Source organism: Mauremys mutica, chromosome 1 (assembly GCF_020497125.1).
Source record: "Mauremys mutica isolate MM-2020 ecotype Southern chromosome 1, ASM2049712v1, whole genome shotgun sequence".
Classification (NCBI taxonomy): Eukaryota; Metazoa; Chordata; order Testudines; family Geoemydidae; genus Mauremys; species Mauremys mutica.
Window position 1 is genome coordinate 107,236,134 of NC_059072.1, and position 72,089 is coordinate 107,308,222.

Here is a 72,089-nt window from a genome sequence, read left to right on the forward strand (position 1 = left end):
TTAAATCAAACTAAGACCTTCTCAAGCAGCATTTTCCTTACTTTGCCTATCTGTAAATTTTTAACAAAAAATATTTCTATTGGTTTGTGGGTGTATGGTGAAATTGATGTTTACCAACATTCACCGGTAATCTAATCCTCCACAGCCTATATTTGGTTATAAACCATGGTTATAAGAAAACTGTTGCGCATTTGGACAGTATAACAATTGAATAACTGTTTACTAAACATCTATTAATCATTTATTAACCTTCTATAAAGTATTTATAAATCTGACCTTCACATACTGTGATTGGATTTACATTATCACTTCGTAGTACAACAGCAGATGTGCCACCAGTCGTGCAGTAACTGAAGATCTCCTCTTTCAAATTTGCAGCTACTAAAATTCAGGGACTATTATACTTTCCCTTGTTACTAAACTGCAACAACTCCTGTGTCTGAAAGTCATAGTGGATAGATACTCCAGATGCCAAAGCACTGACCCCATCAGCTTCTCCTTGCTCCCATATGTATGGCATCACGTCTAGACAGGGGGAAAGGAGGTCCCAGGTAGACAAAAGTTCCTTCATACAGCAGGCTGCCACTCTAACTGCCAAATGTCCCCAGGTCCTGCTTTTCCCTGCAGTTAATTTCTGCAAGGAGAGGAACACTGTGTCTGGTGGTTCCTTCCAATGGTGAGAATAATCATTCATGTGACATGTACACTAAGAGGAAATGTGTTTCTTTATCAGTGATAGGGAACAAATTTAATGGGAAAAAATAAAAAGGACACTGTCCATTTAAAAAAAATCACAGATTGAAAATCTAGAAGGAAAGGTACTACCTCCCTGCCCCAACCCTACCTCCTGCTTACAAGACTGCCTGCTTCCAAGGGGATTCACCCAGGAAAGGTCAGCCAGTGACAGATGTGCCTGCTTTCCCCCAGTGGTTTCATAGGGGGAAGTAGTTTTAAAATCCATCCAGGACTCCACTGGAAAAAAACAGCACATATCCTCTCTAATTTGGTCTCACAGCCTGTTGGTCCAAATATGCTTTGATTTTTTGAAGTGTCAGCCAGCTCCTAAACTGCAGTGGTATAGCTGGATAAGGTCACTGGGCTTTGGTTGACTTTCTACCAGAATGACAATGTTATGATAAATGTGTGAATTATAAACTCATAATTGGAATGCTTTGTAGGAGAGAATCAGCATATAGAGGACATCTCTGCATCTAGGTTACATCCCAGGAATTTTCAGAGATAATTGTACAAGTGAAGAATTTCAGCCAATGAGAGCACAGCAGAAAACCACATTTCCCTCATCAATGGCCCTGGAACTCTGTGATATGTTTGTGCCTCTTCTAAATGAATCATTTTCCAACACCAGCCTCAATGCTATTCCTTCTAGTCTGAAAAAGGAAGCAGAACATTGGGGTGAAACACTCTCTTGGGAATGGTTCTGTTCTCAATTACAGCACACAGGTGTTTGTCACTGATGTCAATGGAGATACTATGCATATGCTTTAGCAAACATGGTCAGTATGACTATAAAAACACACACATACTATATATTTCAAAAATCTGGATTACCTCAAGGCTTATAAAACCAGTTCTGTTGAAAACACTGATATTCTTTGGCTTCTCCTTCCTCCTGAGAGCTATGATTTATGCTTCAAAATCATACATGAATTGTTCCTCTGTTTTCCTTTGAACATTTAAGTCTAGAAAAACCCTCTTCTGGGCTCAGATCAATAGGGCAACCTAAGCTGCATTGGGGCAGTATAGTTTGCCCCAATTTTTTTATATATGTAATTTTAAGAAAATATTTTCCTTAAGTAGAGCCATTACTAATTAAACTAGACTGGGCTTATAGGGAGAGTTCAATTCTAATTCCTAGGGGGAAATGTGTTTGTTGAACCCCAGCAAGTCTGGGCTGGTGTTAGTTTGTGGTTTTTGCTCTTTGGTTCCCAGGGTGCTGGTAGGAGCAGAATTATCTCACTAGGTTCTGTCCACAGTTAATCCTATTAAATATTTACTGTCAACCCTTAGCTAAGAGCTACCTGTACCTCCTTTCTCACAGACCAGGACTGTGCTGGTCTCCGAACACACCTTGTTATGTTTCAGGGCTATAGTTGCCTCAGAGCATTTGTGAGCTATGGCAGAATGCTTTCAGTGATCCCGTCATGTAATGCAAAGTGTCATCCAACCTTCTTATCCCCCCCTTCTATGTTAGTGGAAGGAAGGGGAGGCTTGTTATTGTCTTCTAACAGGTGACTGAAGGAATGCAAACAAATTATGGTAGAACTGTTCTTTATAATGCTATCATATATACCGCTGTTAGTAACTCTCCCCTCTTTGTGCCTGAATTGCCAGTCTGTAACACCATGTTTTAAACTAATGTAACTCTATTGACTTCAGTGCAGTTACATTGGCATAACACTGGAGAATCAGACCCTTGATGAATTGCAGCATCTTATGGCCAGACAGCGGGATTTTGCTGTACTGTTATGTCCTTCCGCTTCAACACCTTGGAGAGTGGCATTTTATCAATGTCGGGCAGCCTTAGGTGGGTAATAGTGTTCAGTGTTTTAAGAAGAGAATGACTTAAATTTCAAAGTTCAGATCCAAAAGCTAAATTATGGGTTTATGGAACCAAATTTTTGATTTCCTCCCATATATTACACCTCTGTATTTTTCCTAAGGTGCCTATCACCCTGGTATTTAAGCACTGAGTTATTTCTAGTGCGATGCATGTTGCATTTTTTAAGTTATACTAAAGAGCTACTCTTGTCTTCTGTTGCTTGAATGTGATATTTCTTTTCTTTTTATCATTTGGCAATATTGCAATGCCCTTTTGAGAGAGCAATCTGAACAAATGCTGACTCTCAGAGGGGAACTATTGCATGGGAGCTATTGCATAATTGAAAAAAGGATATCAGGGATGAGTCCTTGTTTTTGTAGGAATTTGTATTTTCAGATGCATTGCTCCAAGAAATGCACCTAATATCCATTGTTAAGGCTCAATTTTTGTCATGGATATGTTTAGTAAAAATCATAGACCGGTCATGGGCAATAAATAAAATATCACAGAAGCCCATGACCTGTCCCTTACTTTCACTAAAAAAAACCTCACAAAATGGAGAGGCAGGTTCAGAACCTACTGCTGCTGGTGCTCTGGGGGCCCCTGCTGCTGCAGTGAGTGGGAGCTCTGGGGTCGCTTCCCCCCCACCACCAATACAGTGGCTGAGCAGTTGTGGGAAGGGGCAGCAGGGAGCTCCGATAGTTCCCTGTCACCTGTGGTGAGTGGAAGCTCTGGGGTCCCCCCACCAGTAGGGGCTGGGTTGCTATGGGGTCCCCTTGCCTTGCACAGTGTCTGGGAGCTCAGGGGGTCCCTCTGCTGCCTGCCAGACAGCTGCAGGGTCCCCCACCTGTGCAGGGACTGGGAGCTGCAGCGAGGCCGGCTGGGAGCTCCAGCCCCGGGGCAGAAAATATCACAGAGGTCAGCGGAAGTCACGGATTCCGTCACTTCTGTGACATAATCATAGCCTTATCCATTGTTAATCAGCTTGTTTAAATATTGATAAGTGATGTTTGTTTGTATAGTAGGTGAAACCTTTCATGCCTGTATTTGTATTCCCTTGAGGCTATATATCTCCATGTGACTTGCCAAAAAGACCAGTAGGTTGTTTTATGTTTCAATTTAAATGGTGTATGGAATCAGACAATAATTGAATCCTGGAGCAAAAACAAATAGAGCAATAGTGGGAAAAATGTCTCTAAAGTTACTTTATGTCTCTGTGGCTCCATAAAAACTGAAGTGTAATGTGTCTGCAGTATAAGTAATTCAACAGTGAATTTCATATGAAGTGTTATCCTAACCCCTGAAATATTCATGCAAGTTATTTAATATTTAGGTAATGCTGTCTCTCTGAAGTTATGAGTGCTATTTCCAAAGTTCATTACCAAGATTAACACCTTCCTATACACAAAAGAGTGGTGGAGAAGGCATATTTTGGGGCGAATGTAGCAAAAAAAGATTGTACAAAGAGGCCACAGTAAAGTTTTTGTATCTGTGAAATGTTTATTAAAAATAAAATACAGCTGCTGAACTCTTAAATCATCAGTAACATACAAGGGAGAAAGCCAAGCTAGTGTTTGCTTAAACATGACATGCTTTGGAGAGAGATGGCAACAGGAGGGCTGTGTGTACAGAGAGAAATGAATGGCAATGCCTTGTCCTTGAGTAATGTGCTGGGAGGAACTTTACTGCAATGCTAGCACCAAACAGAAAGGAGGGTTGGGATGGCTCCCCAGCCTCAGATGAAGTTCACCCTCCTCTCAGTTTACTGTTGAGTCAATGCTGCCAAAGGTGATTTTTATCCTCTGGCCCACAGAAAACCTTCTAAATATCACAGTTTTGCCTTTGTTTTTTGCAACCCACCAGCTATTTAAACAAAACTTTTGGTCCCTCATTTGCTATAGCCTCCCAGTAGATTTCTTTCAGCCTCTTTCCCAATCCCACAATTTCAAAATACAGAAGCTGTACTTTGCTATCAATGTACATAAGAACATAAAAACGGCCATACTGGGTCAGACCAAAGGTCCATCTAGCCCAGTATCCTGTCTTCTGATAGTGGCCAATGCCAGGTGCCCCAGAGGGAATGAACCTAACAGGCAATGATCAAGTGATCTATCCCATGTCGCCCATTCCCAGTTTCTGGCAAACATCTCAGCTCAGACCCAGCAGCCAGCCAGGAGCACATCCTCACAGCCTTGGTCCCTGACAGCACTGAACTGTCCATAGTGGTGCAGTTCCCTGTGGCCAGCCAGTAGCACCATCTGTATTTCTCTAGCTCCAGCAAAGAACTGTCTGTCTCTAGCGCTCGCTCTGCAGCTCCTTTTATATGGCCCTCCTGGGCCCTGAATAGCTGCTCCCTGCAGACACTCTAGCCTGCTTGAAGGACTCCTCTACTGCTCCAGATGTGACAGGACACTAAGGCCTCCAGAAAGGCCTCTGGGCCTAGTCCACCCCATCACAGCCCCTCAAACATATTGGCAGTACACCACTGCTGCCTTTACAGTAGGGTGGAAGGTCATGGGGAAGGAACTCATGGTGAGGAGTAGATAAATGGATATAGCTGAATGTTTCCATGATCATTTAAAATATTTAAAAATCAGTTTCAAAAGCAGGCCACTCCAACTAGGTCAGAAATAAAGGCCACTCCAACTAGGTCAGTGAGAGATATAGAGATAATTTCATTTAACCTAGCAGAGCAGTATTATTATGTTACATTATCAGGTTTGACTGAATTGGAATAATTCAAAGAATCAATGGAAAATAAAGTGTTTTGTCTCATGAAGTATCATAGCTACCCTTTTACACTGCTTGGATGCTCTTTCAGAAGAATACACGACATTAAAAATACCCCATCGAAAGACAGTAGCTATGATTGATCTAATTTCTCCTTCTTCCACTACTCTTTCCTTTCTTTCCGGAACCAAGCAGAGGACCTGCTTTCTAGCACACAACTTTGTAATGAAGCCTAAATTTCCTTGAATGAGTAGTAATTTTTTGGGGCTTCAGTATTTTAGGTGCCCAACTCAAGACACCTTATATAGGTCTGATTTTTAGAAAGTCTTGAGCATGCACCCTCTAAACACTGGTTCCCTTAAAGTTGGCTACAGATAGGCACCCAAAATCACTAGGTCTAAAATTTTAGACCTTTATGCCTACTTTATGTAGTATAACATAGCACTGTACACATTGCCAGGGCTTTAGTGTTATGATATCACAATATAATAGAAACAATGAGCCAGGGCCTCAACCAGTGTAAATCACTGACATCCATGGAACTACATCTAAAAGGAGAGTGGAATGCCAATGCACTTTCATTCAGTTATGTGCTTAGAGGCAGTTCTTGTGGTCCTATTTATATGAGCTGAAGATCTCGGCCAATGTGTCCCCTTTGTTCTTGTGTGTGCTACATCAAGGGAAGAAGGTTTGTGATGTTGAAATCTAGCTGCTTTAGACTCTAAAAATGTGAAGATATGTGTGAGATGAGTCGTTCTTATCCATGATGATGTTGTGTAAAGATTTTGTTAAAACCCGAGCACAGACTGGAGTTGGAGGAATTGATTTATTTGGCCTTCCTTGATTAAATGACACACTAAGATGACAAACAAATTTTCAACACTGTCCTGGTTAGTTTATTAATTGCCATGGTAATGACCAAAAGCCTGATCCAAAGCGCACTGAAGTCCATGGACTTTTGAACCAGACACCAAGAATGGTCTCAAAAGGTGGGAAGCTATTTTGACAGCCAGACCCATTGGTACTGGGAGGAGTTTGGAGGCAGCTACCTTTCCATCTGTCTCCCCAGTCAACTGGCTGGCTGGGCCAGCAGCTGCTGAACAGTGTGACACTGTGCTTTTCAAAACCAGAGCCCTGAAAGCTCAACCACCAGGCATATTGGTAACAGCTCCATCCCAATTAGCAGTCAGACCCTCTTCTCCTCCCACCTTAGTCCCAGTCATCCCCTCCCTGTTCTCCAGAACTGTCTCTAGCTCTCTAGAAGCTCTTCCTAAACCACCTCCCACTTGCTAATAGTTTCCCCACCCACCAAGCACCACCTTCAAGAACTCCTCTGTCTGCTACATTGCAGCCACAGGACAGGTCCTGGTCCTGAAGTCCTGGGAGCTCCCCACTACTCTGCATTCCTATTCTGTCTCTTCCAAGCAGCTACTCCTTTCCTCCAGCAGTGTCCACCTCTGTTTCCCAGAATCCCCGCTCCAAACCACTATACCTTTTGTACACCCATTGCTCCTTCCAGAGTCCCCTCAAATTCACTTACCCTTCCCTCTCTCCACACTCACTGTCCCTTCAGCGTCCCTTTCTCCCCTTCCCCACTGCTGCCTGCTCCATAATCCTTGTTTAGCAGCTGGTAAATTCTTTGTTAAAAAAGGAGTAGCAATTGAAAATGTCCCATTGAAGTCCATCTAACTACCAAAGACAATATCAGGCTTCCAAAATTCTATACCTTAAAACCAGAATTCTACAATTCTGGAAATGATCAGGTAATGATCTAGCCATTTTGTTATACTTCATTACTCACTTTCACTCCTCCCAATCTACATTGGTCTTCCAACCTTAACTTTGCCCCTTAAAATTTGTGACCATATATGCAAAGGCCAATATAGCATTATTAGGAGATTGTAAAATACCATTTCCCATTCAAGAGATCTGTTTCCATTTTACTCTAATACTGGCATGTACTCTAATACTGGCATGTACTACATATATTGGTTAAAGTACAACATGGTTAAAAATACAATTTTGCAAAGTTTTCCAAACTGTCATTCAAATACTGGTTTGCATCTGTATATAAGAAACTTATACCAGCACGTAACTCTGAATCTGAGTAATGACTAATGAAAAGAACTGTGTGAATAGAGATTTTCTGGTTCACTGCAATTTCGCTTCTGATTATCACTGAACAGTATGTCTCTGTTACTTTTGTTACTTTGTGATCCAGAGCTGTATTACATTACTAGAATATATGTGATATACATAGTGTCTTAAAATAGAATGACAAAAGCAATTTCACAACACAATGACTGTGCAACATTGTTGATCTTTCAGATTATTGAAACTTCAGCAGTTCAGAGTAAAGTAGAATTGATCTTCTCCCCTCCTTTGGCATCTCTCTGCTATACATGTACCTTTAAATGATGACTCAGTTGAACTGGAATGAATTTCTTATGTACAGCGGCAAACCAGCTATTTGAAGGATTGTTTTTGGTAAATATCCAATGGTGAGTCAGAAGACTTCAGTGTTTTTTTCCTTTCTTCCATCCTGCATGAACCTCTCATTTGTTCTATTTCTATAACTGAGAATGATGGCTAGAGTGGGTGCTTCTACGTTCCTGGAGCTTAGTTGCATAGGTGAAAGTATATGTATTCAGAATGAATCAGAGCTCTGATATCCTTTACCTCCTTTCTCTCTTCTTCCTTTGAAAACAGCTAAATTACACTTGTTTTGAACCATCATTCATTTAAATACCTAGTGATTTTATGTTTATTTAAAGTGGTTTGAACTTTGTGATGCATAACTATCACTAAGCATTGTGTGCTGCACAATACTGCCAAGTGTGTGCTTGTATGGACTTATTTTTTTGTTGGCACAAATCTCTTGAACTCCAGTTTCAAATAAATAGTCTTAAGAAGTGAAAATGGATACTCGATACAGTGCAACACAGAAAAAGAAAGCAAATTAAATTAGCTGGGATGCTTATCCTTACCAAGAAACTGCAAGTTCTGTACATCTCACTGTAATTAAACCAAATTTAATTAAGATGCAGTAAAAAGTTTGATTACGTTTTGGGTATGATCCTATAAAAATCCTACCTTTCCAGCAGACTATTACTTCCACCTTGTTAACCTCGTCAACCAAGCATATCCAATATTGTACCTAAGTATGCTAATTTTTCTGACTTGCATAGGTGAGCTAGGGATGCTGTTGCACCCCCTGGTTTGAAGTAGTAACAACAACCAAAATACATGGTTTCTGCTTTCAGCACCCCCCTCTATAAAAATTGTTCCAACATCACTGGTTCAAAGTGGGTGTGAAATTAGCAAATCAGAATGATATAAATGATGTGCAAAGTGCAGGGCAATGAAGAATCAAGCCCTGTATGCTGGTGAAGTCTTTCTAGAGGTTTGTGGGACACATAATGACAGAGAGAGAGATTCCAATCTCTCCCATAAATGGTATAATACCTCTTCTTATGCTGAATAGAGAGATTTTTAGGCTCTCCAATACTGCAACTCTTGATAACTATGTGACCTTTTGGGGGGGGGGGAGGAATAGGGAAGAAGGTGGATGTTTACACGCACACACACTCACACATGTGTGTATATATTGTAGCGGGGTGGTTACCCGCTCTCTTGCCCTGAGGGGTTTAAAAAGTGGCCTGGGAGGGCTTGAAAGCTGCAGCTCTAAAAGCTGTCCTGATTGGGGAAGTGGCCACAGCTGGGTCACACCCTAATCAGGCCACAGCTGGCCTGTATAAAAAGGCCAGGGAAGCCAGGAGCAAAGAGTCTCCCTCTGCCTGTAGGGGGAGAAGGTCCTGGCTGCTTAGATGCTAGAGACAAGTTACCTGAGTGGAGCAGGGCTGGGGAAAGGCAGAGGAGCTGGGGAGCTCCAGCCTGGAAAGCCCCAGGGTGCGGCCTTGGAATGAGCTAATTCCCAGGAGTCACCAACCGGAGGCGCCACAGGGGTGTGTCCGCTCGTCTACTATATATAGATACACACACACACGGGAATACATGATGGGGCAATTTTATAAAGGTTTTATTAGCTTGAGTTGAGAATTATAACAGGACTGACATGGCACTAATATACAGATGTAGAAGTAATTATAGAAATAAAGATGGGTGGGGGAGACACCTCTCATCATCTCCCAGCCAATGGCTGATTCCTTCAGTTTCTTTTGTAATATTCTTCCTGTTTAGTTTTAAATATCAAAATCAAGAAGTTTCTACAATGTCTTTTGGGAGACTACTGAACAGCCTGAAAGTATTAGCTGAATTCTAGAGAGATCATTCTGATAGAATTCATATTCAGAAGCCTTCTCATGTGCTTAAATTCAGGCACCTGTTTAACTATGTTGCTGAATCAAGGCCTTAATCTTCTCTAAGAAATGAATTCATCTAGCTCCCTAATAATTGTCGTTGCTCTTTTTTAAAACTCTCTCATCTGGAAATTTCTTTTGGATAATGACATACAGTGAAGTGAAAGCAATGTCCCATGTTTATTTTCACTGCAGCTATATGGAGTGCACCTTGATCCCACTGTACATGCAACTAAAAATTACCTTGTTCATTTTTGCTGCTATATCACAGTTCAAATTCATATCTACCTTTCAGTCACCATTTCCCCTGCCCCAAAGACAGATTAAAGAGGAGATATACTCACCATTACCAAAACCCCCAAGTGCCCCTTGGATAGCAAACCTAGCTTCCATCCCTCCTTGAATGCCAAGAGCCCCCAAATGTCCCCAGTTTAGCTGCCCAAAACTCTAGCTGTCCCCTGGCATCATGTACAAGGCAATTACTCAAAAATCTACAGCATGTTGAAATGTAACACTTGAGGCAGAATGAAATCTACTGAATCTCATGTTAAAATGTATGAATTCCACTAAAAAATGGTGTTTGGCCTGGTTACAAGACACAGGGAAAGATTAAGGGAATGCAGAGATATGTAATTCAGGGCCCACAACCACATTCTTTAGATTGAATATGTTGCACAGGATACAGGGCCACGTTTACAGAATTTGGAATAATAAACATTTTATTGTATTCTGAACAATTTCATTTCAAAACATTATTATTCATTTTCATGTGCTTAACGAAATTGGTCCAGCCAGGAGCACTGAAATGTTAATCATGGCATGAGCAATGAGAGTTTTAGTATGGCTTAGGATTGTCATTCATCCCATTTTTTGCAGGGCTGTTCCCATTTCTGTACTTCTCACCTAAATTCTACAATCAAAGTGTGCAAGATATAAATAATTCTTAATCATACAACACAATGTTGCCATGACATGAGAACTCAGTGTTATGGTCTTGCAGTGCAATATCATGGTGGTTTGTCTTGTAATAAAATCTAGAAATGCACTAACTTCAAGTGCCCCCTTCCCATGCCAAAATTGCTGCCTTTTTAACCATATGCCCATGTTATTTTTCCTCAAATGTTCAGGGATTGCATAATATTTTAGGAGAGTGATTTTCCTAGATTCATTTTGTCTTAGTATTTTTCAACATTGATTAATATTATTGAATCATTGGTCAGTAATCTTTTTTACTTTCCTCTCTGAGAACTGACCAGGTCCTAAAAATAGCCAATAACATTTGTTTAGTTTTTCCCAGAAATGTTTGGGCAGTTGGCACAATTCTAAGTGCTGCTTGGTCATTTATGCTTATAAAGTTTTTTTTTCTCCATTGTCTTCATCCCCCCCTTCTCCCTTCCCCCCACCCCAGCTCTCAAGACTAGAGATAGAAGTTGTCATGACAACATGTTTACAGCCACTGTATTCCTATGAGTTTTCTTTTCGACTACAGCATCTGACAGGTTTTTATTAAGAGCCATTGGTATAGATGTATCTTCTTTCTGTGCACATCTATGGCTGCTGAAAGCACTTGGTAAAATGGCTATAAGGAGAAGTGTTTGTTTCTAATATTTAGTAATACCGTGTATTTAAGGGGAAAGGGACACTTCCAAAAAGCATCCAGGGGCATCTAAAATGAACCTTTAAATACGAATACACCAAAAGCCTGAACAATTTCATTTCCAAAAAACTCAACATGTGCATTCACAAACTGAGGAATTCTGTGCACACAAAGGCATTTATGTATGAGATTACAAATGTGCATGCACAAATTCTTGCTTTGTGAAGCCAGTTGGCACATGAGCATACATATTTTGTGGGCACAGCTTCAACATTTGGTGCAGAATGTTCTGTGTGTAATACTTTTGGAGACCTTCAGTATGCATCATCTGAGTTAAGTATCTGAATTTCTCATTTAATTGGTTGCCCCAAATTTATACCAGAAAGTATATATACTTTCTACTCCCCTCAGTGGTTGCACTTAGAGTTCTCTGGGGCAATCACACCTTGACAGAGGGCTGGTTCTTCCTCCCTTCCTCTTGTGGCTGAGGAGACTCTGGCTGGAACAGAGGTCAGTCTCTCAGACAGGCCCTGGATAGGCACAGTCTCACAAAATCTACTGCCCCTTCATGGGGTTTATCTTATCCTCCTCTTCCTGGGGCATGTTCGGTGTTTAATTTGTGCCAGGCCTAAGCCCTGGCACCTCAAGGTGTGGCAGTTCATAGCCCTGGCACCTTGGGGCTTGCTGCATCAGTTATGGAAGAAAAATTTGCTTGAGCCCTGGCACCTCTTTCATTACAAATTAAGCACTGGGTGTGTTGCTTGGCTGTCAGCCAGAGCAGCTCTGGAAGTAGAGTGTTCCATGGCTACCTCCTCCTCAGCTGACCTGCCTCTGTTACTAGCAGTTTCTGCATGGAGCAGCCTTCTTCCTGGTCACCACCCCATCCTAGAGTAAGCTTCCCCTTTTAAGCCCCTCCTCCTCCAGGCTGAACAAGCTGCAGAGATGCACCTCGTTAATGCAGCACAAGCCCAGAGGGGATTGTTAGCCTCCTAGGGGACCAGTGGGAGGGCATGTTCCTTCACAGTTGGATTTTTTGTTTTCTTCTCTAGATGATTCTTTTCTTCTCTTCCTTTTCTTTCCTGGTTGTGTTTTTTAGCCAGCTGTGGATTGACAGCTGATTAGGGTCTGGATGACTCCTTCCCAAAGAAACACCAATGGAGGTTGTTCAGGGTAGGGAGAGCTGCAGATGGGGAAGAGAAGTAGGACTCCATAAGAGGATCCCTTTGTGGAACTTTCCTTGGATTGTGCTGTCGAGGATCATTGGAGATGATCAAAGGTTCTTCCTTCCAGAGTCTAAAAATTATATCTGGGGGTATACAGTTGCCCTGGGCCATATAACTTGGGACCCTGCACCACTGCATCAGCTCCAGTGGCTCCTGATGGTCCTGCCTCCCTGAAAATTGTAACTGATTAAACTTTTGATCATGAGATTAACTATTGTAGGATGCTTGGTAGTCATAGTTTAGAGATGGTCAAAAATGGGACCAAAAATTAGTGAAATATTTTGAAGTCATTTTCTTATCATATGTTTAAACAAAAAGGAGTGGTTTTATGTAAATTTTTTAATTGTTTGAAATTTTGTTTGTTTTTTGACTCCCCCCTTCCTTTTCTCTCCTTTTTTTCCCATTTTGTCACTGAATAATAGCGAGGGAGGAGATGGGAAGGAGGAAGAAAGTGAGGGAGGGGAAAAAGAGAAACAGAAATCCATAAAAACAAACACCCCCCCCACACACACACACAGGATAAGGAGGCAAAATGAAGGTTGCATGGGGAACCATAAATTTGGCATTTCCTAACTTTAGATCACAAAGTTAAGCACTTCAAACAGTCTTTTATCATATTGTTTTGTATGTAATTAATTTGATATATAACGAGAGAGAGCACGACTGAAAATGAGTGCATGCATATATTCTCTGGTGAATACTGAAAAGTGAAATGAATTTTCACATTTTAATTTTTTTTCCTTTTATGAATAAGCTAGCAAACATGTTTACTAGAAGCAATGTTCAATGAAACAGTGAATTAGAAGCAAATATTGCAGAATATTTGTAGAAAGTAAAGTTTGAATTTGGAATTTGGAATATGTGCTCTAGAAATCCAATCTTTACAGTGAAGGGTCAGAAATTAACTTAATAGTTCAAATATTGGATGCACACAACAAAGTGACTGTGAATGACCTACACATGCTGAACTATTCAGATAAATTGTTAAAATGAATATTTTCAAATAAAATAGAGAAGACTTTGATATGTTGAAGGATAATCTGCAATGAGGAAGAAGTGTCAAATTTTTAATATGAATTATTTATTACAAGTTATTTGCCTAGCTTCTCTATTATCCTGTTCACCAGCTGATTACTGTAAACCTCACGCTCATTCAGTTTGAGTGTTGGATTGAAAGACTGAAGCTGCTGCTCTCAGGGGAACCTGGGGATGAGGGATGCACGTTGTCATAGTCATTTTTACATCCTTTCACAGTGCTTCCAAAAATACTAAGCTGTCATTATGCCAGGTTTCCTAGAGGTTAGTCATTTTCACCGGAGGTAGAGATAACACGTCAATCCACACTTAGCTGCTTACAAACAGTGACGGATCATGACAGCATGGGTTTGTTTTTTTAAATGAACATTATTTATCTCCTCCCACTTTTGGGGCCCCAGGGCAATGCCAAGTACAGGTGTGTGGAGATTTACACGTTAATGTAGTGTAAGTAGGCGGTAGTAGTTAGTCATTTTTTTCCCCCGCGAGTGAATAGAGAACATATGCCCACACTTCCTTCTGAGGCTCATTGGTTGTGATTCAGGAATTAATCATTTTTTTATTTTTTTTAAAAAGCACACGAGAAAGCCTTCTTCTTGTCAGTGAATACATCCATGTCTCAGTCAACTCTATATGAATTCAGTACAAGATTGTAGCAATGTCTGTTTATTTAAATGTATAATACACAATGGAAGTGCCTGGCCTAGATTCCAGGTACTGTGACTTCCAATTACATATACAGGTCACATAAAAATATTAAGTTGCCAGTTATGCCTCATCTCAGCCCCTGCCCTTATCACATGTACCTATCCTTATCTATTCCCAACTCTTTGCACCGAGTGTAATTATTCAGACTAGTGTAAAACACGACCATTCTGATCAGGCACACAGCAGTGGAGAATCAGGACTAGTGTCCATAGCTGCTAATGTAAAGTTAACCTGGGGGGAATTTCTTTCTGACCCATCATTCCTTAATTTTTTTTTATAAATGAGCCATATTGCCACCCATACCCTCACTGCAAGAAGGAAGGGTCTCTGCCAGGGGCGGCTCTAGGTATTTTGCCGCCCCAAGCACGGCAGGCAGGCTGTCTTTGGTGGCTTGCCTGCGGGAGGTCCCTGGTCCTGCAGATTCGGCGGCACGCCTGCAGGAGGTCTTCCAAAGCTGTGGGACCAGCAAACCCTCCGCAGGCAAGCCGCCAAAGGCAACCTGCCTGCCGCCCTCATGGCAACTGGCAGAGTGCCCCCCGTGGCTTGCCACCCCAGGCACGCGCTTGGCGTGCTGGTGCCTGGAGCCGCCCCTGGTCTCTGCTGCCCAGCCTTTATGTTGCATCTCCTTCTGCATGTATAAAGAGCTCATCTCCCAAAACAGGCCATCCATAACTTATGACATTTAGGGTCAGATTTTTAAAACAGCTGAGCACCCAACAGCTCCCAATTGTCTTCATGGGAAGCTGCTGGGCACTGAGGCCTTTTGGGAAATCTGGCCACTTGCTTTAGATCCCTCCTGGGAGCCGAGCTCTTTCCAAAATCTGACCAGAATAGGTTTGGAGCAGTTTTGAAAATATGACCCTTTGACATTTAAACTTGGGGTGCTTTTCCGAATCACTGCTTTCCAAGACAGCCTCTCATCCTGGAGGTATTGCCTGTATTCTTTGTTACCAGATGTCTTATCTTCCATTTGATTGTATTAACATACATTTTTGTTGTATTGTGGCCATTTAGCCAATCTATTCAAATAATTCTGTAATAGAAACCTGTCCTCCTCATTATTTACTTTCCTATCAATCTTTGTGCCATCTGCACACTTAACCAGCAAAATTGTGTTTTATTATTTTGAGTGTTGATAGAAATATTGAATAGTGTTGGTCCAAGAACTGATCCCTAGGGGACCCTGCAAGTACTAGCCCCATGTATTGATATCACCCCATTAACAGCCACATTTAGAGATCTGTCAGTGAGCCAACTTCTAATGCATCTAATGTGTGCCCTATTTATCCCATATAATGAAAGGCTTTTTTAATGAAGATATCATGCTTTGGAGAAACCCAAGTATATTGGAACACAGTTGTCTTCATCGATCAGGCCTGTAATCTTGTCAAAAAACATAACAGGGCTGTTTGAGAAGACCTACTTTCCATGGAAACATGTTCACTGGCATTAATTATATTTTTAGCCTTTAATTAATAGAGTTACCATGTTAATAGAGTACCATATTAACCAGTCCATTATTTTGTCTGGGGATTTGATTTGACCAGTCTATAGTTCTCTGGATCATTGTTTTTACCCTTTTAAAAATATTGTAATTATGTATTAAACTCTTCTGACGCAGAGCTCTGTGTAAGCATGACAGCTTGTCTCTCTCACCAACAGAAGTTGATCCAATAAAACATATTACTTCACCCACCTTGTTCTCTGGAAATGTAAAGTCATCTCAAACACAAGGTAAATTCTTCTGTAAAAATTAAGTGGGATGGGGACTTCCCCTATTTTCTTCAGAGATGCTAGAAATGGCAACATTATATCTGTATTATGGAAACATTGGCTTGGGTTTCTTTGCCAAACTAGTACATGGGACAGCAATTATTGATTTTTCTTGCACGTAACTTGTTTGCACCTGTATCTTTAATAGTAAATAATATTTATTAGTTAGTTGCATTTTTCATCTCCAGAGTGCTGTACAAACACTGATAAGTTAAACTTCACAATGTCCATGTGGGATAGCTATATGGTGGTTCTGATCCTGACACTAAGCCATAGATGGCCTAATTAAAAAATGAAAGCAATCCACTTCTGCATGCACACTTGTGCCTCAATTAACCATACTTACTGTAATGAGTTGTTACCCCTGGGGTACCGTCTGGGAGCCATGGGAACCACTGCGCTGCTCTAACTACCCAGTTGGGCTGGCCCTGCCCACATTGCTTTGCTGATGATTCAGCCTCTCCAGATCCTGTTATTACCCAACACGATAGCAGGTGGCACCACACATCCAAATTGAGCTACCCTGAGTGCTTTACCTAAGCCACTCAGGTAGGAGACAACAGCCAATTTCCCAGCTTCTCCACCTTGCACCCTTGCCGGAGTATAAACCCAGAATTATACCGTTTTACACTGTACAGGGATCTATACAAGGTAAGCTCAATAATAAAGTTCACCTTCCCCTCGATGTGGGAAGGATATGCAAGAAGCCTGTGTTAATCAAGCTGAGATTTTTCCCCAGACACTTCACTCAAAGGCACATGGGTTTAGATAAAGCAAAAAACAAGTTTATTAACTACACAAAGATAGATTAAGTGATTATAAGTGATAGCAAACAGATCAAAGCAGATTACCTAGCAAATAAAAATGGAAACTAAGCCTAACATACTAGATTGACTGGATATGAATTTACAGTTTCTGTGGCTGATGATACAAGCAGACCACCATGTTTCCATACACAGGCTAGAAATCCCTCTAGCCTGGGAACAGTACTTCCCCCAGTTCAATCTTTGTTCCTTAGGTGTTTTCAGGAGTGTTCTTGTGTGGAGAGTGAGGCCTCTAGATGATGTCAATCCCACTTTATATAGATTTACCATATGGCAGGAACCCTTTGTTCCAAACTCAGTTCCCAGCTCCATTTGTGGAAAAATATAGGTACCAAAATGGAGTTCAGTATCGTGTGGTCTGGTCACATGCCCTTACTGAGTCGTAGCTGTCATTACTTACAGGCTGGCTGAAATGTTTACAGGAAGGCTAAATTCTGCCACAGTCCATTGTCTTTGCTGATGGATCATCAACACTGTTTAGCTTCTTCATTATTGTACCTGAAAGGCTAGCTGTAGGTGTTCCCCGAGTAAGCACACTTAAAATACGGATACCTAGTCAATATTCATAACTTCAGATACAAAAAATGATGCATGCATACAAATAGGATACTTGTATTCAGCAAATCATAACTTTTCCATAGACACCTGATAAGACATATCTTGTACAAAATGCATCATATTTATGCCATAATCACATAATATCACTCTGAAAATATGGGGTATAGTGTCACACTTGCCATCAATTATTTTCATGTGTATATGGTATAGGTGTGCATAGGTGTCTGCCTAGTCATTTCCTCAGGCAAATATCCACTTCCCACATGTACATGTAAAATCAGATCCAGACTCTAACTTTAAGAAAAGAGCCCTATAGGTTGAGTGACTTCCAAGGTTACCTAGTGACCCACAGGCAGAGCTCAGGAATTCCTACCTCTGGTTCCATGTTTAATCCACTAGACTTTGATTTCTGCACTGGAGTGAAAGCATGTTGTCAAGTAGGACACTGAGTCCATTATTTTAAAGCAGGCTGAACTTCAAATGAAGAGCTTTGTTACATAAGCATGTAAACACCACTCAATTTGCGCTCTAATAAATATGTTCTCCTTTGTCTTAGACTGACAAATCAGCTCGTTAACTGTAAATAGAAAAAAAAACATTGGCAGCTCAAAAGGATCTCTTGGTTATGAATTGACTCTCTGGAAAAGCAAAACTTCTCCCTAAGAGAGGCTCACATTTTGTGCAGCTTTTTTACTTGTTCTTTCAAGAGACCTTGGAACACATATGTATGGGACTTGTTGAATGAAGGGCCAGCACAAGGGCTATACATCATTCACCTATGCCTGGTCTAACTTGGGATAGCTGCAACTGCCTTAATGAACTATCACTGCAGACAGATCATGAGGGATGGCCCAGCAGTGCCACCTTTTCCTTCACCATACTCCAAATGCAGGGATATGAGATGGTGTAGGATCTGCTACAACAGCTCCACACCAACTTAGGATCCCCATCCAGACCAGAGATTCTCCAGGTTTAACGCAGCTTTATGCTGCCAGTGCAGGGTAGATATGTCCTAATGCTGAGGAGGATCCGGTCCACCCTCCCACTTCTGCTGTAATAACCATGAAAGCCTTCACTCTACTTCAGATATAGTAAGGTTCCTTTGAAGAAATGTGTGTCTGGCTGTCACTCAAGTGGTATGTGTCACTCGAACATCTTATGCATGGAATAGCTACATGTTTATGTGCACTAGCACTGATCAAAATTTTCCATATGCACTTGTTTTGAGGAAAAAAATGTTTTTTTGACCAAAATGTTCACTTTGGTTGAATTTTATTTTTCAATGGGGGGGGGATTTTTTCCTCCTGTTTTTCACTCCCATCTCCCTCTTTTTTCCCCCCAAACTGGAAAATAAAAGAGGTAAGAGTAAGAGAGAGAGAATTTTTTCCCATCAAATATTTTGAAATTTTTCAATGAAAACAATGAACAAAAATCATGACAAATTTTGGAGAGAACCCCCCCCTGTGACATTCTGTACCTTGTGGGAACACTCTATACCCTCATGTTCATCCTTATAATATGATTGTGTGGTATCTAATGCAAAGTTTGTCATGTCGAGTGTCTTCGGAAGGCTCATGATGTACTGAGCATTATTGTTATGGTAATGTTATAATAATTGTTGTTACAGTAATGTTAAAGGTTATAATTTCATGTATATAATTATGAGGCTGAAAATGTGTCCTCATGGCTTAAAACAAGCCCAGGAAAAAACTCTCCAAGAGCAGAGGGGCAGTTCACTCCTCATCAGGGCATGTATGGGACAAACGCAGCCCAGCCTCCCAGGAACAAAGGACACTGGCCTAGGCAACAACAAAGGATCTGTTGGACTCTCAAGTGATTCACCCCCCCTTTGTTTGGTCAGTTTGGGACTAGGATGAGGTAATGCTCACCTGACTCTGAAGGGAGGGGTGGAGCAAAGCCAAGAGGGAAGAAAGAACATGATAAAAGGGAGAGACGTTTGCCATGTTCTTCCTCTCTCTTCCACCTACATCTACAGAATCCACCACCAAGTGACTGAAGCACTGATCAAAGGGAAGAGCCTGGCTGAAGAGCAACCAGCCAACCAGTGGTGAGAAGCATCTAAGCTTGTAAGGGCATTGAAAGGGTTAAAATCAGCTTAGAATGTGTTTTGTTTTTATTTCATTTGACCAAATCTGACTTGTTATGCTTAGATTTTAAGTGATTATAAGTCAATCTTTATAGTTAATAAATCTGTTTGTTTATTCTACCTGAAGCAGTGAGTTTGGTTTGAAGCATGTCAGAGACTCCCCTTGGGATAACAAGCCTGGTACATATCAATTTCTTTGTTAAATTGACAAACTCATAAAGGCTTGCAGCGTCCAGCGGGCATAACTGGACACTGCAAGATGGAGGTTCCTAGGGTCGTGTCTGGGACTGGAGATATTGGCTAGTGTCATTCGGTTGCACAATCCAAGGAGCAGCTTACATGCCAGAGGCTGTGTGTGAAGAGCCCAGGAGTGGGGGTTCTCCCAGCAGAGCAGGGTAAGGCTGGCTCCCAGAGTCAAGGATTGGAGTGACCTAGCAGATCACCGATCCAGATAACACCTTCACTCTTTTTTTAAATGATGAAACATCCTCACCATTTCTTTGACCAGTTCTAATTTGTGCTTTCGAAATGGTAATCATTTTAACCTAGGACAGTCAAAAGGGACAATAAGTGCCTCAATGTGGCAATTGTCCTCATATTCTGTTCAAATACTTTAAATAATGACTCCCTAAGTCCAAGCCATGGAAAAAATGAGGGCACTTTAAATACATGTTTTTCTATAATACGTGCTACCTTTACAAACTCATTGCTATTAGTATTTTTTTATTTCCAACACTTGCCCACCTTCTTGGAGCAAAGATTGTTGTAATGCCCTTCACTGTGAGATCCATTTAGGAAAGTGGCATGTCCACCAATAATGTTCTAGTGACGGAAGTAAAGCTTTGCTCATGCTACATACCATTCGGGATGCCCTTCAGGAACAGAATTGTGAAAAATGAGGCTCCCGATCAAAGGGTGTTTAGAAGAAAAAAGAAAAATCACGTCTGATTCTTCTCAAGTCAGACAAAAAATATTACAGCTTTTTGGACGTATTTGCTCAGCTCTAGTATTTCTAATATTGCATTAGAAAGTCATCATCTACCTACACTTAGCCACATGATGGTGTCTGAAATCCAGCAAGGTTTCCCCTGCTTCTGGAAGAGGAAATAATCATAGTATCTCAGATAACACTATATGGTAACTGTTGGTAAATACTGACTCTACTTCAGAAATTGTGAACTAGTGTTTACATCCTAAAATCCCCAAAGACTTAAAATGGTTTGAAAAAGAACCAGGGCTTTTTTCCCAAGATGGTCTTGTGTTTAAGAGCTGAACGGAGCTCAATTCCCCGCTGTTCCACAGACCTCACATGGGACTTTGAGCAAAGCATTTAATCTCTGTTCTTCAATTGCTTGTATGTAAAATGGAGATAATATTCCTGCTCTACCTCAAAGGGGTTCTGTGAGGATAAATTAATATTTGAGAAGGCTCAGATACTACATTGATGGAGGCCATATACGTACCTGGATAGTCTGATAAATGAAACTTTGGGGGGGAAAGGGGAGAAGGAACATCTTCATTTTTCCATTTTGTACAGCATTATGATAGTGTCATGCCCCATAATTCAGTATTCACTGCAACATTGTTATTTAGTCTGTAGCCAGTCTGAATGTACAGGAGACACTTATTTTCTGATACACATGTTGCTTTTGACTACCAAAAAGCACATGTAAAACTAAAACAAAACAATGGAGAAAAAGATATGGGGACATATTCACCTAGTGGGGCATTTATCAGCATACAAATCCACTTAAGTCTTCAGGGTTTGGTATAAATGGGACTTACATGGTGCATAGACGTTCTACTTGGCTCTCTGCACAAAGCGGGGGCTTTACCACCGGTGAATTTGTCCTCAGTGGGTTTCAATTATTTGAGAAGGAGCAAGAAAATCTGCACCTTGATCTTTCTCTTGAAACTGTTAGGAATGTGTTGTCAGGGAAGTGTACTTTAGCAGCCTTATTATACCTCACTTTATATGTCAAATTATAATTATGGGTTACATTACAGCATCTTTTGGAGCCTAATACCAGAGCTCAGCATGATAAGAATGTAAAAGTCTACCGGTTAGTAAAAGGATTAATAATATTTAATGTAAGGTTTGTGAGCACGGCTAGAAACAATACTACTCTGGATCCAGATTTTCAGCTGCTGTAAATCATTCTTTCCCATTGAAGTTAATGGAGCAATGCTGATTTACACCAACTGAGAGTCTGAATCCAAAATAGTGTCTTTTCTAATCATGCTCACAAAACCTTTCATTAAATATTATCAATCCTTGATGTCAGTGGAGCTACATTGATTTTCAGCAGCTGGTATCTGGGCCTTGATCTCTCTGAATATATACAGATATAATGCAGCTTGCAATGTGTGAGAGAGGTGCATTTTGTTAAGGGAGACCGGTACACAGATACACAATGACAGTCAGTTTTTTTTTAATTCATGATGCAGCTGCAAAGTATTATTTTCTAAATTTCATCACCTGCACTATTTTTCATCGTGTTTCTCTTCAGAAAAAAAAGTTTCCTTTTTGGTGGGAGTGGAGGACTGCAGGCAAGTCTTACTTTGTGGCTGACACCCAGAAAGCTCTTGAGCCTTCCAGCAAGGAGTGTGCTTTTCTAGGAAGCTAACATTATGGGGAACTTCCTAATGGGAAGTAGCATACAAAGTAACGTTTGTGTCTATGCATTGTACTGTTTCCTGTAACAATGCAGTGGAAAACTGCACCTTCACAGGGAATTAGACACAGGTGTCTCTTTCCATTTCCCCTTTTTGGGGGCAGTTAAAAAATATAAAGCTCCCTTTCTGTCTTCTCTGTGGGTTCAGTTTATGCCATTGAAGAGAAAGTCCGAGAGTGGAAACAGTTAAAGGGTTTACCCTGAGCTCATCAAAACTTTTTGAATATCATTTTTTCATCTACATTTGGCCTTTAAAAAATCCATTTTTGAAAAAATGTTAAACTTTTAATAAAAACAATGTAACTTGTTCACAGGTCTTTATAATGGTTTCTCTCTTTTTGTCATTGCACCTAAAATGTTTCTATTGGTTTGAAAGATGTTACTAGTTCTGCTGGTAATTCCCCATTTTAAGGCTAGGGGATCTCTTTCAAAGTGGCAGCCTGTTTGTGGGGTTTTTTAAAATAGGAATAACCTTTTTTAAGGTGCAGACAGATGGAAAGTGTATGTGTGTTTGTACAATACTGTCTTAAATGTCTGATGGCATAACAATAAACAGCATTTTATAGGCAAAGCTGGTAGCCCTTTTCTGTGTAACCCTTCTGCCCCTCTGAGTTGGCAGCAACAAGGGCCGGGTTCAGTATCCAGGGGTTCCGTTTCAATAACACAATGCAAAACCAGCTCGAGCCCCCACCCAGTGACCTGGGACAATTACCTACCACCCCCCCGGGCGCCTCTAGGAGGCAATACTTCCCCACTCGCAAGCACGAAGTCTGAGTGTAGCAAAATCCTTTTAATAAAGGAGGGAAACAATGTGGCATCACGTTGGAGAGACACCACAAACAGGACTATACACAAACCATAAGCAAAACCCACCTCCAAGTACATTTGGCACTGTCCTTAGGGTCTTAAGTCCAATCACCCCAAAGTCCAACAACCCAAAAGTCTCAGTCTCCGGTCAGTGCCACCCCAGAGTTCAAAAGTTTATCTGCAGAGTTTTACTCCCCCCCAGCCTGGGTGGAAATGGGGGGGTCGCGCACACAGGGTGCTAGGGACACCTTACGTGGGCCAGGGTCGACTGCCCCGCTTCTCCGTGGAGTTCTGCTGCAGCCTTCACCACGACTGGCTCCACTCCACCAGCTGTGCCGCTCCTCCAGCAGACCCGTGAACCACGTCAGCCGTCCTCCACAAACCGCTCCACACTGCTCACTATTCCATGGGCTGCTCCAACGTGCTGCAGACTGCGCCGCTCTGCCAGCTGCTTGGTGATAGATCTTCAGGCTCTCCCACTACTTAACACAGCACTCAGTGATCTCAGCTTAGTAAGCTTAGCTCTTTTAGTGATTTCAGCTCTTAGTGATTTCAACTTGTAGTAGGAGAGCCCCACTGCCACATGGCCCAACGTGAATTCAGGTCAGCAACCTCTAGATGGACTCCTAAAGGATTCAAAATTAGCTCTGCTCTTAAACAGTGGAGAGAGGAGGAAGTGCAATTGGTGTTCCAGGCCCTCAAAAGGGGCCCATACCATCAGGTACACACACCAGTCCCCAGCCTCTCTCCCCTCACTGGGTTTTGGAACCCATGTCCCTTGTCTAGCAAGTACTATTTAATGTAGGTTGAGTCATTTCTGTCATAAAGCAGTCTCATAGTTCCTCATTCACATAATTAAGGTAACAGCCCCTTTTTTTCCTTCCTGCCGCAATAACAAAGAAATTGGGGATTCCACAGTGTGAAAATAACCATCCCATGCTGCTGTGTGTTATGCTAAGTGGAGTGGGTTTACCAATGCAAATGCACATTCCTAAAATTCCTTTGCCCACTCCTCATAATGTACCACCAGATGTCAGGGTAGATCTCATCCTGACTCTGCTTACATCTGTGGTGCTCATTATTATAATATCTCAGTGCTTTGCAAACATTTATTAGTTTATTTTCACAAAAATCCTGTAACAAGGAGGTGTTATTAACCCAAACAGGGAGCAGCAGCACAGAGAAAGTAAGGCCAATATTGTGAAAAGTGTACGCTAATTTTGGGTCTCTAATTTGAGATGCCTAGTGCCAGATTTTCAGAGTATTTTGTAATATGCAGTGTTGCCTGATTTTGTATGCTGTAAGGATGCTAACTTGCTTTAGCTCTGTAATGCTCCCTTGCTCTTCTGCTTCGAGGGAGGCCACTTGTTCCAGTTGCCTTCAGGCTTGTCTGGCCAAGGCACAAAGCTGCAGAACAGCCTAGGGCTCTTGTCTCCACCCGAGGTGGAGCAAGCCCCCCCAGGTCCTTTCGTTCCCAGCCCCACAATAGGGCTGGGCACCAGACAGCCATGGCCAGGCTTTAGCCTGGGCTTGGGGAGGCTCAAGCTGCCAGCAATTAAACAGTCTCTCAGGGGCTGGCTTTAGCCTGGGCGGGGCTCAGGCAGCCAGCAAAGCAACAGTCTATAAGGGAGCTGGTAAGGGAGGCTCCTTCTTCAGAGCAGAAGCTTCCCTGCACAGTGTAGGGAGTCAGGCACCCTGGGGTGGGGTGGCAGGGGGATGCGGGCCCACCCTACTCCATCATGTCCCAGGCCAGGGCTCTGGCAGGGGAAGGATTGGCTGCCCCTGCATTGGCGGGGATCCAGTTGCAACACGCTGACTGAACCACACCTGGCTCCACAGCCGGCTACTCCGTGGCTGCCCTGGACCACTTTCTGGCTCCCTGGGGTTTGGTACCTCTCGCTTCCAGGGCTTGTCACGTTCCTCGAGGTAAACCACGGCCAGTAGTCCGGGCCACTCCTAGTCAGGGTCTTCCACTTCTAAAGCTATCGGACAGCCGGGGGTAGGTTCTCCTCCTGGGCATGGCAGTATGGCTGGAGCATCCTTCTCTGGGGATTTCACCACAACTGGACTGCAGGGCCTTCCTCTTATACTTCTGGCCCCGCCACGGCACTTCCAGCAAAGCGGGTGGGGCAGGCTGGGCTCCACCCACCAAGGGGAGCGTAGTGGATCCTTGCTCTCCTGCTCAGAGGGAGGCCTCTAGGCCTCACTACAAGCTCAACATACAGGATGTGGCCTGTACATTCCTTGCATTCCAAAATACTCTAGTATAAATCTATTATAAGAAAAAATACATAAGCAAGCAAGCAGGCTAGCCCTGTGGGCTACAATAGTACTTTGTATTTTCAAAGCACAGCTCCCACTGACTTCAGTTGCAGTTGGGAGTGCTCATCATTTCTTCAAATCAGACCTCCAAGGCCTTAAGTTGGGCATCCAGGAAGTGACGAACACACAATAAATAACCACTTGTGAAAAGTTTGCCTTAAATGATTTGCTCAACATAGTATAGGAACTGTGGCAGAAGCAAGGAAGGAACAGAATTCAGTTCTTCAGTGTAGTATTCAACTCCTTCAATCATGAGATCCTCCTTTCTCTTCCAACAATTCGCTTCCTCACTCACTACACATCTTCCAAATCTGCAGCAAATGAGGCAGGGATCATGCAGACAACAGCCTCCTGCCCTACTCTGATTCATCCCCAAGAGCAGGTCCATCCTGTGCACTGAATGAGGCAGGGTCCCATGTCAAAAATACTGAGCATGTAATTAAAGATTGTATTATAATGCTGATGCACAAGGAGTCTGAATTAAGGTTGCATAGGCTGCTTTCTGCAGTCCCTGAGGAAACTAGTGAGAGCAGCAGGTGAGAGTAGATTTTAACTTGGATTTGTGGCTAGGTTAATTAGCTTTCCAGCCAAATTATCTAGTGGCTCCTTTTAAAAAGTGAATTTATTATATACTTTGGCATCTGTTTATTGGTATCATTTACAGCTGATACATTTATTTGTCTATTTCATGCCCCCTCAGCACAGAGCTACGGTCTTGTTAGTTTGGCTTTGTTTATATAACAACGCTGGGATGCCTTTTCCAGATTCACGTTGTTGATTTTCATTTGATTTCCGGGCACTGGGGAAATATAAAACTAATAATTTTTTTTATGGCACGGTGGTACTAAATTAAAGGAATAAAAGGGATTGTTGGTGAGTCTGCCGGAAGTGTATTATGGGATGGGGGACCAAGATGATTACTCCATGAAACTGAAGCATTGGTGGAGAAAAGCCTGGATTTAAAGGTGGTTCATTGTGTGCTGGCTGCCCCTCCTTTTACATGATTGTAAATGTTATTTTATTTTATTGGTGTTACAGAGCCAAGAACCCAACTGGGATTGGGGGTGCTTTACGGACATCAACCAAAAGACAGCCTCTATTCCAAAGATCTTATTATCTAAGGCCCCAGTTGGGCAAAGCTCTTAAGTACATGCTTAAGTCTAGCACTATTCAACAATGGACTTAAGCACGTGCTTAAGTCTCATTGGCTTCAATGGGATTTAAGCATGTGCTTAGCTGACCTGCCTGAGTGGGCCCTTGCGCTTGTGTGGAACCAGGGCCGGCTCCAGTCACCAGCTAAGGAAGCTGGTGCTTGGGGGTGCCTATTCAAAGGGGCGGCACGTCTGGGTCTTTGGCGGGAATTTGGCGGCGGGTCCCTCATTCCCTCTCTTCCTCTTTGAGCTGCCACCAAAGAGCTGCCGAAGAGGAGGAGAGTGAAGGACCTGCCACCGAACACCCATGCCGCCACACGTCTTTTTTTTTTTTTTTTTTTTTGCTGCATGGGGCGGCAGAAAAGCGGGAGCCAGCCCTGTGTGGAACCCCCTGGCTAGAACACAGATCTGAGCCTAAATATGCACAAGACACTGCAGACAGGTGTTGACTGCAGATGGGCACAGAATACTATGGAGAGGGAAGAGAAGGATGACAGTAATTGGAGTACAAGGTTGGACATATTAGCTAAAAATCTGATCCTGCTCCCATAGAAGCAGGTGAGTTGACTTCCATGGGGAGGATCAGTCCTTTAGTGCACATTTGGGAGGCATTGTAGTTCTATTTATTTTCTTAATTAAGTGGACAAGAGAGGTTAGCAACTCACTAACCGGCCACCGACTCCACCATTCAGATTAGGTAATTGACTGTGATCATCACTGTAGGGGTGGGGATCTTAAAATATGTCACATCTGTACATCCATGTTAATGTATCCATATACAACACTGTATGCTGCTCCTTTTCATGGCATGTGGTGGGGATTAAAGTCATAAAGCTCTTTAAAATGTGGTGGTGGGTGCAGTTTGACTGTTGTTCTTTTCATGAGGGAGACAAGATGGGTGAGGTAATATCTTTTATTGGACCAAATTATATTGGGGGAAGAGACAGGCTTTCAAGGTATATTGCACTCTTCTTTGACTGATCTGACAAGCTTTTGAGCTACAGAGAGTTCTTCTTCAGGTGACCTGAAGAAAAGCTCTGTGTATTTGAAAGCTTGTCTCTCTCACCAACAGAAGTTAGTCCAATAAAAGGTATTACCTCGCCCACCTTGTCTCTCTAATATCCTGAGATCAGCCTGGCTACAGCAACTGCAAACAACACTCTTTTCATTCATCTAAGAAAAGAAATGGTTGATTTTTACCAATCCCTTTCTTGTCTTTGTTTTTATGGATTGAGGTGTCTTGATTTAATTTATTCTGTTATTCTAGAGCAGGGGTCGGCAACCGGTGGCTCGCGGCTCGCCAGGGTAAGCACCCTGGCGGGCCGGCCCTGTTTGTTTATCTGCCGCGTCGGCAAGTTCGGCCGATCGCAGCTCCCACTGGCCGCGGTTCGCGGTCCCAGGCCAATGCGGGAGGCAGGAAGCCGCGGCCAGAACATCCCTCGGCTCGCGCCGCTTCATGCCTCCCGCATTGGCCTGGGACCGCGAACCGTGGCCAGTGGGAGCCACGATCGGCCGAACTTGCCGACGCGGCAGATAAACAAACCGGGCTGGCCCGCCAGGGTGCTTACCCTGGCGAGCCGCGAGCCACCGGTTGCCGACCCCTATTCTAGAGTAATAGTCCAAAATATTAGGAGTAAAATTCTAGCTCCACTGAAGTCAATGAGACTATTGCCATTGACTTCAGTGGAGCCAGGATTAGTAAAGCTATTGCAGTGTTTTGGATGATTAGTGTAGAATACTGTAGTCTGTCTTCTCTAGCTGGACAGTAAGCTTTTTGTGGCAGAGTCTGTCTTTTATTATATATTTGTAGAGTGCCATGCATAGTGGAGCCCTGATCCTGATGAAGACCTCTATGTGCTATCTGAGTATAGATAAAAATAAGGTTTATTTGTTCCTTTACATGTGTGAAAGTAACTCTGGGTGTTTGTAAAGCACAATAGGAACCTACTTTACAACTTTTCTGCAATAATCTGTAGAAGTGGTATCGTTCAAATAATTAATATTCAACTGAGCTGGTCGAAAAGCGTGAATAACATTCACTCAATATAACATCAAGGGGAAAAAATCTTATTTTTCCCCAAAAATGTGTTGGTCTAACATTTCCTCTCCACGTGTGATGGTTTAATTAGCTTTGTTAATAATATCTGAATGAGGGTTTTTTTCAGTGCCAGCTAATTACCAGCTTCTGATTTCTGCTCATGAGTGTGACATGTGCTCCAATTCATTCTGGGGGGTATTTTCCTTTTTGTCCTCTTCTCAGATTTCAAAACCTGCAGGGTTAAAGGCAGATTCTAATGGTACCCTCAGGAGCAGTCTCCTTTGAAAGTTAAGACCAGGAGCTTTGATTTCAGGTCACCCCTCCCATGTGGCTGCCTTTAAAGTTCATCTAAATTAACATTCAGTGATATTTTTGGCAGCTTTGACTGCCAGCCAAATCATTACGGTGGAATAATAATGCAAATAAACTTTGCATAGCCCCATTAAATCATTAAATGCCACATTGTTCTGTAATGGGAGTGACATTTCATTATTTCTAAAGCATCGAATGCATCCCTGTGCTCGCTGCCAGTTATTATGTTTTCTGGTATTAAAATTGGTGGCAGAATGTGATAACGCTGGGACAAGCGAGGGGGTAATCTGAAGACTTAGGATATGCACTATAGATACCAGAAGTGATTGGAAAAGTACAGAGATAAGTGCATCATAAAAGAACTGCTACACATATCAGTGTGGGGCGTTTCAGAGCATGTTCTGCTAAAGCTTGATCTGTAATGTTAATGACCTGACATTCTGCCAGGCCCAGAATGAAAAGATTATTTGGGGTATATTTTCAAAGTCATTTGTAGCCACAATTCCCATGGACTTTTCTGGGTGCTGAGTGGTTACAAAAACCCTGTGCAGCCTTTGAAAATGTACCCCAGAGTGCACTGTAGAGCCCAGGGCTTAAAAAGTAAAGCTGCAGGGCTTGGAAGGAAAGAGTTTTCTGAAGCCCAAAGGCACCCTTTGAGAAGGAGCCAGATTATTCAAAGGGATTTTAGGGCATTATTTGAGACTTTTGACTTGTAATGAATTGAATGGCAGTTCTACTGGGTAATTATTATTTTTTTAAAAAAGAACAAAATATTGGATACTCCAAACAATGGCTGACCAAATTCTGTGATTTATAGAAAATCAGAACATCTTATAATTTCAGTATGAACAGTACAGCAGGCTGGCCGGCCCTGAGAGAGCCTACAGAGCAGAGATCACAATCTGCCTGCAATCTGGGTAACGTCCGAGTAAGGTACGGCTGTAGCACAGGAAGGCAGACGTGTGCTAGCTTTGATCTAGCTGGTGCAGGTAACAATAGTAGTGAAGATATGGTGGCATGGGGCTTCAGCGTGGGCTAGTTGCCCCAGTACGAGCCTGCTGGGGATAGTGGGTGTGAACCCAGCTGTCTGTAGCTGCCTTATTGGATCTGGTCCTCTGAAGAACCCGTCCCTGCAGCTGCAGTGCTAAGGGCGAACCCACTGAAGTAAAGCCCCTCTCCACACATTCATCTGAGAAGCCTCCCCACATCTGGGCTCCCAGCAGAGGGTGAGGCCAGGGCAGGGAGCTTCAGAAACAAGTGAGCTGGGAACTGGCTCCTGGTAGGCAGAGCAGTGAGTCCATCCCTTTTAGACCATGTACCAGCCAGCCAACCTATGGCGGCATGAGGGGGAGGATGTGTCACTTGGTAAAGAGGCGTAAATTAGTGCCCCCATCCCTGGAACGAGAGGGAGCAAGAAGGAATTGTGATTTCCCAGGGTTCCTTGGGAGGTGCAGTTGTGTTCCTGTCAGAGGACTGGGCCTAAAGACACAAGTTAGCCCTAAATATCTGCAAGATTCATGTGTTTGGGCATTTTTAGCTGAAAAGGCCTACCAAAAATAGGCAGCACTTTTACAGTTTTGCACCTGGCTGAGAGATTTGTTGTTGAAGAGAGAAAGATTCTAGGGCTGGAAGGGATCATTATGATAATCTAGTCTGATCTCCTGCATATCCAGACTGAAGGATTTCATCCAGCAATTCCGGCAGTGGAGGGAATTATTCTTTTCAGCTATGCCAGTGAAGGCTATCAAGTCCAATAAATTCTGGTGGAACTAAAGTTTATCTTTTAGAAACATCCAGCCTCCAATTAGACTGGAATTTGCAAAGGACCTCAAGGGAGGTAGATGCCCAAATCCTATTGAAATGACCCCTTTGAAAATCCAAATCTTCAACAGAGGGTAAATCTACCACCTCCTCCTTGTTAAAAAGTTGCATCTTATTTCCCATTTGAATTGTTTTCAACTTCCAGCCATTGGATCTTGTTATACTTTATTGCAAGGACACAGCTGTGCCACAGCTGCACAGTCATAGCTCCTGGAGAACCCTGATAGTGTCCTTTACTTCCAGTGCCAGATTGTCAAACTGACAGCGCTGTACAGCACTTAGCTAACGGCACAATTTATTGCACATGAAGAGGTGACTGTCTGTGAACTATTGATTTGGGCTCCCAGATATACAAAATTACTATTATGCTTTTATTGTGTCACAGATGTCAAACTGATTCCAGCATGATAACATCTTTATATTCAGGTGAGTGGAAACTGAACGGGCATTAATATATCCAATTCTCCCATGGGTCTGCTTGGTTCCTCTTTTTTTTCTCTGACACAGAAAAATAAGGTGCCTACATTGTTAGCTCCATGAAGGTTCTGGGCTATCCTAGTTAAAAGGTACCAATTTCATCCACACTGTCATGGAAAAGCACCTCTGTGAGGTAACCCAGATTTGCAAATTCGGGAGGACGGGGCAAGAACTGACTGAACAAGAGCATCATATGGGTTTCCCTAATAGCTAACCGTCATAGGTTTATTCCCCACTTTGAACTTTAGCATTCACAAGATGGGGACCTGCATGGACTCCTCTAAACTAAATCCTAGTTTAGATCTGGTAAAGCTGCCACCAACCAAAAATATAGTGTTTTGGTACACTTTCCATTCCTCCCAAACCTTCCCTGGGAACACAGATCCAAGCTCCTTGAATCTTAACACAAAGGGAAGTAATCCATTCCCCCCTCCCCTCTCCAAGTCCTTAGGAGAGATACCTGGATTCAAATTCCTTGAATCAAACAAAGAGGGATTCACTTTTCCCCCTCCCCTTCCCCTGAAAATCCAAACAAGGGAAGAAATCAAGTTCTAAAAAGAAAAGATTTTATTAAAAGAAAGAAAGAAAGTACATTATCTCTGTAATACCAGGATGGAAAAATTTACAGGGTCTAGCTTATAAAAACTGGAGAGACTTCCCCTCCCTCCTCCTCAGAATAATCAAAGTAACAGCAACAGAAATAAAGATATTTCTCCAGCAAACACACAATTGCAAATGCAGAAATTAAATTATGACTAATTCGCCTTTCTAATACTCACTATACTGAATAGAAGAAAATACTTCAGGAAACTTTGGAGAACTTGAAGAATGTCTGGCCTCCCTTAAATCCAAGAGAGAACGAATTCAAAACAAAGAACACAGACAAAGGCTTCCCTCCACAGAGATTTGAAATTATCTTGTCCCTTGATTGGTCCTCTGGTCAGGTGTTCATCAGGTTACTGAGCTTGTTAACCCTTTACAGGTAAAAGAGACTTTAACCCTTAACTATCTGTTTATGACACTAACGATGAGAGTGTTGCCTCTTTTCTTAACACTAATGCTCAGTACATACAACTAAAACACTTTGTCCTCTGGTCTTTGGCACTGTAATAAAGAAAAAGGAACCCTGCTGTGTGTGTTGTGGGGCTGTGCAACAGTCATACAGCTACGGAAAGAGGTGAACACAACAGTGAAAATAGTGCTTGGCTTCAGTAACCAAACCGCAGCTGAAAATCATATCCTAGGTTACGTACCAACTACTTTGATTTTAACACCACCAGAAAAAAGTTGGCTCTTGAGAGCTGCAATGATTACTGAGTTCATGATTTGATAAAAATGGAGGAGCAGGCATATGCCCAGAATAGAGCAATGGTATTCAGACCTGTCTGAGTTAGCAGCAAAAGAACCAGCAGCTTATTGACACAGAAAGCAATTTTATGAATTTGAAGAAATGTGGACCCGATTTCGTGATACATTTGGATCAAGCATGCTGAGATAGATCAGATAATACCCGACTTCCACTCCAAAGGAGCTCTCTCCTTTTTCTCCTCCCTCTTCCTCCCCACACTCTGGTCCCCTCCTTCCCTTTCCTGCCAGTTTGCATTTTTTCTTTTATTTTTACACCCAGGCTAACATACTATATCAGTATAACATTGTCTGATTTTTGTATTGTTTTATCTTGCAGCTTTGACCTGTTGTAAAGCTGTGTCATTGAATAATTGTACTGGCTATCCTGTGAAATGTGGAGTTTTCTGGTAACATAGACAAGCTGTAAGTTATCGGGGGGTAGCTGTATTCACCCACGAAAGCTCATGCTCCAATACGTCTGTTAGTCTATAAGGTGCCATAGGACTCTTTGAAGCTGTAAGTTGTTCATCTTTTTATATTTGTTATTGTTTGTTTCCTTATGAAAATTAATTAAAAAACATTGACTTGGTCACTATCACTAGACCTTATTAGCTTTTGAATTGTAACTGTAATTGAATGATTAACTGTACTATATCGTTCAGCCACTAGGCGGTGCTGTGTGTAAGAAACCTTATTTTTGCTCCCCTCAGCCATACCTGGCAAGAGCATTAAAGGATGTTATAATGAACCCATCTGATGTGTATAAACAAGCTCTATGACCAGTCCATATCTGGTACAGACGTGCATGCCATGGTGTGAGTAGTGAGATAGGAATACTATGAGGTGTGTGTACACTATATGGTTCAGCATTGCCTTCTTAAGTAACATAACTGACCCCCTAATGAACAGAACTATGCTGTTATCAAGAGGGAATGTTATGTTGTAGTTTGGGCTAATGAACAACGTAAGCCTTGTCTGTATAATAGGAAATTTAAGGTTCTAATGGACAACTCCCTGCTAATATGGTTGCACTGAGCCAAAAGGACCAATTCCAGACCATTATGCTGGAGCCTAGCTCCACAGGAGTACGACATGGATACAGTCCAGCACAACACCTGATGGAAGACAACTCAGAACGACTGTTCCAACACTGGAAAATAACCTATTTCCAAAGTGGCCAGACATGAAGAGAGGCGTGTAATCAGATAAAAAGGCTAAAAGAGCTTATGAACACTTTTACAACAGATGTCACTCAGAGAACTGCCAGATCTAGAATCTGGTGACAAATCTTATTTCAGATTACCTCAGCCAGGCCTGGCAGAGCATTAAAGGATCTTTTGATGAACACATCTGGTGTGTACAAGCGAGCTCTGTGACCAGTCCATATCTGGTACAGATGTAGGTGACAATAATAAATAGGAATTCTACTTGTAGCCCTTAAAGTTTTAAAAAAAAAGAGGCAGTTCAGCTGGTGTTGAATGCATTTCAGTATCTTACATACACCCATGGGCCCTTGGTAGAAACTGGAATGGGGAACAAGCTGTATGTATTTAAAGAGCCTGTCACTGTGTATAAGCCCCTGATAAGGTAATTTACTTTTATTTTAGCCCACTTTTGCTTTGACATTGGAAGGCTGGAGTTGACATTTCTGAGAAATTCTATTGTCCACCAGAAGAAGTTAAAACGCTCTTTGATAGAATTGGACAATCTGAGTGTTATTTAGCCAAAAATTGACCTGTCAAAGTTTTGAGAACACCAGGCTTCTATTAGCCTGGTAATAACAGTTTCAGTGCTAGCAGCAGTGCATTGCCATTTCATAGATCACATATTAACCTTCAAAATCAGCTAAGCTTTAATTTCAGCTTGGCTTCTGGATGCTCCAAAGGAGAAGGGACTTTGCAAGCTTCTGGCAATGAGTCCCTAAGGTTTAAACCAGTGGGTCTCAAACTTTTTTACTTCACATCGCAAGCCTCTGAGTACGACCTTCCTAATAAATTAAACACCTTTTTTAATATATGCAACACCATTATAAATGCTGGAGGCAAGTGGGGCTTTGAGTGGAGGTTGACAGCTTGTGACTCCCATGTAATGACCTCGTGACCCCCTGAGGGGTCCGAACCCCTGGTTTAAAGCCTGTGTATATGTTTCCATGGAACCTTGGCCTCCATGATATGCTTTCTATGACCGCTCCATCTCTTCTGCAACATTTCCTACCCTGCCTCATAACAGAATGATGTGGGATAATTACAGCCTTCTGAAGCAATGAATCTGTTCTCATAAGTTGTCCCTATCTTTACTTTTTTATGAATAGATGCTGCTGCTAATAATGCACCTTTTTTCATCTGTAGATCTCACAATGCTTTAAGACTAGGTAAGCATCATTACACTCATTTCACAGATAGGGAAATTGAGGCACAGAAATATGAGGTGTTTTGTGAAAGATGGTGGCAGAGCAGGGACTGAATCCAGGCCTCTTGACAACTGTAGATTTCTCATGTCTGCCAGTTCATTTCCCTGTCTACTGGTTCACGATGATCATCTACCTCCCTTCTAAAGATTAATGTATCAACTGAATGCAGAGGCAACCCAGAATTCCAGTCCTTGTATTCCACTGAATTCTGGTGTAACTCCAGGGATTTTATAAAGTAGCATCAGTGTGAGATTAGAATTGGTCCCACAGCTCTGACAAACAGCTGAGCTCTTTAGCCAAGCAGAAGTTTCTTAATAAATGGATTCATTGACTATCAGTCTCATGCCAGTATTTAGCCTTAGATGGAGTTTACTGACCGCTTTGGGCTGCATTCCCAAGCAACCCGACTCTGAGAAGACCCGGTCCCGGCGCGCCGGGGGCCGCTACCGGCCTCACACCGTCCATGGGCTGTGCCTCGATCAGAAGGACTTGAACTGGGGGCCCAAGTCCTTCTGATCGAGGCACAGCCCGTGGACAGTGTGAGGCCAGTAGCGGCCCCCGGCGCGCCGGGACCGGGTCTTCTTGGAGTCGGGTTGCTTGGGAATGCAGCCCAAAGCGGGTGGTAAACTCCATCTAAGGCTTAATAAATGGAGTCAATCATGATCTGTGCTAGGTGTTATGGAACTTGCAGCGCAATAATATAAAACCCCAAATGACCTCAATTATTAGAATTAGAATTATTATTACTGAGAAGCCTCCTGGTATGGAGATGATATTCAAACTGACCATTCGATTTATGTTGAAATATTTGACCTGGTCTGTCACGTCATAAAACATCCACTTGTGACAATTTGACTTTATCTTATCAGACATCTTCTCATGCTTGAGGAAAAGTTGGGAAGGAAGCCCTGCATTGTATCTGGAGGTGGTTAGCTGTGTTGCTTAAAGAGTGGTTCTGAACAGCGGCCCTTGTTCTTCATCCAAGATAAAATAAAAAGATGGAACGTAAGGTTCACTAAGCTACATGTGTACAATTTTCACAAGAATTTATGCGATTTAGGAGTTTTTCCTATTTTCAGAAGTGACTTGGACAGATTCCTAAGGCCCATTGATTTCCAAAGTGCCATTTGAAATTGGGAGTAATGGGAAAATGAGACCCAAATCCTGCTTTCTGTTGTTTACCTAATCTGTAACTTACTCTCAGAAGCTGGAGTTGAAAGACCATGTTCACTCCAGGCTCTGTGCTACTGGGGAAAGTTGTGATGCAGCCTCCCTTCTCCTGTGTGTCTCATTGGCAGCTAATGTCCTGCCAAAGTAGGCACTGATTGCTGGGGTTAAGCCATGCAATTTGCACCTGTATTTGCAAGTGGGGATGAATCTGGCCAGATGAGGTTTTCAGAGTTTAACCTCGAAATGATTGGAAACAAAACCCACCGCTTTTAATCAGAACTATCTTTTTAGTCCTGTTGTGTATCCTAATTGGCACGGAACAGACTTAAGTATGGCAGTGGGCTCCTTGTAGCTCCAATCTATGCAAGAACAATGCTGTAACGAGGTCTCACTGCAGGTTTCTGTGCTTTCCCAAACAGGACTAAGATCAAATAAATAAAAGTGAAATCACTCTCCTACTGTGCTGGGAGTAGGGAGAAAAAGCTGCCACAACAATCCTGCAAGGCACAGAAAACCTTTATTTGTCATACCAATACAAAGTGCATCAGCATCAGACCACCCATTAGGGGAGACTTAAATATCTTTTAGGTATTTTGAGAAATAATACTAGTATGAGGAGCCCAACGTGTTAGCATAATAATGTGTATTAGCAAGGGACACTTGATGGTTCAGGGGCTTGACAACGGACCACAGAGCTTTTCATCTTTCGGTCATTGGTTTAAATGTGGCTCATGTCTGTAGTGACCAAATAGTGTTATCATCCATTTGCTGTTCAGCCGCCCCTGTGAAATAAAATAGCAAAGCCTCAGTCTAGGTCCACACTACAAAACTACTCTATAGCTGTCACTTGAGGTCTTTAAACCACGATTTGAGGACTTCGGTAACTCAGACATAGGTCAGGGGTTTGTTACAGGAGTGGGTGGGTGAGATTCTTTGGCCTGCATTGTGCAGGAGGTCAGACTAGAGGATCATAATGGTCCCTTCTGACCTTAAAGTCTGAGTCTATTTGTCCCCCTTGCTGGCAATCACATGACCAAGGATAAAGACTGAATCAGCCTGGAGACTGAATCACATTATCACATGCAGAGGAGGCCTTTTAATGTCAGAGATGATTGAGGTCCATTGTTAAGACATGGGGAAAGTTGTTCTGATGCAAACCTGCCCTGTGTGTGGCAATCTGCATGGAACTTGGTGAGAGGAGCACAGGTTGAAGGAGGTCAGAGGCTGGAAGAGGCAACAAGGAAGTGTGACCAGATGTCTTGATTTTATAGGGACAGTCCTGATTTTTGGGTCTTTTTCTTATATAGGCTTCTATTACCCCCCCCCCCCCCCGTCCCGATTTTTCACATTTGCTGTCTGGTCACCCTACATTTCACAGTAAGATTTATAGGGCCATATTCTCAACTGGTGTCAATCAGAAGGTAATGGAGCAATGCTCATTCCTGCCAGCTGACAAGCTGACCCACTGTGTCTAATTGCAATGGGGTTGGCAAAGACTCTTTCCCCTTGTTTGTTTCCTTTTCAGAAAAGAAATGCACAAAGTTATGATCAAAAGTGAGAATATGACACATTCTTAGGGGGAAAAACGGCAAGGCACCAGGGCAAATCTCTCTCCAGAATCCAGCTCTAAGTACAGTGATAACATAATGGTTAAGTTTAACTACTCTTAAGTAAAAGAAATCATATTAGCATATTTAATAGAACGTACCCTCCAGCTCTCTTTCAAAACAGGCTCTTCTCCCAGCCAATGTGAGAACAAGGGAGAGCAAATTAAAAAAATACAATGCCTGATTATGCATCTACGCACCTGGGCCAATAGGGTTTTAGTACTGAGAAAATATCTATAGGTAGTTACTGTGGTGAACTAGCTCATTTTCAACTCTTCTTAGAAACCAGTGCTTGAGAGAAATTGTTCATGATAAAGCGAACAGATTAGTTAACATTTGCCTGGTTTTGTTATCTTCCCTGCTCAAATAAACAAACAAACAAACAATGCTTGCATAAACTGCATAGCTGGAAGAAGGGGAAATATGCCTGCAGCCCTGGTTGGTTTACTTGGTAGCAACAGCTGAGTAGCCTTTGAAAGCTGGCTCATCATGAAAGGATTGCTCTCTCCTCTTTGCCTTTAATCCTGCAGGAGAGATCTAAATTAGGTGCACTCAGTGAATCCAGGAGCTGATAAATAAATAGTTGGAAAGCTTTAGCCACTTTGTGGTCTCTCTTTCTCTAAAGATGAAATAGCTAGGCTTAAATGGTCCCTAGTTCTACAATCACTGTGAAGGTCACAATGTAATTGTCCATATTAGAGAAGAGTGAATAGATTAATTGGATTTAGAGACTAAAATGTGAAGTCCCTCACAAATGGAAGGTTTGCAAGAGCCACACGCTGAGAAAGTCATATTATGAACATTAACTGTTCAGCATTTCATCCCTGACTTCCTCACCATTCTTACCCTGAAGAGAGTTAAACAGCAGTGATTATGAAAAACAAGTCTCTGCTAACCCAGATGAAAGTAAACGAGCATCTGAAACAAAGGTGAGAAGTAGGCCCAGAACCCAACAGCTCTGGATTAGCCAGCCGCGTGCCTCTCACTAGCAATTTCTAGTGACATCTTTCTCCTTTTCCAGTAGAAATATCTTCAAGTCATAAGATTTTGATCCAGACCTGATTTCAAACCTCCATATTTAACACATGCAGATTTTTAGCTTAGTAAAATAGATGGAATCCCAAGAGAAACTATGCCATAATACAAACATACTGGTAATTGTGTTACAAGGGTAGTTTCCTCTTTGTTTTTCTTGTGACATTTTCTAAATAAGTTCTCTTATTTTCTGCATGCCATTACATCTCATCCTGTGAACACACCAAAAGTCTGAGAAACAGGTGGTTGAATGGATCCAGTGTTTTGGTTTGGTCCATTATTACAGTAAGAGCCATTTTCAAAATTTGATCTGGAATTTTTGTTCAGGGAATTTTGGTGTTTTGGAATCCCAAGCTTGGAATCCCAGTCTCTATTTTTAAGTTAACTTACATTGTTTCATTATTATTAGTTATAGTGCAATATAGAAGACAAATCTCTGCCCTGTGGAGTTTACAATATATTGTAATTCATACAAATACAACCGGAACAATAAAAATTGGGCGCAAAAATCATAGAACAGCCTTTGCGCTGGTAAGGAATTTAGCTCTGTAAAGATGAATGAAACTATTAGGATAGTTTTAAAGAGGGATGTGAAGGAGGAGAAGGCATGTGGGGAAAAATGAAGGTAATAGTGGGAATAAGAAACAAAGAGATGGATATAGGACAAAACTGGAGCAGAGATGTAGGTAGGAGTGGAGTTGAATAGAGCATAGAAAGTAAGAATGAAGAGCTGAAACTTAATGTGGTAAAACAGACAATGCACACAGACCTTGAGAGGGCGAGATAAATCCTTTAGCATATGGAAACAGACTCAACAATATTGAAAGAAAAGTAATTTACCAGGAATGAACAGTCCATATACCCCACAGATCTACAAACAATTTAAAACATGTAGACTGCAAGACCAGTTCAGCAGATCTGGAATCCCAGTTGGTTCAAAACAGAAACCATGCCATCAAACAAACATAGCAATAGTTACTTTATAAGTGGAGTTGCTCATGCTGATGCATGTCCTGGGACCAAATTGTCTCTTCCTTTTACTAAACTTTTAGATTTTGTCCTGTGGACAACTCAGCCAAGATATTCACTGCAGAATCTCACAGAAAAAAAGGCCCATTCCATTTTAGACCCCAGCTACTATTTGGTCGAAAAAAATAAAAAGAAGTAAAATACTAAACCATCTTGTCCATTAGAAAATAATTTTGTGCATCACCACATTTGTTGGGAAGCCTTTTTCTTTGAAAATCAGCAGCTGATGGACCTTTACACAGATTGGAATATATGGATAAGTTTATGTACTGAATTTACTGTAAATAAGTAGCCGGCCCAGCTGCCCACAAAGTAAAAGCAGAAAACAAAATGAATTCATTAGCATCTTAGCTCTACCCTCAACTGGTAGATAAACTCTAGGGGAAGAATTCAGAAATAATCATTTCATACGTATAAAACAGAACCCAAAGAAAGAGATGGAGGAAAAATATAAAATGATCAAAATCAATATAGATCAAATCAGCAACAGAGGTGCAAAAATACATATTTACCCAGGAAAAACACATTTAGCTTAGCTTAACTTGAAGGGGTATGAGTGTCAGCCAAAATCTAGATTTCAATCTCTCATACAAATATGGAACTAAACTGTGCCCTGAGATATGCAGATGCAAAGACCATTGAAGTCAATTTAAGCTGCCATCATGAATTTAATAGCAGAATTTGCCCTATCACTGATATTCTCTTTCTGCAAGGATTGCTCAGTTGAACGGATCAGTCTGGCCAAAAGGGGGAACATGCTCACATGAAAAGTTAGGTCTGAGTAGAGCTGGTTGGAACATTTTTTGTTACATTTCATTCAATTTAGTCTGGGTGGAAGCATGAGGGAGGGCAAGACCCGCTCGCAATGTGTAGCCTGGTGATTAGGACACTGAGCTGGGATGTGAGAGGCTCAGGTTTAAGTCACTCTTCTACCTGATTCAGAGTGCTCTGGAATGAAAAACTCTGCTCTACTATCCAGGCAGCACAAATAGGACAGATCTCTTTTCCTTCTACTGTGTCAGACCGAACATACACTCCAAAGTTTTGTCGGCATAGATGTGTCAGGGGTGAACTTCCCCCCCTCCACAACTCTTCCCCCCAGCTGACATAGCTATGCCAGCAAAACCCCCAGTATAGATGCAGCTATGCTGTCAGAAAAGTGCTTCTGTCAGGATAGCTAATGCCAGTCAGGGAGATGGTGTTATTATGCCAACAGTAAAACTACCAATATAAGCTGCATCTACACTAAGGACTCTGACACTATAGCTATACCAGCAAATCATCTGTAGTGTAGACAAGGCCTTAGTAACAATCATTTTACCAAATACCTAACTTTTGAATTAATTGAAGCTACTGATAAGTGACTCTATCATTCAAATACCCTCCCTACCACGTTGCAAAACCACCTTTAAAAGTTAAGGTGATTTCAGCCTATAACTTTATACTTTCTTTACTGCATAATGTCTGCAGGGGTCTTCAATCATACTTTGTAAGATATGTACTATATACATCCTGACTATGGCATGAAAGATTCATAGGAAATGGTCCGATTACAGCACAGTCCTTTGTTGTTTAGTCTCCCATCACTAAGGTAACAGTCCTCTTGGAAATCACTGAAACCTGCTGTCATTAAATTACAGGTTCATAAGCATGTTGCTAAATAATTAAATGATCAGCTGCCCCAAAGGAATGATCATGTGCAAATATAAATCTCTGTGTAACATTTAATATCCAGATTCGAACGGAAGAAAAAACACATTTTTTTTGCCTTTCATGATAAAGCTTCTGTGAGTCTATCATAAAGTAGGAGTGAAGAGAGACCATTAATGTTTCAAGTGACTAAGTGATTTTAAAAAGCCAAACAGAGCAACAAAACCATAGCACCAATAGTAATATCTTGCTCTTTTACAGATCCTTTTAGGGGAGGATCATACAGATCTTTACCAAGAATTAGATAAAGGTTGCCATTTTTCCTTGGGTAATCATGGTGTCATCATGAATTTGTGTCAGTAGGAAGCAATGCAACTTGTTGATGTTGCACACGTTTTCCTTGCACACATAAATGTTCTTTGACCAGTGCTGGCTAGGACATAGGAATCTCTTGGAGAAAATTAGGATGCCTTAGAAAAACCCAGAATGGATAGCAGCCTTTACAATGTCTGGGGTGTGGGTGATCAGGTCTAGTGGTTGGAGCAGGAGTCAGGCGTAATGGTCAGAGTGGAGGGTCAAAACCATAGACAGCATCAGGTACCAGGCCAAAGGTCAGAGCTGAAGACAGAGTCAGGTGCCAAGCTAGGGATCAAAGCCAGAGACAGTTTCAGGGGCCAAGCCAAAGGTCAGAACCAGAGACATTATCAGGTGCCAGACCAGGGGTCAGAGACAGCGTCAGGGATAAGGGGAAGAAGCAGGGGCCTGGAGTAGGGCAGGAAGCAGGAACTGGGCATAGACAGGGGTCTAGGATGGGACAACAGGAACCAGGAGCAGGCAGGAATGCAGGGCTCAGGAGTCAGGGGTTGCTCACACAACTTCCTGTTGTTACTTCTTGGTTTATGTAGAACTCCTTAGTGAAGCATGGGAACCAGATGTTTCCCCCAATTGGGATCTCTGGGGGTGGGGCCCTCAGGAGCTAGCCCTTCCCTGGACCCTTATCTAGTTACTCAGTTAAGTTGGCGGGTGGCAATCATGGCCGGAGCACTGCCTGTGGGCCTGGATTCAAGGCCTGTGATCCCTGACAGCCTGTGGGCCAGGTAGGTATTACCAAACACGCGGTGAGTAATGTCTTGCTCTGTAAATAGTCCCATTGTTTCTGCTCTCATTCACACTGGTGCAAATCTGGAGTAATTCTACTGAAGTCAACAGAGTTATGCTAGTATAACATCAATGCGAAAGGAGAGTCAGGCCCAATGAGTCTAAATGGGAAGTAAGATACTACTCAGGGTGAGCAAATTAGGCAGACTCTGGCCCTTGAACTGTAAGCTCTTCGAGGCAGGGGCGATGTTTTCTGCTGAATCTGTAAAGCACCTAGCCCATGTTAGATGCTAAGCAAAATATGAATCCAATAAAAAGCCTTTATTGGATTTGTCTTAAGAGTGCACTAGATGACTGCAATTTTGAAGAGAAAAATTTGCAAATCAAAAATCTTCTTCTGCCCTTCTTAATACTATTTAAACACTGAAATAATTATGCTGTTCTTTTTAATTATTTTAATTAAAAGTTTTTGTCCTTTACTGAGATCTTAGAAAAATGTTCCTCAACAAACAGAACCTTTCCAAAAGATGTAATTTAAAGTAATCCTGCACTCTTCACCTGCATGAAAATTGAAAGCTGTACAGGCTACTTTCCATGGCTGTAGTCCCCTGCATATACTTTCCCCTCATTAATTCATTGCCTTTTGTGTAATCATACTGTGTGCTCTGTTTAGTGTTTTACTGATGTGGTTGTTTTGTTTTTCCCCTCAACTTTGGCCAGCATTCCATTTTCTTTTTACTTTATATAAAATATTGTTTGCAAATTTTGGAAAAGAATTTTCATGGACTAGATGACCTAATGAGCCTGGTTGTCCTTTTATTTACATTAGTCCACTGACTTGGACTCAATTCCCATTTACTCATGTGCAAAGAAAAGGTGGATCAGTCCCGAAAGCCAGATCATCAAAGGTATTTTGGTGCCCAGACCTCATTGAATTTAATGGGAGTTAGGTAGCTAAATAACTTTACAGATCTGGGCCTAAATGTTATTTTCCCCACACACTACAACAGGACTCCTTTGAAGTCAGAGGAATTACAGCGGTGTGGGAGGGGAGAGGAAGGCCTGAAATTCTAAATCAAATCTGGATTATGGTTTATTTCAAACAAACAAAATTTCTCATCACCCTTTTAGTCAAAAGCATAAACCGTGTCAATAAATTCAGGACGTGAAAACCTGGCCCTGTTGAAGTCAATAGAAGTTTTGCCCTTGACTTCAGTGGGGTCAGGATTTCACTCTTTTGAGACAATGAGATACAGATTCTCCAGATGATGGTTCTTCTTTGAGATGAGAACACTCTGGTGGCAACCAGCCAGATATTTACTTCTAGGGACTATTGACTTGGACACTACAGCTGAACTCAACTGGCACAGTGGCATGTGGGGTGAGAAAAGTGATCGTAGGTCCTAATACATGTGGGATTTTACAAATCAAAGTCAACCATTTAAATTTTATCTAGAGGCAAAAAGGAAGCCAGTGTAGTTGCTGAACTGGTGAAATATGCCAATGATACTAAGTATTTTTGAGGAATAGCCTTCTGTAGCGTGCACTACAAGAATCAAGTCTAGGAGTCACTGTGTCATGGATAACTGAGGCAAAGTCCAGGTACTGAGGGAAATATCTCAGTCAATTTACCAAAGGTAAGTGAAAAAGATGCCTTGGGCCTCTGATGGCACCTAGCAATCCCCAAGCTGCAATCCTTTCCCCAGCTAGCTGTCAGCCATGTGACTCACTAAATGGCTTCACACCAAGATCTTACTATAACTGGACACAGGACTCAGGTACAGTATTTTGGTAAAACCTTTATTTTCAGAGAATTACTTTACATTATTTGATAAATAAAACTAAAATGAATGTGTTCAACATTTAGAAGTCTGAACTATTATATATTTATTCATTATTGGTTAAGGGCCGATTATTGTGCTCCCTAAGGACTTTAGATTCTATTTCTAAGGTCTCAGGTGTACCTGTAGGCACAGTACTGAGCAAGACATGGTCCCAAAGGTCCAGGTAGACCACATGGAGACTTAAAAGAGGCTCTTACTCCCCCTTACGCCCTTGTATGAGTATGCAGTCCAAATCACCGTAGAGCCTTGAAAGACCATGTGACAGGATGAAACAGCCAGGAAAGGGTTAAAGGCTACTTGCCTGTCATGTGACTCAACAGGGGATGAAGGGAAGGATGTGGCCTCTTCTGGGACAGCTAAGAGAGTCAAGGGAAAAGTATCTGGAGGCTGCCTTGGTCAGGGGAAGTGGTTTGTTTTGTGTTGCTCCTGAGTTATGGTGTGTGTGAATGAGAAATTGTGACCTGAGGCAAAGGCTTGAAATAGACTTGGGTGTGGCACTGGTTCTTTCCTGTGGCTGGTGTGAGAAACAAATGGCTTACAGATCTCCAGACAAATACAGACAAAAATACACTTGGAGGCCCAGAAGTTGGTGATAATTTAGGTGCGTGGGATTTTTTTATTAGTATTATTATTAAAAATGGGAGTGATAAAACAATGGCATGTTTAGCTGGGTTTAGGTCAGAAGGCCTGACAAAAGAGGTGAATTTTCAGGAAGGGTTTGAAAGAACACAGGATTAGATCTGACCCACTGAGATAGGCAGGTTGTTCTAGACTGGTGGAGTGGCATGGAAAAATGCATACGTGAGATTGCTTGAAACATCTGAAACAGGAAAAAAATTTAAACTGAAGGTCTCAAATAATTATAATTGCCTCTGCCCTGTTAGCACAGTAATTACACAGTTACTCTCCCAGGAACTTTCTATCAGGTTTTGAAGACACTTCCTGATGAAAAAAATATACACAGCGTCATCGATCATTTCAGGAACTGGTCCTGTTAAGAGTCAGATTTTCTATTTTAAACCATAGCTGAGCTCTTTTGATTTACATCTTGTATCTATATGCCAAGAAGGCACTTCATCCATTGTAATTAGCAGCTCCTTCTTTATCCTGATTTAAGCTCTCTCTCCCATACAGTATTAATTTCAATCTAAATTAAAGTTTTATTTATTTGATTGTACTTTTAATTAGTCTTGTCTTTTGACTTAGACATTTGATTCAACAGTCAGATTCAACTACAGCTCTCAGAAATGCTTATATTAATAATGCCATATAACCCAGTAGACTTCCATTTTTTTAAAACATCCAAGAGGTGCAGAGTACAGAGAGACTTTGCTTATCACCGATTTGAACAGTGCAACCTGTCAGGTCCTTCCGGGTTTCTCTTGCCTCCAGGCATTCATTCTGGTTGCCAGCTGTGAAGGCATTGCTGCTGAGCTTGTTTATTTTTAGAATAATATTGACAGCTAGAAAGGTCTCTGGAGGGAAATATATATCCAGGAGTTGATGTTAAAAAAAATAATCTTTTCTCAAACTGCCCAGATTGCAATGCTGTTGGCACGTAGGTACTTGCTCAGTCATTGCAGGTGGTTATGGGCATATTAGTCATTAGAAAAAAGGGAAAAAAAGGCACAAATATGATTCAGGTAGCTTCAAAGTGGCTTGGAGTTATTGGCTCCACAGGTGTGAGCAGCATATGTAATTGCCTACTGCCCAGCATTTAGCAGTTGCTAGTGATTTTAATAATAGGAGTACCCATTAATGTGCAGAATTCTTAGGAACATTGCAATCTTTCTGTATAAAGAAAAAAAGGATTTAGCTGAGCTAAAGACTTTGGTCATGACATTTACAATCACCCTTTCTCAGAGTCACTATTATTCTAAAGAAGGTTGTACAGTTACAGCTTGGGAAAAGATTATACAACCTTACTAGGATGCTGCCTCTTACTGGAAGTAAAGTGTATTTTTAAGAATGAGATATTTCTGCACAACAGTCCGTTAAAAATCAGTTATACATTTTTAAAAGGAAGAAAAGAAAAACTTCTGAAACATTTTTGGAAAAAAAAGAGAGAGACTAAAAAGGTTACATGAAATAGATGCAAGCAAAAGTGAAAGTCAAATGTTGGGCCCACTATAATTTCCAATATTCTTTTCCCACTGGTTAATAGAGCTGGTCATAAATTTTGACAAATATTTTCCACTTATTTTTTAAAATGTTCTTTTTCTGTCTTTTGGCCAGCTTTTATGATGGCTGAAACTTTGAAATCTGACAAAAAAATTCAGACATTTTTCTGCATCTTTGAACCAGCTCTATTTGTTAATGCAGATGTATGGGAAATAATAGCTATAGAACCAGCTGTGACGGGTTCCCCAGGGTGCAACCTCGAACTGGGATACCGCTGAGCTTACCAACCAGGGCTCCCTCTCACACTGTGATGTTGTGACAAGCTGCAAACCTCTCCAGGTACTGCACTTACACAGACATCCACAGGCAGGGACACACCAAACTGTACTGAACTACATGAATGGTTTGGCCAGCCACTCATGAACTGACAATAGATAGGCTCCAGCCAATTCCCCCAGCTGCCCAGCCTTGTACCCCAGAGCTGTACCAGTGTACGTTTATTACCCAGTCTGCCACTTCTACAAAGAAAAGTGGATGTGCTCCAACCCTTGCAACCTGAGCAGATTTCCCAAGCATTTCAACCAAAACCCACTGTTTTAGGTAAAATATAAAACAGATTTATTAACTACAGAAAGATAGATTTTAAGTGATTATGAGTAATAAGTGTGCAGATGAAAGTTGGTTATCTAAGAAATGAAAGTAAAATCACGATATGAGTTCTATAAACTAGACAGGATTTGAATCAAGCAGGATCTCACCCTGGTAGATGGGATAGCTCCTTAATAGAGTCTGAGATTGTCCTTTCCAGCCTGAGACCACCTTCCCAGCTCAGTCCTTTTCCTCCAGATATGTTTCCAGGTGTTGAGTTGTAGGGGGAGTGAGGCCAAGTGATGATGTCACCTCCCCTCTTTTATAGCTTCTTCCAGATTGCTGGAAAGAGCCTTTGCTATGACATGGGTCAAGCAGTCTCCATTATCTATGTGCTATCTCTGAGAAGTCTCCATTGTATATGGTTCCTGGTATAGTCCTTGGTAGTGTGGATTCCTTTAATGGGCCATAACCACATATAGGTCCTCCATTGTTGCACCTAAAAGGCTGGTTGTGGGTGTTCCCAACCTTGCAACATATTTCAGTAACACACACATAGCAAAACTTCATAACTTCACATACAATGAGAGCACATACAGTCCAACAGGATATTAATGTTCAACAGATCAAGACTTGTAAAAGATACCTCACAAGGCATACTTGGTAGAAAACATATCACAAGTATATGACAGTGGTGAATATGGGGGTTCCAGGTTGCTGCTTTTGAAGCATAGTGTGCCACACCAGTGCTAAAAGTTATCCCTCTCTTTACCTCAATATGTGCCTAATTCAGCCAAATATCTATAGCTGGTTTATCACCTCCAAGATTAAAACCAAGAAAAATACATTTGAAGTCAATGAACAACATATAAAAAAAAGTCCTCATTTCTCTTTCTGTCCAGGTAATATATGTCTATGTAAGCTTTGTAAGTCCAAGATGATGCTGCATATATCTGCAGTAACCACTCAGCTGCCACAAACCATCTAATCTTTAGCAATCAAGTGGCTGACATGCCCACATCACAGAAAGCCAAGTGAAGTGGCAGGATGGAGCTATTTTATATAACCATGAATAACAGAAAATGGGAGACCTGCTTATAAGGCTGTGTGGGAAGGGGAGAAAACAAATGAACTGGTGATTTTAAAATGAATAAAGGAACAGAACATGCAGAAGCTGCAGTATGAACTCATATAAAATCCATACAAATTAGACCCAACTGCAGGAGCACTCTGCTCAGGTATTAAGCTTCAGATGCCACATTGTGGTAGCCAACATGGAAATTATATACTTTAGTACCATGAAGCATACTTTTAAGCACAGCATAACAAAAGATATTTCCTGAAATGCCCTCTTCATTTTGATACTTCTTTTCACCCCCACAAGTGTGGCAGGAAAGGATCACATGCAGTAACTGAAGTTTGTGCACTACAGATAGCCAAGCCCTGAACTGCTTCACTTCTCATTTGTTTGGACATTGCTAATAGATCTAAAATGATCACATGGTAAAAGTTCCTAATCTAATACTAGAATGTCCAAAATCTTGACTGCATGTAGAACAAAGGGCTTGGATACATACAGAAAATCTCTCTTCCAATTGCTTTCCACTGACAGCTATATACATTTTTCTTTGATGCATGAGCCACACTCTCATTAGTAGTTAGTGGAAGTCTTGGATGTGCATGAAGGGAAAAAAGTTAGAGATGTGTGAAGAGGTTTGAACAGAATAACAAACAAGTTGAACCTTTAACTCAAGTATACACTGAACATTTTTTTAGGTCCATGGAGTTTTGGTTTAATTTTTAAGTTTTACTCCTAAATCTGTTGAGCCAAATCTTCAACTAGAAGAGGCAGATGAAATTTTTTCTATGAAAATGTATGACTCAAATAAAAAAAAATTGTGAACATTTTCATTTTAGTTGAAATTTTCTGGGTTTTGGTTTGTTTAGATGAAAAACCAAAAAGGATTTATTTTTTCTGGTTTTGAAAAACTGAATAGATAACCAAAATATTTTTCAGGAAGTTAAAAAAAAATGTCCTGTTTAAAATAACTGATTTTTTTATCACCTCAATTAGCTAGTATAAACCTGTGTAACTCCACTGAAATGAATAGAGCTATACCAAATTATGCCAGGTGAAGAACTGACCCATCATTTTTTGGTCTAGTCTGCCTGGTTAAATCACTGATTTCAAGGATCTTTTATGTCTTGGGACCCCAGTCTTCCCAGACAAGTACTCTGAATTTGAGGTAATTATTCCTTGCAATTTGAAAGATAGATATCCATTTTCCATCCCTTCTCCCCCTACTTCCAATTCCCTCTCCTCTGCCTTCTGGGAAAAACAGGTTGTCAAGGAGCAAAATTGATGTGCATTTTCAGCTAGTTTCCTCCAGAGCATCTGCTGTATTTTAGGTTGAAGACAACTGATTTCCATTCTATGACTTTTTCCCTTTGTTCAATTGCTGTGTTGCAGCTTTCACTATCAGGTAACTTGTCCTCAGTGAAACGTTAGACAGAGATAGTGTATATCGTCTTTACAACCCTTGTGGATTAAAAGAAATTGGCTGCTATATTAAAAATGTTCATCCAATTTGTTACTCAAACAAAATGAGTGGAAGAACAAATGTATAACTAATATCAACATCTGATAAGCCAGTTGTTTCAAGTTAGGAAGATGATGGAGTGTAAGCTACGTAAAGTAATGCAATTGATGTTCAAATAAATCTGCTGAGCTCTGTTTTCCCCTTTGCCTTGTCATAGTGACATTATATTGTTGACTGATAAGGGTTTAAATGATCATATTAGCAATAAACAATTGAATTACCACAGATAATAAAAGGCACTTTGATTTCTCTGCTGCATTAGAACCTGAGCATATCTTTGCTCTATCACCACATTTTCTGTCTCATTTTATACTTCTCTGCTGTTGTTGTATTTGCAAGAAAACTGAATTATTAAGGAGCTGAGAAAGGTGGGTCATTAGAAGAGAGGATATTTTCCCTAAGTGATTGGTACTTTTAATTATAGAACAGGAAACCCGAAAAAACCAGTGATTCGTCTCTTTCTGTTCAACTTTTATCAGTTATGCTATAGCCATATTGCTACAAGACCTATCAGGGGCAATTTGTTCAGTTCATTAAGCTCCTTTGAATATGAAATAATAATATTTCTATGTGAAATATTCACCTGTTTTGTTCCTCTTTCTTTCTTTCTTTCTCTCTTTCTTTCTTTCTTTCTCTCTTTCTTTCTTTCTCAGACATGCACACACACATTTTGCAACAAAGTTATGTGATGTCTCTACTAATCACACATAACAATCATTTTTAAAATGTTTTAACTATAGCACAGTTTCAACTACTTAAGTATGACACAATGTGAGATGACATACAACTAGAATCGTCAAATGCTTTCAGCATTAGCAATGGTCCACAGGCCTGATCCAAAGCCATTTGATGTCTACAGAAAGGCTTTCACTGATTTCAGTGTGCTCTGGATCAGATGGTAAGAGAGTAACCTACATATCACTTTAAAATGTAGGACTACATTGTCCACTACTTTTAGGTAACTCCATTTCTGGGTGCTCAGTTTGAAACACCTGAGCCCTGATTTTCAGAAGGACCAGGCAATTAAAACACCAAATAAAGCCACTGGGAGCTGTGGCTGCTTTCATCTCTGTAAATCAAGAGGTAGGGATCTCAGATCGGATGACCAAAAATTGATACACACCCTAAATTAGTGGAGAATGTAGGCTTCAGTGCTTGTGTAGTCTTCTTAGGTCCTGTAATAGCCATTCTTGTTTGGTTTGCTTCTTTCTGCTTAACTATATCATTGTTAATCTGTTATTACAGCACAACATTACTTCAGTTATACAAATGTTATCAGGGAATTTGAATAATTATGGATAGTAAACGTTTCAAATAATCAAAAAAAAATCAATGTAATATTTAGATGCTAGAGTATGTGATTTTATATATATATATATATATATATAATTGAGAGTTTAGGATAGCTGAGTTTGGATAAACACTGTGGAGCAGTAAAATATTTTACATACTTTGAGATATAAATTTATCTAATAATATTAAAAACTTTTCATGATCATGCATTTTGGAAAAGAAACTAAGCCAAATAACTATGCCCCTTGTTGTTCAGCTCCATGCTCCAATAGGGCACCACTGTGAAAGAAAACTAATCTTTTGATGAATTCCTACATTATTTATAAATAATAATTTAAACTTAGCGCATATTACAGTAGCATAAACAAAACATAAAAAGAAAGGTTCCAACGGGAGATACATGCATATAAAACAAATATGCATATAAAATCAACACCATTGACTTCTTTGTGGAACCTACAGATTGAAAGTGTCAGGCAATTTAGAATTAAATATGATTTAAAAAAATCCAATGAATGCAGCTCATATTTTATGTGGTGTAAAGGCAAGCAAAACTTACAGGCATAATCAGTGGCAGGGGAGTAGCATCTCATTCAGTCTGTGGTAGTAAGATGTACTAAAGGCTAGTGAACCCGTTCTGGGAATACTTATATAACATTTTAGCCCCATCATCCCAATTCAGCCATAAATTTCTTAGCATCAGAAGCACACCAGAGAAAAATAATTTCCCCTTGAAAACAAATGACGAGTTGATTTTCTGTTAACAGATTCCACATGGGATGCAATTTAAACCACAAAAAGTTATTTGATTTAAATTGGTTTGTTTCAAACAGGGCTCCACATGTAATAGAAGACAATGCCTCACTGTGACTGCATGGCTGTGACTGGAAAAGAATTTGGCCCTAGAAGAGTTAATACATATTTTGGGGTTTTGGTCTCGGTGTTTTGATATTTTTTTTCCTCTTATGGAGTGTTCAGTTCCTTAGAGGCCTCAATCACCAAACCTTGTCTGAAGTACATGTAGAACCAGATTCTCTTGTGCCTTGTGCAGCCATTTATATCAGAGCCATTGTCCAAAATGGGTATAAAATGCTGCCCTTCTGATACAGTTACTTTTTATGCCCCTTTGTTCATTTGAGACTAATTGCACAATGTGCAAGGCTACAGTGAATCAGGCAGATGCTGATTTTAGTAGAGTAAATGTAGATTTAGGCCCTGATCTGCAAATACACATGTACTTAACATTCTCATAAGCATTCCAATGTCCATAATAATGCAGAAAAGGCAGAAGTGTTCAGTTAATATTTCTGTTCTGTATTGAGGGGAGGGGAGATGCTGTAGTCAAATTATATGTGATGAAACACTTTCCATTCCAAAAATAACTCAGGAGGATGTTAATCAGCAGCTACTATGACATTTTTAAAACAGCAGATCCAAATAACTTGCATACAAGAGGTTTGAAAGATCTGGCCAAGGAGCTTGCTGGCTTGCTATTGTTGATTTTAAATAACTCTTGGAACACTGATGAAGGTCTAGAAGACTGGAAGAATGCTCATCTGCCAATATTTAAAAAGGGTAAATGGGACAACCCAGTTAGCCTGTCAGTTTGACATCAATCCTAGGCAAAATAATTGTGCAGCTGATGCAGGACTTGATTCATAAAGAATGAAAGAAAATGTGGGTTTATAGAAAATAGATTTTGTCAAACTAACTTATTTTTTATGAGATTACAAGTTTGGTCGATAAAGATAATAGTGTTGATGTAAGATAAAGGTAATAGTGTTGCCTTCATTATATTCTGCCTTTATTATATTCAGCAGTAGTGCAAGGGACCTACAGGCCAGTACCCTGTAAGACATAAGCTTCATCAGTTACCATAAAGCTTGATGCCTATGAATTTTGGCAGAGATAAATGGCCCAATGGTAACTCTCAAGTTTTGGGGTACTGAGAATAGAGTGTATAAGGGGAAATTTTGTCAGAATTTACAATGATGACATCAGCCAATCTCTGGAACATGAGCTAACATCCACAGATCTCTGACCACAGGAGAGCCATGGCAACAAATTGACGTATATGGTAATAAGTTGAGATCAATTATATACTAACCTTTAGGAAAAGACACACCAACATTAGTAGGGTCAGGAAATGCAAATAAGGAAGAGGGGAGAAATCATTACTGAATATGCATTAGACATAGTGGTGTCAGCGTAATGTATTATAAAAGTTTTATCCCAGGCTGGGTGCAGGAGAGAGTTATGTAGTCCTTGGGAGCTGCCAGAATGATGGCCACTGATGATGCGGAGGAAGATGATGGTGATGAAGTAGACAATGGGTAACATTTCAGGTTGTTCTGCAAGGGATGGTGTGAGCATATGGATGTTCAGATATACATTCTGCATTATCTGTATCTACCTTGTTGGGTTACAGTGTTTGTGGCTTTGCTAAATGTATTAATAAACTATTGTAAATACAGAAGGGTTCCTATAGAGTGAGTATTACAATTGTGCACATCAGGATTCCCAACTATATAGTAGTTTTAATAATATTGGGCCTGATCTTGGGACAAGAACCTGTCAACCCTCAAAGCAATAACTGGGAATTATTAAGTAATCAATATAATTAATCTATAATCTATAGGACTACAGGCTACACTCTTCAATTGGGTTTGTTTATAGTAGGGTCCCAAAGGGATTGGCTCTTGGCCCTTCACTATTTATTATTTTTATCAGTGACCTGGAAGAAAACATAAAATCATCACTGACTAAATTTTCAGATGACACAAAAAATGGAGTAACAGTAAACTATGAAGAGACGCTAATACACAACTATATGGATCGCTTGGTAAGCTGGAGCAAAAGCAAACTAAATGCTTTTGAATATGGCCAAATGTAAAGTTATATATCTAGGAACAAAGATATACTGGCCATATTTCCAGTAAAGGATTCTTTATATGGGGGAGAAGTGAGCCTGAAGAAGACGTGGAGGTAATGGTTTGATAATCAGCTGAGCATGCGTTCCTGGTGCGAGGCAGTGGCTAAAAGAGCTCATTCAATCTTTGAAGGCAAAGTAGGGAATTTATATTACTTCTGATTTGGCACTGATGCAACTGCTACTAGAAGAAGGATAGCTCAGTGGTTTGAGCATTGGCCTGCTAAACCCAGGGTTGTGAGTTCAATCCTTGAGGAGGCCACTTAGGGATCTGGGCCAAAAATTGGTCCTGCTAGTGAAGGCAGGGGGCTGGACTTGATGACCTTTCAAGGTCCCTTCCAGTTCTAGGAGATTGGTATATCTCCAATTATTACCTTTTTTTAAATAGTGTGTCCAGTGCTATACTCACAATTCAAGAAGGATGTTGATAAATTGAAGATGGTTCAGAGAAGAGCCACAAGAATGAACAAAGGACTGAAAAATATGCCTTATAGTGAGAGATTCAAGGAGCTCAACCTATTTAGCTTAGCAAAGTAAAGGCTAAGGGGTGACTTGATCAGTCTGTAAGTATCTACTTGGGGAACAAATGTTTGACAGAAGACTCTTCAATCTAGCAGACACAGGTGTAAACAGATCCAGTGGCTGGACATTGAAGCTAGACAAATTCAGACTGAAAGTGAGTAAATTTTTTAAAAGTGAGGGTAATTAATCATTGGAACAATTTACCCAGAGTTGTGGTGGATTCTCCATCACAGGCAATTATTAACTCAAGATCAGATGTTTTTCTAAAAGATTTATGAATAGTTCAAACAGGAATTATTTTGGGGACGTTTTATGGCCTGTTATATAAGAGGCTGGACTCGATGACTGTGTTGCCTTCTGGCCTTAGAATGTATGAATATATAACTTCAGTGGGATTGAATGTTGAGCCTTATGGAGTTGTGAATGACTGCAAGGGCTTACCATTTGCAGTTTTCAATAGAGAAAATGGCCTTATAGCTAAAAATGAGACCTCTAATAAAAATGTATTTCTGGTGCTTTTGGAGAGGTTATTTTGCAATTGTCCAATTGTTTAAAAACCTTTCATTTTGGATGGTAGCAATTGTTTTTTATTGGTTAAAACAAAATAGCTTCTGTACACATATTCCAAAATATGGGTGACACTACTATGGATTTAGGGGATGTTTTTTCTACAAATGTAATATATATTGTGTTTCAGAAGATCAGGTATTTAAAAAGCTGCTGGTTTTCAGTTTTGCAAAGATTTCAACCATTGCTTTAGCCTGGCTAGCAGCCTTGCCAACAACGTTCTCTGTAGAATACTAATTTATTTCATTTAAATGACTTTGACTTATAAACACCTGATCCCAACATTAGAAACTAATTAGTGAGTTAGAGATTTTACATGAAGTGGGTAATTTTTTATACCCAGGAATAGTTCTGAATTTAATGCCAACTTTTTTTCTAATTATGACTAACACAAAGGAATGTCAGAGGGTTAGAAAGCATATTGTATGTCTTTAAAGGAGATAAAATACCAAGCAGTGTATCATCGGCTACATATTTGTGTATTTAACCAGAACATAAAAGCTCATGTTTACTTTTATTTTCCAGAGCTAAAGAATTTGGGGATTAAAAATGAATAAAGAAAGAAAAATAGAAAGTGCTCACTCAGCTTTAATAGGATAATCCTGATTAAATCTCCAGATTGAAATATTTCTAGAATTTGAAGTGAAGGGAGCTAGAAATTGGAGTCTGAATTTGTAGCATGCTGCAGTCTCCTCAGATCAGGATTCAGGCATGTTGGCAGAACATTCTGCAGCTGTTCAGACCATTCTGTACCTGTTCTGTAATAAACAGACAACTTTATTATGGAAATCATTGACCTTGCCTCCTGTTGCCTCAGGGTGAATTTGGTCCAGTTGGACAGTTACACCCTCTTAGTAATGCATAACATACCCCACCTTACATATCACTGTCTTTGATTCAACACAGTTATGTGATGGACAGAAGCCCCTTGTTAAAATTCTGTCATCAGGAAAGTTTGGCTTTGATCTCCCTGCAGCCTGTAGCCTTTATCCCCTCTCTGATATTCCTGGCACAGAGGATTTAACTCTGACACTTGTAAAGGAGCAAATTCTTTGCCTTTGGATTAGGCCAGGCTGCAACAAACATTTTTTAGGGAAGAAGATTCTGGATCACCCTACAAGATCCTCAGCCCCTCTTCACCAACCCTCCAAATTACCTCAGCTGAAGACTGTGAGATGCTGCACCTATAGTCATTTTTCAGAACCAGAGTAAAAACATTATGGATGAAATTTTGGCCACATTGAAATTAATGAGAGTTTTGCCATTGGTTCAGTGGAGACTACATTTTATCCTATCAGCACTTCCATCAAAATGCATCTTAATACCAATTGCTTGGCTTTGTGCTGCTGCCCCATTTCCTGGTTATGGTTAAGACAAAGTATTTTTGTTTAAATGAAAAATAACAAAGGATTTACCACTTCATAACTCAGCCATGCTCCTTAAGGGGCCTGTCCCAAAGCCCACTGAAGTCAAATGAGAGTCTTTCCATGAACTCTCACAGCAGAGCTGGCAAGAAGACAATAATTCTGTTTCATGACAACTGTTAAGGCTTTGAAGTTTGTTTTTGTTCTGCACTGGAATGGAAGCAAAAGCTTTTGAACATTTGCACAAATTAGAATTGTGAGGAAACATCTATTTTCATATCGAAATGGTCAGGTTTTCAATTCACGTCTCTCTCTCTTTCTCTTTCATCAGAGGTGATCACACCTCAGAAACCTCCCTGTGAAAAGCTTTGCCATCATCAGTAAGTCTCCATAAAATATTTCAGCTTCCACAGGCTTTGGATCAAGCCATATGAGTATACACCTCTTTGTGGCACATGGGCTTATTGCAAGCTAAGGGGGAAAGGTTTGTGGAAGTACCTTGTTAAAATATTGTCAGCCTCTCACTGACTCAGCATCAGGCAATATTTGTTTACTCTCCTTCCATTGCCTGGAAAGGAGACAAACCAGTAAGAGGAGGTGCTGGTCCTGGAACATTGCCAATAACACCATAATCAATATAGATGTACTGAAAGGATAAAGCCATTTCATTTTTTCCCCTGTCAGCTTTATAGATGAATGCCTCAAAACAATGTTGTATGATATGAGAGCCTTGTCAGGGAGCTGGAAAAGGAGTGCTTTTGAAAATCTTTCAGCTTCTTGGTAAGAGTGCTGCAGACACCAATATTTCTTCATGCTGGAGAAATGTGAACCTAATGTTAATGTCATGATACTCCTCAATTAATCTCAAACAGCTTTCAACACAAGCAATTGCTAAGCATATTTTATATTTACATTTCTCCTTTCATTCCCCCCCCTCTCCCAGGATCACAAATTGGCTTGCAAACTAGATATAGGATTAATTTCACTCACCACTGAAATACAGCCAGTTCCAGGATGAGATACAGCAGCTGTTTAACGCACAACACTCAACAATAGCTAATAAGAAGAAAATGAAAATGAATAATGTAACTGAGTAAAACTGCAAAAAGGCCCTTTCACTCTCAGATATTATTCCACTCTAACTGCAGTGAGAAAGCACGATTGGTAATTTCTATCTCAAAGACTTTTTAATATGAAGCTGCTATTTTAAGTTTTATTTTGAATTATTAATTGTGTATTAGTATCTGTCTCTCTTGGGCCCAACATTTTCCCTCAGATGTGTGTGCACACAAATCTTTTTGACTTTAAAATGTACCTGAATGTGGGCCTTTGGGGGGAAAAACAAGGAGTAAATACCCTCTGGCTTTCTGTATAGTCGCCCACTAATCACACTGTAAAATGAAAGCACAAATCTTACTATATCAAAGCTACATAATATTACTCACACAAAACCTTTTTTCAAAATTAGCTCAGGTTAGTTCAGTGCAACATCTGCCCAATGCAAACTGGGACAACATACCTTAAAGTAGCACCCTGGAGCTCCTATATTCACCACTGTAATATGATTATGGTGTTTTTTTGTAGAAACTATGCCTTGTGAGGTATCATTTTAAAAGTCTTAATCTGTTGAACATTAATATCCTGTTGGATTGTACATGCTATAATTATATGTGAAGTTATGAAATATTGCTATATGTGTTACTGAAATATGTTATGAGATTGGAAACACCCACAACCAGCCTTTCAGTTACAATAAAGGAATAGCCATCTATAGCCAGATGGCTTTAATGGCTCATCAACACACAATCCACTATCCCAGAGACTTCTCAGAGAAGGCATGTACACCATAAGGGTGGACTAACCAACATCACAGCAAAGATCTTTCCAGCAAGCTGAAAGAAAGTATAAAAGAGAGACAATGACATCATCACTTGGCCTCTCCCCCCCGACCCCAGCTCAACACCTGGAAAAATGTCTGGAGGACAAAAACTTTGAACTAGGGAAGTTTGGTCCCAGGCTGAAAGGTAGTTCCTGCCTGTGTATTGAGGAACTGTAACCTGCTTGTACTATTTGTCAGGGTGAGAAAGGCTGTTTGATTCAACTCTTGCTTAGACTAAAAGTTTAGGATTTAGAATGCATGTTTCTATTTTTATTTCTTAAGGTAACTGTCTATGACCTTTATGCCTACCACTTATAATTACTTAATCTATCTTTCTGGAGTTAATAAACTTATTTTAATGTTTCATCCTTACCAGCAAGTTTGTCTAAAGTGCTTGGGAAATCAGCTCAGGTTACAAAGGCTGGTGCATGTCCAATTTCCTGTGATGTGGCGAACTAAGTAATGAACTTACAGTGATCAGGCTTCTGACCAGTGTAAGATGGTACGGTTCTGGGATGCAAGACTGAGGAGTTGCGGGGTGGGTTATCGAGTGGCTGGAACAGAGGTGTGTCCCTGCCTGTGGATGTCTGTGTAACTGAAATGTCTATCAGATATTTGTAGCTTGACATCAGCATCACGGTATGAGAGACCACCCAGGTTGGTGGGTTTGGAGGACTCAGTGGTCCCAAGTTTCACCCCGGGGACCCTGTCACACAAATCCCTAAGAGAAAGGAAATGCCAAGTCATGGGGCAACTTTTAGTTATACCTTAATGCATACACACAGCACAGGACAGATCCTCAGTGACTATAAATCAGCATATTACTTATTATATCAAAAAAGTGGAATAAAAAGGGGCACCTATTCAAGGCTGTAGGTGCCCTGCCATGAAATTAGAAAACAAAATTAGATCGTCCACGGAACACCAAATTTCCCATAGCATAGCTCATTAGTTTCCATGGACAATGACAGACTCTGCAGCTGCACACAGAACTTCCCTATGCCTCCAGCAGATAAGGAAACATGCTTCACCCAACCCATTAATCTTAAAATTTTAATTTCACCCTGAACAACACAGCATTAACCTATGTGCAGACTGTGAGGATGCAGGGCATTATGTTTGTAAGAGAAGTATGAGGTCATAATTGAGGTGTGACATTATACAGGGAGATTAATGTATTGTGTGCCCTGTGTTTGCTGTCTCCGTCATTCAGACTGAGGAAACACATAAACTGAAGGAACCTGTGACAGTAGGTGACACCCTATAAACAGGGGATAATCACTTATTCCTGTCCAAAATTACCCTGGATTATATTTTTCAAAAATTCCTTGGGTTTGGCGTACTCTTTGCTTTTGGGAAAACCAACCATCTGAATGACATTCTAGTGACATGCTCTGTAAGTCACTTATCATCACCCAGTAGATATTTACCTCTTTCTATCCATGGGATATAAAAACTCATAGCTTCCAGTAAACGGGTCCTGTCTTCTACAATCCCCCAGTCCTTTGTTCTACCTCCATAACTCCCCCGACTCTTACAAAATAGAGTCCCAAACTGATGAGCCCCCTCCCACTCCATAAACTTCCTGTTTTGATCTACTTTGTCTGCTGGTTTGTGCTGACAGGATGTGTCCATATTATAGGTCCAAGGTGGAGAGGGTTGGTTCAGCTACCTGCACCAGCTCCCACAATCTATGACTTTTGGAAGGATGATTGGGCTGTCATTGTTTTCTGGTGACATTGTACTGAACAGGAAGGAGGCAAAAGAATTGTCGGAGTAAAAATCAGTTCTCACTTTCTGGTTGGGTGCAGCAAAGTCAGATACTTTATTTCTCAAGTAATTGCATAGAGGGAGAGAGTGCCCTAGGAAACAGGGTTTCCCCCTCCCAGGCAGGTCTCTCTGCAGATAAACAATTACAACAAGCATTTATACTTTTTGTTACATACAATAATAAGCAACAGCTGCATTTTGTTTACACATAGGTCATCTTGATATATTATTTTTCTCACTTCTATTTAGACTCTAGTCTGCATTCCATATTTATTGACACAAGGTCGCAACAACTTCGCACACAGTTCTTTCCCGCTCACCTCACACCATCCTCACTTCTACAAATCTCGTGTTATTAAGATTACAGCTACCCTAACTCTTGCTAACAGAGACTGTCATGCATTGAAATCCCCTTCAAATCCCTGTCAGTTCTTTCTCTATTTCCACAGAATTGACTGCCAACTGGGAACAGATGTTTCATTTTAGCATCTGCCTATCAGCTTGGGGCAAGTATGCTTAGCAGAAGGGTTCTGAGCTAAGATAGGTAATAGAGCTATAACTTGAGCAAGGAAGAGAGCATCTCTTGATCTTCTACTCCTTAGTTTTAAATCTCATGTAAAAGCATGCCCTTCCACCAACAGTGCCTCCTAACACCATACTGCAACACTGGTCTAAGGACTAAGGAAACAGTGCCTTCCTGAAGCAATTCAATCACTAGCATCCCATCCTGCAGCCTTTGGGTACTTCCCAGGAAGTCTCCCATCTTAGCCCAAACCAACTTAGCATGTGAGATCTGATCAGCTCACAACTGAACGTGGTAAGGGAACTCCTCTGCGTGGCTGCCACTTGCCAAAGAGTCAAGGTGGGATTTTCAAAAGTGCTCAGTGTTGGACAAAATGGGAGTTTTACCATTGACTGTTCGGACAACCCTGAGCACCTCTGAAAATCCCATTCTCCGTTCTTAAATCTCTACCTCTCTATTTCTGCACTACTCTGTGTGCATGTGTTGACTCTCTGCCTTCCCCTCTACCCTGCCACCACCACTTTTCCAATCTTTTTCAACATATAACAACTCCAATCCCACCCAGGCTCTGCGTGTGTTACTTTGTTCCTGGCTAAATTGTTTTTCTTCTCTGTTTGAGAATGCATTTCATGGGTGTTTCCTCAGCAACTACAATGGGTGCAGTTTTTGTAAGTCTCTGCAAGAGGCAATGTAATGATACTATAATTCAGAGAAAAATCATGCAGTAGTGGATTCAAATAGCATGCAAACATTTCACAAGGGTGAATTAGCCTTCTCACACTGCTCTTTTAAAGTTGGCTCTGTAGCGATCACAATAGCAAGCTGGAAAAAAACAAAGTAAAGCCAAACACACATTTGCTCTTTAAGCTTTAATAGCATCTTGGCTGCTGTGTGATCTTTCTTACACCAATGGATACAACGTGCAGCTTGTATACAAAAGCTGCCATCAGTGGCTAAGATGAATGAGCTTTGGAATGACACCCAGTGAGCTGCTGCATTCATGCAATCAAGTGTTTTTCTACATCTCAGTTATTATGTGAAATATGTTCATTACTCTCTCAAGTCCTGCATTATAAAACTAGACACTGTACTGTATGCCTATTGCTCTGTGTATTTTGCAATATATGTTTACTGCGTTTTCTTAAAGTCCAGCACTATAAACAGCCAATGTTATCAAAGCCTGTAAAACATCTGGGACAGCTGCTTTCCATGTATGCAATGCAATTAATATTGCTAACTTAAGGGGTTGCAAGCAATGGTTTCTGGCATTATTTTTCACTTAGTTATTGCAGGCAGGGTTAGGGTTAGGGTTAGGGTTAGGGTTGGCTGGTTGCAAAACTTGAGAACAGACCTTTAGCTCATCCAGTCTAAAATTATTTCTCCCTAAGCTCATCCTGAAGCTATAAGCTTTGTTGCTGCACCAGTTCATCCATTACTCATAATACCATCCCATGACTCAAATCTCACATTTAGAAATTACCCAGATGCCTGTCATTCACCAGCTGTGCTGGGCTCTGTGTGCCTCACTAGTGGTTGGAAAGTGTGATGACGATTTAGTCACAATCACTGTTGCTGCGTGGATACAATAACCTGGTGGAAGAACAAGAGTTGCATTGAACTGTTTCATTCAATGAATGTTCCTTGCTTAGTGTGGATGGGCTCAACAAGTCATTCAAACCCACCACTGAGCACCAAAGAGTGCTGCAACAAGTGCATGCTGATGAAGTACAGTTCACGTCCAAAAACCAGCAGAAAAGTGTTAGGAATAAAGAATGCATGAGCAGGCTTGTGATTAAGAGTGTGTCTTACTGTAAAGTACTGGTAAACTGCAGGTCTGGAGCATGTTTTTTGTCAAAAATCTATTTAAAAGTCATTTAGAGGGGAGAAATGGTATCAAGATTTCCCTTGGCTGTCCAGCTCCAGAATACACATCATTGGGCCCTACATTTTGCTGCAGCTATGCTGGTCTAGGGTTTGGTCTCTGTGTTTGCAGTGTTTTCTCTAATATCGTCATATAAAGTCCCCAATTACACTATTTAAGTAGAATTGTCCCTGTGTGTCAGTAGCGGCAGCTTTGTCTCTCAAGCCCAGGGAGTAGCCTCTTTTAAGATCACAGTGATTGAGCTATACAAAATTAGTAGCAATAATGGATGCCCAAAAGTGATATGTTAATCACATGTGCTGCAGTACTTCCACTGCTCCTATCCTGAGGTTTGAGAGTTGAGTAGTTAAATCAAACCCACTTTTCTCATGTATTAGTATATCAAGATACTAGCTTTACTATCAGGCTAGCCAATTTAATACATTGCAGTAAGACACCAGCAGGGACAGAGAGGTGGGATTGGGATATGCATAGGACTGCTCAGGGAAACTCAACTCCAACCTCTGAGGCTCTCCACACCTGCCCATGCCCACTCTCCTTTCACCTTGTTCTGGCTATTTGCAGGAACAGTTGCCTCAGTCCAGCCTCTTCACATGGTGGTTTGGGGAAAATTAACCTCTTAATGCAATGTAAACTGGGCCCAGGATATGGTCCAATATCCGTTACTGAAACCACACTCTCTTGACCTATTGCAAGATTCACCTTTCTGATATTTGAATTTTAATTTTTTTGTCTAACAGAAGTGCCAATATTATCCATTCCATACCATTTCTTACTGAGGCCCTCACCTAATAGTCAAATAACATTGCTAAGGGCCTGAGTCAAAGCCCATTAAGACAACAGAAAGACTCCAATTGACAGTGGGTCAAACATTTAGTCGAATAATATCTAATAGTTCATAACTACACCCAAGAATCTTGTTTCTTGTCTTCCAGTAGGTTATATGGGGACGAATCCAAGTCATCCGTGTACAAAATCTTCTCTCTGATGTGCATTGCCAACATTGGCCTGATACTCTATATCAGACTTAAATGATAAACATTCACTTTATAATTATTTAAATTGCCCTAGTTCTCAAAATATTGTAGCTTTTATTCTATTTAATGTTAATTATACACCAGTGGGTTCAGCTCTGGTGGCTACAGTCTCAAGTTCAACAGACTTATCTCTGTTCTCTGGAGCTAGAGCCCAAAGAAACACATGAAACCATAGGCAAAGAACACAAACACTTACAAGAACATCTATCTTTTAGCAGTTTTATTAAAGTTCCCAACAGAATCATAAATGTCACAGCATATACAATTCCTGAAGATAAGTACCATGTAGTGTTGGTGGGCTTCAAGCTCCCTCCTCCCTCTCAGTTCGCAGACACAGTTCGCTGGAAAATAACAGTCCCGTCTGCAGGCAATTCGATGGGTTTATTGGGGCTAAACAAGCAAGCTTATTCCGAAGCCCTTCACACCAGTTGAGCTTAACCTCTATATGCCAATAGAGTTTTCCCCTGTTTCGAAGCCCTCCACGTCAGTTGGGCTTATCTCTATATGCAGATAGAGTGTTCCTCTTCCACTCCCTCTTCTACTGTTTTATACACCGGTAGAACCCTTTCTCCTAACCTCTAGCTCCACACACCGACAGAGCTCCCTCTTCCCCTCCCTATTCTTGGCAAACTTAATTATACTTGTTGTGCCCCTCCCCTGGTACCACCCCTTCCAATATATGGTCATGTTCTCTTCTGGGGGGTCTTGGATCTGGGGGCGATGAGACCACCTCTTGTGTACCTGATGGGAGGGGTAAGGAGCGGGGTTACTTTTGGCCATGGTCATTTTCTTGCAGACTTTGTGTCTCCTCCTTACACCTTCCCCTCCCTTCCAGCTGCTTGGTTACCATAGCAACCCCTTGCTGGATTAGCCCCTTATCTTCAAGGCTGAGAGAGGGATGGAGGGGAGGGGGATGGAGGGGGGAGGTCTTGTGCTTTCACTTACATTCTCTTGTTTGTTTATTCAGCCCGGTTAAGCTAAAAGCAAGCCCAGAAGCAAGATTATTATTGTTTAGGGTCTACCCTATTTATTTCACATTCTCCTGATATGTACCAATTATACCTACAGACATACTCACATCCTCCTCGATGGTGTTAGAGTCTATAATTCTATAGGCTGTGCAAGTTCTCACTAACATTGACTTACCACCTTTATCTTGCCCTTAGGCACTTGTTGGAGACAATATTTGTTGTTGCAGCATTTTATAAATTAAATTTAATCTTCTCAGCTATATTTTCCAATATTACCAGTTGGTACCTCTTTTCCTATAATCTTTCAAGTTATTTCTCGGTCATTGACTTATGCCATCATTTCTTGTCTCCAAGTCCTAAAATAGCTAAACTAAAGTCTTGCAGGCCTCAACCTACAGTTTCTTTCATTTCATCTTCTGTCTTATGTCTACTACATAGTTCTTCTAAATACTGATCAGTCTTATACTTTTGTAATCCTACAAATCAACTCTAATTACCATACAATGAATATATATGGTATAAGATATTGATTAATCATAACATCACACAATAAATGGACACTAAACTAAGATCATTGGCTGTGCTCACATTAATGCAAGGAAAGATTCTATTTAACCGTTGAAGGTGGAATTTCAGAAGCAGCCATTTTTGGCCTAACTCTGGTCAGACTCCCAATGGAAACAGCCAGGACAAAGTTGTGAAAATCCCACTCTACATTTTTTTTAATTCCTACATTTCATAAGTCTAATCACACAGAAACCAAAGCTCTCTGTTCTGCTTGACAGTTCAGAGCCCCACCTGCCAATACAGAAGGTCACAAGCCCTGGCACAACGATAACAGTATCTCCACATGTTGTAGGAGCCACACTAACACATAGGATAGCACAATCTCTGCCCCCAAAGAGCTGGCAATGTGTTAGTCTTTGTTGTGTGTTTGCCAAAGGTTTGCTAGAGTAACTACAGTTTTATTGTAATTTTTTGAGTAAAAAAATTTGGTAGGCTGTTTCTGCCCCTCCTCCCCACCCCGGTGAATCATCATGGTCATAATAAACATTTGAATTTCCTCTTCACCAACCAATTTAACATTTTTCTTTGAAGAATGACCTCTTCTGATGTCAGAAAGAAGAGCCGTTTTCATGATTAAAAACCTTTGAAGAAGTCCCCACCACCACAACAACAAAGCATGAACAAGAATATCCATCCTGTGTGACCTTTTCCCCTTGTTTTGAAGTGTCTGAAATGCCAATCAGCAAAGAGCATATTTCTAATCAAAGAAAAGTTCATCAGCTAGGATCCCACTCCAACCCTTCATTTGTAACCTAGATTTGCTTTAGACAACAGAGCGAAGTACTTTAGGAAGCTTCTGGACGAGCCTAAAGGCATCCTGCTGAGGGAAAAAAACCTACTGTTGTTAAGATTAATTCCATAGTGGACATTAATGGGAATCATTGCTGTGGCAGGTATGGAGCTGAATATTGATATGTGATGTTATGAATACTGTATGCGACTTGGTCAGGGAGGTGAAGTTCCTGTATAATTGTCTTGGTCTACTTTAATAAGGGGCTGTTGAATAAACAAGTAGGAAAACAACACAATGGAGCTAGATAAGCAACCACCCAACAAACACTTGGGGGAAGGGAGCAACTACAAACAATGGCCTCCTTTCAGGCTCCAACCCAAAGCTGCACATTGGTTATGCCAGTGCTAGGAGCTAACAGATCACATCAGATCAGATGAACAGTTAAGAAGGGACTTAGTCTCTGGTTGCATGAGGGGGTAATCAAAAAGATTGAGCAGTTTTTAAAGGATACTCTCCCTGAAGCAGACCGGAGTGAACTGTTTTGTTAATTAAAGGCAGAGGTTATGCAACCTGACCCTAGCATTCTTGCAGGGATCTATAGGAAGCTGAGATGAATAGGTACCTGGTAAACTAGACATGTGCATAGCCCGTTTACTGTTTTAAAATCAGTTTTCTCTAATACCCTTTGGTACTAAATGAATATAATACTGGGCTTTCAGAAGGCTGTCTGGTCATTGTATTAAGCACCAGTCACTGCTCCTGCAGGGAGCCGGACTGCAGCTAGTGAACGTAAGTCAGGCCTGCTGAGGAAATTACAGGTAGCACTAAGACCCAGTCTAAGAATGGGAGAATCACGTGATTCCACCCTAAGAGAGAGATGATGGCCCCAGGAGTGAGATCTGAGAGGCAGTGCATTCAAAAAGACCAGAAGAGATCAGAGATTCAGTTATCCCTGCAACTGTGACCATTGCCTAAATCCCAGTGTGTTGCTATGAAAATGCAGGATTTATTGTCTATTATCTCTTGAGGTTATATATTTGCAAACTATGTGACTGTTGCCCTGACATGGCTGCCATTTTCATTCCAACCCCAGCTAGTGCAGGTCCCTCCTGGGCTGTGAGGGCAAGAGTTGGTGCACAGTATCCTGGGCACAGAAATCTGGACACTGAAAAGCCTGAGAACACCAGATTGAATTCTTGGGTTCTCTGTATTAAAGAAAGAGGGTGAAGGCTTTTATTGGAAAGGCACATATAGTGTAGGAAGGAAAGCTCTTTGGCCAAATTCTCAAGGGAGTTCCAGCTTCTTTGCACTAAGGTGGTACAGGGGGTCTGTAATCTGGCTGAAAATTTCTAGCAAGAAATTTGCTGTTTGCACATTTTTGTCTGATTCAGATCTGCGTTTCTGCCTTTTCCTGTAGCTTTATAACAGACAATCCCAGGAGGCGGCAATACACAGCTAGAGTATGCTGCACCAATCTTCTCTCGGTGTGGGGTCCATGAAGGACATTAGGCCAATGACACAACTTCTTAGACTTAGAGCATCCCAGCAGCAGCTCTGGGTGGTGTCAGGACCAAGGCCAGTTCTCAGGATAAGGGAACTTTAACACACTCCCCTCTAGAGGGGAGCAGAGCTCTGGCACAGTGGAGAATCTGGCCAATTTATTGGACAGGCTGATAATCTGAAAGCTGTGACAAGTCTGAAACATCAATCTCATAGACTCATAGACTTTAAGGTCAGAAGGGACCATTATGATAATCTAGTCTGACCTCCTGCACAATGCAGGCCACAGAATCTCACCCACCCACTCCTGTAACAAACCCCTAACCTATGTCTGAGTTATTGAAGTCCTCAAATCGTGGTTTAAAAACCTCAAGGTGCAGAGAATCCTCCAGCAAGTGACCCGTGCCCCATGCTGCAGAGGAAGGCAAAAAACCTCCAGGGCCTCTTCCAATCTGCCCTGGAGGAAAATTCCTTCCCGACTCCAAATATGGCAATCAGTTAAACCCTGAGCATGTAGGCAAGACTCACCAGCTAGCACCCAGGAAAGAATTCTCTGTATTAACTCAGATCCCACCCCATCACAGACCACTGGGCATACATACCTGCTCTGTTTAGATTCTTAAATTGGTGTCCATTATCATGCGATTTATATGGGATAAAAAAAAACCAGCCTCACTTCTCACACAGGACCCTTAAAAATCCTGGACAACTGGAGGTATGAGGTTTCCAGATTTGTATCTATATTATCTAGCATTACAAATGTGTCCTCTTGTAAGGTGGTTCCCCCGCAGTAGCTCTGTATGCACACCACCCTGGTCTCAGATAGAAAAAATCTTAGTTGTGCTACTTGGTTCCCTCTCTTCTTTTATATATTAAAGAGGCTACCCACACCCTTAAGGAAAAATCCAGTCTTTCCAAGATGATTACAACATCCGATCTTACTAATTCTCTTCTCTTACCACAATGGGATCACCTGTGCCTCAGGATCAAGGCCAGCTCCACACTTAAGACAATTTGGATAGAAAAAGGATTAACAAAAATTAAAGATATAATCCAAGATGATAGACTGGACTCCTACAATTACACGTGTAACAAATATCAGCTACCACTGTCTCACAGTTCCTTCTTTCAGTGGCTATGCTCAAGGATTCATGCAAGGATAGGGGACAATTGGTCTGTTTCAACTCTCTCACCTGTAGAAGAACATGTTAAGAAATAGGGAAACAAAAGGCACTTTGTAGGAATTACTTATAGGTGGCTTAATGCTCTGCATTAGCCTCTCAATCTCAGTCTCAAAGAAAAATGGGGGAAATAACTTAGCCTTAGTATCACAACAGAAACGTGGGAGGACATCTGGCTTATTGTGAAAGATATTTTATCCTTGCAATTCTCCCAGAACAAAATATTAAACAGGTACTACTATACTCCAGAATGTTTGCTTAAGGTTAAGGAACACAGTGTTTGCTGGAGATGCAAACAGCCACATGCCAACCTCTCACATATCTTCTATACCTGTCAAAAATGTGTGTGTTCTGGAATGCCACATTTAGTGTTCTCTCAAAAACTGTAAGTGTTGCTATACTACTTCTCCAAGCCTGTGTATTTTAGGGGTGCTGGATGAGTTGCTATTACCAGTTAACATTAAGAAATGGATTGAAGTAACTATTTTAGTGGCCAAAAGAGTTATTTTGAGAAAATGGAAATCTGCAATTCCTCTGTCATACACAGACTGACTTAGCGAGCTCTCTACTACTGAATTAATGAGGAAAAAATGACTCTTTCTTAAGTAGAAACACTTTGAAAAAATATGAGGATGTTTTGTCACACGTGATACTATTGCATACTTTTGCAGTTTAGTATATATTAGTCCCTGATACTCATAGGTTATATTCTCACATATTTATCTATTTAGTTACTTTAATAACTGATACCCTGCATGACCTCAATGGTGCCAGCTTTTTGATTTTTCATTTGTTTTAGTTTTGTTATTTTCCAGGTTTTACAAACAGTGAGCATTGACGTTTGTTATTTATACACTATTTCCATCTTGTGCATGTATTTACATATGTTTTGTTCCATGTTTATGTTTCATACTAGATAGTAAAAATAAAGTTTAAAAAGAATCTAAGCACCTCCCAAGAGTAAAAACAACAATCCCTCTCTCTTCTTCCTTTCTCAGTAAGAGACAGGTTTAGGGATGGCAGTTTTTAAAATTGGATATAGGAGTGTAAGTGTTGGAAAAAAATTATTTGCAAGCTTTAATGTTTGTAACTCTGAGCTGAATGGGTAAGAAATTGCCCAACTTTTTCATTCTCCAGTTTGCTTGTTGAAAGTTGCCAGTTCTTTTCCAGCTTTGTACTTAGAATAGTAGAGCCTTATCCAGCACCATATTACTCCATTAGCGGATTTAAACCAGTGTAAAACTGGTGGAAAGCAGTGAAGCGGGCCCATAGCATATAGCAATTGCCTTCTTCAAAGTACTTTTCAAATATCAGCTACCTGTGTTACTTAATGGTCACAACTAGCTTGTTGGGTAGGTGATTATTATATCCACTAATCAATGAAGGAACTGAAGCAGAGCAGTTAAGTGCCCTGCACAAGGCCACAGAGGGTGTCAGTGTACAAATGGGATTATAAATCAGGAGTGTGCTGCAATCCTGTGTTCAGGTCACAAGACCACACCTCTTCTCTGAATCACAAAGGTCAGGCAAAGTGAATGAAATGAATGAAATGACAATTACACGGGCAGGCAGAAGTCTCAGAGGAAAGCAAAGGTACAATGTATTAAGAGTAAAATTACAGCCCAGGTTTTCAAAAAAGCCCATCTCTCAGCAGTAAACATTTTTTTTCCCCACAGAACATTTTGATTTTTCATCAAAAAAACAAAAACCGCAAAATTGTTTGTTTTTCAGTTTTCAGTCAAAATTTTTAAGTTTGGTGAGGTTTCTGACCAAAAAAATAAATAAAAATAAATGAAAGCCGACATTTTCTACAAAAATTTCACTAATTTGAAAATCCAATTTTCCATCAGAAAATAATCTTGACAGGAAGTTTTTGACCAGCCCTACTTAGTAGCTTCTAGTGTGACATTTATGGCAATTTTCAACAGAGCTCTGCACCCAACATGCTTAGTTCTTTTGAAAATCTGGCCATTTATTTTGCTGCCTCCAAAGGGGAACTGAGCTTTTTTTGAAAATCTGGCTAAGCACTTCTGAAAATTCTGGAACATGGTGTTCCTGAGAGAGGCCACAGGTAGGACGTGATTAGCTGCTGGTTTGTCTAACCCTGCAAAGATCAGAATTTATCCTGAGCTACAGTATCTGTAATTACACTATACAGCATGTTGTGCATTAATATTCTGTTATTGATTTATACAACTGACTATAAAATTTAACCGTCCTCACCGATCAAAATAAACCAAGAAGAAAGCATCCCTGAGTACCTAAGGAGCAGATACTATTCTGTCCCAGTATTCCACACAACTTTTCATTTAGCCATCAGTATAAAGATGCCTAGTTTCTATAGTAACTGGTACATCAATTATTCTTTTTATTAAATGGCACCTCTTAGATACAGAACACCTTCTGAGCCAAGAATATAAATGCTAATGAATTACCTGCATTCTTTATAATTTGAGAAAAAGATGTTCTATAGAACATACAACTGATCTCCTTTTGCCTTTAAAGGTATAACTGGTGTTGCAGCAACTCTTCTTATGCTACCTGTCCCCAGATATGTTAAATAACTTGTGGGCTGATTCCTAGAGCTGAAGGCCAGAAGGGACCATTAGAACATCTAGACTCACCTTCAGTATATCACAAGTTATTACATTTCACCCAGTTATCCCTGTATTGAGCCCAAAAACTTGTGTTTGGCTAAAACATCTTTTTTCCGAAAGGCATCCAGTTTGGATTTGATGACATCAAAGAGATGGAGAATCCACCACTTCCCTTGAGAATTTGTTCCAGTATTAATCACCCTCACTATTAAAAATGTGTGCCTAATTTCTAATTCGAATTGTGCTGGCATTAGCTTCCAGGCATTGATTCTTGTTATACCTTTTTCCGCTAGACAAGAGTCCTTTAGTACCCACTATTTTCTCCCCCTGAAGGCACCCATACTCTGTAATGAAGTCATCTCTCAAGCTTCTTTTTGATTAGCTAAACCTATTAAGCTCTTTATGTCTCTTGCTATAAGGCATTTTCTCTAGCCCTCAAATTATATTTTGTGGCTCTTTTCTCCAATTTTTCAACATCTTTTTTAAAAATTGGAAACCAGAACTATATGCAGTATTCCAGTATCAGTCTGACCCAGGCCATATAGATGTAAAATCACTTCCCTACTCCTACTTACTCCTCCCCTGTTTATACAGCTAAGAAACTCATTAGCCCCTTTTGCCACAGAATAGCCATGAGTCCTCATGTTCAGTTGCTTGTCCACTATTACCCCTCAATCCTTTTCAGAGTCATTGCTTTCCAGTATACAGTCCCCCTTTTTATAGCTATGGCCGGCATTCTTTGTTCCTAGATGTATAACCTTGCATTGTATTTGAATGGGCCCAGCTTATCAAACAACCTGGACCTCTCTGTATGACTGCCCCTCTGACAAACTTTGTGCTATCCACATATTTTATCAGCAGTGATTTTATATTTACGTCCAGATCTCTGGTGAAAATGTTGAATAGCACCAGGCCCAGTACCAATCCCTGCAAAACTCCACTTGATACACCACGATTCAATGATTCCCCCATTGACTACTCCCACTTTGAGATCTCTCATGTAGTCAGTTCTTAATCCATTAAATGTGTGCTCTTTTTATATTGCATAGCACTAATTTTAAAATCAGAATATCATGTGATACTAAGTCAAATGCCTTACAGAAATATTTAATATTACCTACAAATATATGCAAGTATATTACATCTATGCAGTTACCTTTGTCAACAAAACTTGTAATCTCAAAGAATGAAATCAGGTTTTTTGATAAGACCTACTTTCTCTGTAGTTTTCTGTTTCA